Source organism: Cynocephalus volans, chromosome 6 (assembly GCF_027409185.1).
Source record: "Cynocephalus volans isolate mCynVol1 chromosome 6, mCynVol1.pri, whole genome shotgun sequence".
NCBI classification, from domain to species: Eukaryota; Metazoa; Chordata; class Mammalia; order Dermoptera; family Cynocephalidae; genus Cynocephalus; species Cynocephalus volans.
In genome coordinates, this window is record NC_084465.1 from 60,369,780 (window position 1) to 60,441,868 (window position 72,089).

Here is a 72,089-nt window from a genome sequence, read left to right on the forward strand (position 1 = left end):
TTCAAAAGTCTCTTCTTTAGGGAGAACTGTGGAATTACAAGGACTGGTAGGGGTAATAATTTTGCATCATCTTATAGACTGAACAAATAAGCAAAATTACACTTTGAAAGCAGAGCAGAAAGTCTTGCACATGATAACAACAAAGAGCCTTACATACACAAAGTTTTTCCAAATATTATCTTGCTTGTGACACCATTGTGAGATAGGCATTACTGCTATAACAACATAAATGTAGGAAGTGAAGTTAAATGACTTTTTGGCAGACACTCATCTGGCAAATATTTGAGCATGGATTAAAAAACTAGATGCTGTAAGTTTCAATCCCATTATCTTTACATTAGATCCCACTGCCAGGATATTGAATGCACATAGTAGGCAGTCAGCATATATTTGTGTAATTAAACTGAAAAGATAGCCTCATTTCCAGGATGAGGGAAAGCTAGTCACTGACTTTTTATCCTATTAATTCCCACAGCAAAGTGATGTCTTAGGAAATAGCATTTGGAATTTCCAGCCATGAACATGAAGTAAGAAAACCAATTCATCTGCATTGAAGATACTGATTTATGGAGGTACACAAATGAAGTAAAATTGGAAAGACTTCAGTATTGTGTCTGGACAATATCCAGAGTTAATTGTTTTCCGGCATCAAAAAGCTTGAATTCGCTATTCCTCAGGCTAAAAAACAAATTAGTGCTACCAAAATCTCAAGAGCTCATGTTTTTAAATACCTCATTCACATTTAAAATGAGCCATTTATTTTTCTAGACATCTGATTTGAGCTGAACTATTGATCATTATGAATATTTTTGTATAATAAGTCAGTATTGCTCCACAACATTCAGAATGCCAGATGTCATATTACTGTACTATTTATAATCAACTAAAAACCAGATTCTAGCTGCCAATCAACACAGTTGACAAAGCCAATATCAATCCATTTTCAAGTCTCGCTTCCCACTATCGATCATACAAGAACATTGAAGCCTACACAATTCTGAAAAATCAAACTCTGTCCCCTCCATGCTCCTGTATGTTGGTCATTGTAGCCATTGGCTTTCGGCCAGACCTGAGGAACAATTGATTAGAAGATAGCCATCTCTGCATTCCTCCAGTCAGTTCCATATCAAGCCATGGGACCTTTTCAAAAGCCCCCAAATTATGATTCTCAACACATAGGCTTCTCAGAGACCCACACAGCTATCACTGTGGAGACTGTCACTCCAGGGACACTTCACTGATTCAAAGACCAATTCTCAAAATCTCAGAATGTGTCACTCCCTCCTGTCTTTAGTATTCCAGTCTCAGGAATTTCAGCTGTTTATGATAGACTACTTATCTCTCCAAACTCAAAGCATCTCTCCTCGGTCTGTCTGTCTTTCTCCCTCTCTCTTAACATTCAATCAATTTTCTTTAATGGACCAATACTTTACACCTTTTAAACAGAAGAATGTGTGGATAAGGTATCCAAGGATTTGCTTGATTTTTCCACCCATATAGAAAGCTTTCTTCTCTTCCCCTATAATTCCAAAAGATCATTTACTTCCCCTGTAGCAAGGACAGTCCAGACCTTTCAATATATAATTCTGGCCTGTCTGGTGAGTCTACAGTAAATATTACGGTTAGTAATAACTGATTAAACATAAAAAGCCAAATATAATATTTTAATGTATCACTGCTGCATAAAAATCACATAATCTCTCAGAAACACTGTATAACCTAGAAGTATTATAAAAGTATCAAAGAGCCTTCTTTCAAGTTTTTCCTAATTAGTATTGAAGATTACCTCAACTTCTTCTCATAGAGAAGCTTATAGAAAGAACAAAGTGGATTTACAGGCAACCCATTTCTCTTCAAACAGTGACATCTTTTTTCATAAGTAAGGTACAAAGAATATATGTGAGATCCACTGCACATACTTCATGTAGACTTCATACCTCACTTCTGGGTACTTCATATGGCAAGTACTCTAAAGTGGAGGTTAAGTACAGGTATTCATCCTGGTCTAGGTAAACTAGGAAAGCTGAGCATGCCTTCAGAAAACTGAAGGCTGGACTTGATATGAGTATGAGGAATGAAGAAGTTAAAGGAAATGGAGGAGTCAAGGAAAAATTAAAGTGTTTTGGCTGCCTGGATGTTTATGCCTCTCATTAAGCCTTGCTTTTTAGAAAGAAGAGAAAGAGAGAGCAAGAGAGAGAGAGAGAGAGAGAGAGAGAGAGCTGACGAAACCTATAGTGAGTTTTTAAAGATGCTGACTTAAGTTGCCTCTGAGTCATTCAGAGTTCCTGGGGACCATTCACACAGATGTTTGCAGTAGAAAGATATTTATCTCTGGAACTCAGGAGGGAAGTCTGATCATTAAAACTTCACCAACCTAAATATCCATCGATGGATGATTGGATAAGGAAACTATGATATATATACACCATGGAATACTACTCTGCCATAAAAAAGAATGAAATACTCCCACTTGCAACAACATGGATGAGCCTGGAGAAACTTATGTCTAGTGAAATAAGCAAAGCACAGAGGGATAAATACCACATGTACTCATTCATATGTGGGAGCTAAGAGAGAAAGAAGGAAGGAAAGAAAGACCATGGTAGTGCATTGGACTTGCAGAGGGAGAGAACATTCCTTGAGCTACGAAGTGGAGTGGGAGGGAAAGGGAGAGGGGGAGGGAAGTTGGGGATAACTGGGTGGGAGACACGGGGTACAAATGCAATTTGTGGTAATGGGTATGCTGCCAGTATGAATCTGGCCCTCACACCTTGGGCACGAGGAGTGACAATCAGCTTTGTATCTCATGAATATTCATAACCAATTAAAAAAAAACCACTTCAGCTCTGTATAAAAATTTCCAGCTTCAAGCATCAGAAATTTTAAATTACCTTTTTATTTTAATTATTTTAATCACCTTATTGCTAAAGCCTTATCTTTGCTTACATCCTACTAATCCCCAGAACTTAAATTTCTGAGCCATGTTTTCTAGGACAGGACTACCTTTGGGCACAGTTTCTATCTTTCAGGAATGGAAAGAGAGACTGCTTTCAAAAACTAATGATGAGACTTCAAAGTTCTAAATAAATTCCAAAGGCTGAATCCATTTGCTTTAAAGTAAATTGAAGAGAAAAACATTCTGTTATTTTATGGTACTGATCAAAATTCCAGGGGCCCAAGGACCAGAATTTTTGGAACTAATAGGCAAAGGGCTCAGTAGATCCAATTGTTTTAAACAAGTCATTTTGAGCCATCAAAGATAGTTTAATCTTATTAAGCTGCAAAGTCCTTCACTGTCCCTCCCAGCTTTCTTCAGTGAATGAAATCACCATATATCCAATCTATTCAAGCTAGAAAAATTTTACTTCAGCACCTCCTCAGCTGAGATTCTTTGGTTCTCTCTCTGCTTCAGCAAATTCATCCCCTTCTCTACAAACCCACTCTGACTGCTCTCGCTTGGACTTCAGCATTAGTAAATAGTTACCTACTGTTTAGAGTCAGACAACCTTGTTTTAAGTACTGGCTTTCTTCTCCACCACCCATGCACACCAGCTTCCAGCCTGCTACCTATCTGGGAAAACTTGACCAAATCATTTAGCCTCTGTGAATCTATTTCTTTAGGTGTAAAATGGGGGTAAACTACCTATTTCATGGGATTCCGAGTATTAATTGGTAGTGCACATTAAGGCACTTTGCCTAGTGGATGGCACATTAACACTCAAACCTATTTTTTTCCTTTCTTCTCTTTTGTGCTTCTTTTCCTTCCTTCTACTCTTTTGCACTACTCCCTTCTTTCCTTGACTACTCCTTTATTCCCTCATTCTTTCCCTTCCTGCTTTTCTCTCCTCATTCCTCCTTCCTTTCCACTCTAATTCTTTGCAACTGTGACAGGTATTTTTCTACAATAAAGGTATGATCGTAACACTTCTGGCTTACATTTTTCAAATTCTCCCCAGTGAAGTAAAGATAAAGATTCAACTCCTTCAGTCTTGGTGTTCAATCAAACTCTTCTGGATCATGGTAGATGTAATAATAATAATAATATCAGCAAAGCTACCATGTATTGTGCAGCTACCGTGCTGTAATCATGGAGGTGAGTACTAGATACTCATTCCTAATTCTCATAGTAATTATACAAGGAAGCTATTACCATGATTTACAAATGAGGAATCAAAGGGCCAAGGAAGATAAGGTAATTACACAGCCAATAGGTGACACATGCCAGTTCACTGTGACTCCAGTCTGTGTTTCTCTTATGACTATGCTGCCCTCTTACACTTCCACCAACACATTATGTGCTCAGTTCTGCATATTTGTACGTGCTGTTTCTTGCGCCTGAAATGTCCTTCACTCCATGATCCACATGGAAAACTCAATCAATCTCATGTTTCTCTGCCAGCTCAGATGTCACCTTTCTCTGAAACATTTTTGATATCCAAAGTCAGAGATAGCAGCTTTGTCTTCCCTGAGCCCAGAGCATACTCTATATAACCCGCTATATAAATAACTCTGTTAAAGCACCAGTAAACTCTGAAGTCCTCAAGGGCAGAAACTATTTTATTTACCATTGTATCGTAGTACTATCACATTGCCTAGTATGTATGAAGGTTTCAATAAATCTTTCAAATCTTTTATATATTGTTTCATTTCCCCTTTTTGATGGATCCCTCCATAACTACCTTATCTGTAAATGTTAGCATGTTCCAGAGCTCAGGCCTTGAAATTCCATTTCTTCCATATATTTGATTCTTAGATAATTTCAATCAGTCCCTGGACTCTAAATACTACCTAAATGCAAAGGATGCCCACATTTATTTCTTTATTCTGAACCTCTCTCCTGAACTTCAGACTCATATATTCAACTATGATTTTAACATCTCCACATTTTTTATAAATATATCTCACCATTAAAATGTATAAAACTGAAGCCCCCTCCTCCTGTTGGACTTGTGAGATGTGTAGTGTTGACTCTTCCGTCATTGCTTCGGCAGTGCTATTATTTGACAAAACACTGTGAAAGGGCTGCTGAAGAAATATGTGGTGTGTGTGTGTGGCCAAGTGAGTTCCCAGCTCTGAGTTCATCAGGAAGATGTCCTGGCAGATCCTCACCCAGAACCTGACAATGATGGGAGACAGAAGCTGCATTTGACCCTGACCAGAAGGAGGGCACTGACACATGACCAGCTGCCACAGGAGTAGCACAACAGAAGCTGTGAAGAAGAAACTTCTCATTTCAGAGAGGAGAGAGCTTAGAGACTTCTAGGAAAATGGCAGACTAGCAGTGCTCAGGGCACATTTCTCCCACAGATGATTGAAATGGACCCACTGCCGCCACAGCCACAGTTTCCAGAGCCATTGTCCTGTATCAGAACCATCACCCATTGCGGAGCAGCTCCTTGCAGGCCATCAGTCCTATGGGTGGTCCATCACTGCAGCCACAGACCCCACAACATGAGGGAAATGGCTGCTACCACTGCTGCCATTGCCACCACTGCAAGTTAACCCCACTGCTGCCAAGGATACCACAGATGCAAAGGAGACAGTTGCAGCTACTTGGCACCATTGCTGTGAGGGAGGTAGTTACAGCTGCCAGCACCACTACCACCCACATGACATAACCCTGCTGCTGCCGAGAATGCTGCCAACACTACTACTTCCAACATAAGATAAAACCACTGATGCTGTGGACACTGTAGCTGCACAGGCCACCTCTGCAGACACCACAGCAAAGTGGGTGGCTGCTGCAACTTCCACTGCTGTAGTCTCAACCACCACTGGCACTGCCAGGCAGCCACCATAGCTGTGTGAGCACCCTGCCACTGCTGGAGCCACCACTGCCATGTGGACAGCTCACCGAAGCTACCACCACAGCCACTGCCAATGCAAGAGTGGCCTGCTACCACAGTGGCAGATGCAGCAGCCACTGCCACTGTTCATGCAGACTGCCAATCACTTGACTGCATTGACACATGGAGGGTCATCAGCAGAGTTCAAGGAAGGAGAGTAATAGAAGCAACTACTCTACTGGATGAGCAGATATCAATATAAAGATAATAGAAACACAAAAATAAGAAAATATGAATCCATCAAAGGAATACAATAACACCCAAGTACCAGACCCCATAGAGCAGGAAACCCTTGAAATGACTGAAAAGGAATTCCAAGTAAAAATCTTAAAGAAACTCTATGAGATACAAGAAGATGCAGTTAGGAGGCACTGAACTGAGCCAAACTCTCCAGCATATGAAGGAGGAGATGTACAGAGGGTAATACTCTAAAAAAGAATGTAGCAGACCTCATGGAACTAAAGGAGTCATTCAACAAAATAAAAAAACACAACCAAGAGCTTAAGTAATAGGTTAGGGCAAGCAGAAGAAAGAATTTCTGATCTTGAAGACAGTATCTATGAAATAGCTCAGGTAGACAAAAAAAGAAAAAGAACAATGAATTTTTTTAAATGAAGAAAATAAAGAGAGATAGCAGACAACCGTAAGCACATAAACATCCAAATCATGGGTGTTCCTGAACAGGAGGAAAAAGGAAAATTTATTGTGAATATAGTCAATGAAATAATAGTGAAAAATGTCCAATGTATAGGGGAAAACACAGACCTTCACAAAGATCCCCAAACAGATTCAATCCAAAAAGGTCTTCTCTGAGGCCCATTATAGTCAAACTAGCAAAGCTCAAAGACAAAGAGAGAATCCTAAAAACAGCAAGAGAAAGTGTCAAGTCACCTATAAGGGAGACCCCATCAGACTAACAGCAGAATTCTCAACAGAAACTCTACAGGCCAGAAGAGAATGAGATAATATATTCAAAATACTAAAAGAAAATAAAACTGCCAGCCAGGAATACTATACCCAGCAAGGCTACTCTTCAGAAATGAAGGAGAAATCATATATTTTCCAGATAAAAAAAAAACCACAGGAGTTCACAACCATACAACTAGCCCTATAAGAAATCCTCAAGGGAGTTTTGCATCTGGAATCAAAAAAAATGATAATTATTTACATGAATACACAAGAAAGAACAAAACCCAATGGTAGAACAAAAACGCAAATGAGAAAGAGAAAGAAATCTTATATTACCACCTTCCAAACACCAACAAATACTGAAGACAAGCAATAAAAGTGAAAGAAAGAAACAAAGATATTTAAAACATCCATATAAAAATCATTATAATGCCAGGAGTAAGACAATACCTTTCAGTAAAAACTCTAAATTAGAATGGATTAAATTCCCCACTCAAAAGACACAGACTGCCTGATTGGGTTAAAAAGATAGTCTCAACTATATCCTGTCTACAAGACACTCACTTCAGCTGTAAAGACACACAGACTAATAGTCTGGAAAAAGATATACCAGCCAAATGGAAATCAAAAACCAGTAGTAGCAGCTATTTCTAAATTGGATAAAATAGACTTTAAACCAAAAACTGAAACAGAGACAAAGAAGGCCACTATATAATGATAAAGGGATCTATCCAGCAAGAACACATAGCAATCACTAATATATGTGCACCCAACATTGGAACACCCAGATATAAAAAGCAAATACTGTTAGACCTAAGGAAAGATATAGACCCAAATATGGTAATAGTGAGGGACATGAACATCCCCTCTCATCATTAGACAGATCTTCCAAAAAACAAATTAACAGAGAAAAACAGGATTTAAAACACACTTTAGACCCATTGGATTTGGCAGATACATACAGAACATTTCATCCAACAACCACAGAATATATGTTCTTCTCATCAGCACATGGAACATTCTATAGGATAGACCACATTTAGATCACAAATCAAGTCTCAACAAATTTTAAATAATTGAAATCATTTCAAGTATCTTTTCAGAGCACAATGGATGAAAACTAGAAATCAATAACAAGCAAAACTAGAAACTATATAAATACATGGAAATTAAACAACATGCTCCTGAATAGCCTATGGGTCCAAGAAGAAATTAAGCAGGAAATCAAAAAATTTCTCAAATCTATTGAAAATAAAGACATGTCATACCTAAATCTGTGGGATACTGCAAAAGCAGTACTAAGAGGGAAGTTTATTGCAATAAATGCTTACATCAAAAGAATAGAAAGATTTCAAATTAATAACCTAATGCTATACCTCAAAGGACAAGAAAAACAAGAACAATCCAAACCTAAAATTACTAGGTGGAAAGAAATAATTAAAATCAGATCAAAACTAAATGAAATAGACACCCCAAAATGATACAAAAGATGAATGTAATGGTAAGCTGCTTTTTTGAGAAGATCTATTTTTTAATAAAATAAACCATTAGCTAGGCTAACTAAAAAATGAAGAGAGAAGACCAAAATAATGAAGATTAGAAATGGAAAGGAGACAATACAACCGATACCACAGAAATACAGAGAATCAATCATTAGAGACTATTATAAACAATTATACACCAATACCTTTGAAAACCTGAAGGAAATGCATAAATTTCTGGAAACGTACAAACTACCAAGACTGAACCAAGAAGAAAAGGAAAACCTGAACAGACCAATAACAAGCAAAGAGATTGAAGCAGTAAACAGCAGTCTCCCAACAAAGAAAAGCCCAGAACCAGATGGCTTTACTGCTGAATTCTACCAAACCTTTAAAGAGGAATTAGTATCAATTCTCTTCAAAATATTCCAAAAAATTCAAACAGAGGCCATTCTCCCAAATTCATTCTATGTGGCCAGCATCACCCTAATACTGAAACCAAACAGTTACAAAAAAAAGAAAATTATAGGCCAATATCTTTGATGAACAGAGACACAAAATTCCTCAAGAAAATATTAGCAAACAAAATACAGTGACACATCAAAAAAATTACACCATGATGAAATGAGATTCATCCCAGATATACAAGGATGGTTCAACATACAAAAGTCAATAAATCTGATATAACACATCAAGAAACTCAAGGACAAAACCATATCATTATCTCGATATACACAGAAAAAGCATTTCACAAAACTCAACATCACTTCATGATAAAGACTCCCAGGAAATTAGGTATAGAAGGAAAGTATCTCAATACAATAAAAGCCCTATATTACAAACCCACCACCAATATCATCCTGAGTAATAAAAGCTTTCAGCTTTTCCCTTCAGAACAGTAACAAGACAGGATGCCCTCTCTCACCATTTAAAATAGCATTAGGAGTAATAGCAAGAGCAATCAGGCAAGAAAAAGAAGTAAAGGACATCCAGATTAGAAAAGAATTCAAACTGTTCCTGTTTGCAGGGTACATGACCCTATATACAGAAAAGCCTAAAGACTCTACCAAAAAACCTCTTAGAGTTGATAAACAATTTCAGTAAAGTTGCAGGATACTATGTCAACACATAAAAATCTGTAGTGTTTTTATACTCTAACAATGAACTAGAAGAAAAAGAAATCAAGAAAGCTGTCCCATTTACAATAGTCACCAAAAGAATAAAATACCTATGAATAAATTTAACCAATGAGGTGAAAGATCTCCACAATGTAAACTATAAATGACCATTGAAAGAAATTAAAGAGGACACAAAAAAATGGAAAAACATTCCACGCTCTTGGATTGGAAGAATTAACATTGTGAAACTGTCCGTACCACTCAAAGTGATCTACAGATTCAATGCAATCCTCATCAAAATACCATTGATATTCTTCACAGAAATAGGAAAAACAATTCTAACATTCATATAGAACAACAAAAGACCCTGAATAGCCAAAGTAATCCTGAGCAAAAAATAAAATAAAATAAAGCCAGAGGCATAACATTACCTGACTTCATATTTTAGTACAAAGCTATAGTAATGAAAACAGCATGATACTGTCATAAAAACAGACACTCAGACCAGTGGAACAGAACAGAGAACCTAGACACCAACCCACATACTTACAGCCAACTGATATTCAACAAATGCTCCGAGAATATATATTGGGGGGGAAAATGCCTATTCAATAAACAGTACTGGGAAAACTGGACATCCATATGTAGGAGAATGATACCAGACCCGTACCTTTCATCACATACCAAAATCAATTTGAAATGGATTAAAGACTTAAATATAAGATCTGAAACTATAAAACTCCTACAAGAAAACATAGGGGAAACACTTCAAGAAGTAGGACTGGGGAAAGACTTTATAAATATGACCCTAAAAGCAAAGGCAACAAAAGAAAAAACAAAGAAATGGAATTATATCAAACTAAAAAGTTTCTTTACAGCAAAAGAACAATTTGCAGAATGAAAAGATAACCTACACAGTGGGAAAAAATAATGGCAAACTATGCATCTAACAAAGGATATTTAATATCCAGAATATAAAAGGAACTCAAACAATTTAACAGTAAAATAATAACCTGATTTTTAAAATGAGCAAAGGAGCTGAATAGGCATTTCCCAAAGGAAGATATGCAAATGGCCAACATACACATAAAAAATGATCAACGTCACTCAGCATCATGGAAATGCAAATCAAATCCACATCGAGATGTCATCTGCTCAGTTAGACTGGGTATTATTGAAAAGGTGGAGAATAACAGATGCTGGCAAGGATGCAGAGAAAGGGGAATCCTCCTACATTGTTGGTGGGACTGTATATTGGTACAGCGATTATGTTAAACAATTTGGAGGTTCCTCAGACAACTACAGATTAAAATGCCATATGATCCACTGCTGGGTATATATCTAAAGGAACGTAAACCATCATGTTGAAGGCATACCTGCACTCCCATGTTCACTGCAGCTCTAACTAGTCGAGAGTTGGAACCAACCTAAATGTCCATTTACAGACGACTGGATAAAGAAAGTGTGGCATGTATACACAATGAAATGTTATTCTGCCATAAAATAATGAATGAAATACTGCCATGTGCAGCAGGATGTACTTAGAGAAAATTATGTTAAATGAAATAAGCCAGGCACAGAAAGAGAAATACCACGTCCTCACTCATAAGTGGGAGCTAAAAACATAACCAAATAAATAAAAGAAAGAAAGATACAACAATCACAATGATACCTCAAACTTTCAAAAGGAGATAACAGAACTGAAGTTACTAGAAGTGGGAAAGGGGGAGGGGGAGAAAGAGTAAAAGAATTGGTAAAGGGCCAATGTTGAATGTGCTAATTATCCTGATTTGAACATCACTTATTGCACACAGGTATCGATATCCACCCCCATACCCACAGATATGTACAATCAACTATGTTTCAATAAATAAAAAAAGAAAAAAAATTGTATAAAACTGAGCCCCCTAATCTTCTCCACTATCCGCTCCTCCCACCACCTTATCATCTATATAATGGCAACTTCACCCTTCCAGTTGTGGTCTTAGGGTCATTGTTGGGACCTCACCTCTAATCCCATATGTCCAATCCATCAGCAAATCGTTTTTTACACCATGACATACATGAATAATAAATCTCACTCTTCTACCCCAATTGCTGCTGTCCCAGCCCAATAGACACCATTTTTGCACCTGGTTCATTACAATAGCCTCTTGTTTTCTTCCAACCTTACTCTCTTGAATTCTATTCTCCATCTGGCTGGCAGATTGATCCTTTTAAACTCCATGACAGATTGTCTCTTTGCGTACAACCCTCTAATGGCTTACTGTTTTATTTGAAATCTAATTTAAAGTCCTCACAATGGCCTACCAATCCCAATGTGATCCACCCACACCTCGACCTTTCTGATTTCATTTCTCACTCTTCTTTCCATATGCCATTCTAGCCTCTTTAATGTTCTTTAAGCACAAATTTCCCCACCTTAGTGTCTAAGTATGCTCTGCTCACTTCAGTACTTCCCTCTACTCAAATACTCACATGAACTCACTCTCTCATTTTCTTCTTCTTGCTCAAACGCTCTTACCTATCTATAATAGCACACACCCCTACCTCCAGCTGTTACTCTCTGTTGCTTTACAATACATTTTTTCTTGGCAGTTTTCATCAGCTGGCATAATGCAGGTCTACTTGATTATTTATTCATTATCTATTTCCTGACTGAATGTGAAATCCATGACAGCTGGAAATTTTTTTTTTTTTTTTTTGGTCCATTGCTGTTCCCCATTGTCTAAAACAATTCTAGACTTATAGTAATGTTTAAAAATTATTTGTCAAATGAATGAGATAATAACTTACTCAATGATATAATGAAAACTATTAATGGGACCTCAACTAAAACCGTACCTCCCAATTTTTTTCCTAATTTTATTTTTCCATGAGTTCATAATTCCTGCCTACACCAAAGCATAACATTGAAGCATAAGACACAGTGAATTATCACAGGAAGAATATCTGTTTCCTGTGACTTGGCAGTCAGCATACTAAATCAAACCCCATGAGGCTTTGGAGTACATGGACCACTGAACAAATGTATTACATTCCATTTACTTAGCCAAAAAATTGACTTTGAACATTGGCCTTTTCCTATACAGGGAATACTGATGGAAGAAAGCCCCGAGGAGAAGCCAAATTCAATCCAGACCTCCTGAAATTCTCCCCAGAATAAAAAGCAATGACAGCAGAGAGTGGGGGTGGGGAAAGGATTAGAGAAGGGATTTGTAGAGAACTTAATAGTGATCTGCCCTGAAATATTTGCTCCCCCAACCTTCTTTGGATTAAGTTTAGTAAAAAAATAAATAAATAAAAGCAGATTGAGTCTAAACCAAAAACCCCTGGGGGATAATTTCAACAGATTATCAACCATATCAGTGTTCTTGAGTAAAGGCCAGTGAAATCTTTGAAATTTTTTGGACTGAAATGAATTAATTGTCCATTAGCTTCTAAGATATTATAGTAAGAAAGTTAGGCCCAATTTCATAAAAATAAATACCCCAAAGTAGAATTCTTGGCTAAGATTCTACTATGTCAATATAATTTCATAGGTCCCCAGACACTCTTTATATCCACGCTATTATCTAAGTGATTTCTTTGGAGTATAAGTCTATATACACAAAAAAGAGGATGGCTGAAAAATAATCACCCATATATTAGGTCCTTTTTTAATAAGTTAATATAAATGAGAGATTTCTCATTAAATCTATATACTCAAGGGAAATATTACCATATAATTAAACTTGCTCTAGAACATTTTAATAACTGAAAGTGTGTGGCCACAGAAAAGCTCTTGGAAAAAAATGTATGCGCTTATCATTCATAGGCGCCAGAAAATCTGGGCCCTTACTGTTGAGGTCAAATGGTTCCATTATCTTCTGCAGGTTCATGCTCTCGATGAATCAAGCCATTAGAAGAGCAGACCACAAATGTCCTTTGAAAAACAAAAAATTGGCAAGAGTCCTTGAAACAAGTGTATTTCAGAAGCAAAAGAATTGATTGATTCTGGGTGGCTTCAAGTAAGCCCTTTAGCAGAAAAAAGATCACAATATGGCTGATTTTAACCTTTGCATGAAAAACTGTTTCAATTCAATCTAATAACTATATACAGATTGCTCATTTTTGTAACAATTATTGTCCTCCACCCCATGGGAGAATACAAAGGTATACGAGACCCAATCCTTGCCTTTAGGGTCCTGATCAATGGATAAATTTGAAGGCAATGAATACCGTAATGAAAAGCAGGAAATGGTATATGATATAAGATGTTTTTCAAATGCTTTGGGAATTTAGGCATTGGGAAGATCCTATTTAACTAAGATATTCAAAGGAAAATTCACAAAAGGAGATTTTAATTGAGTTGTACTTTGAAGGCTGAGCTGTGTTTGAAGGAAAACTTACAAAATAAAGGAAATCCTCAGAGGATAACTCAGAGGGAGCCAAGCCCAAGATACGTTTAGGGAATATATGTTTAGGGAAATGATCCATGTGGTAGGCAGCATTCAAGACGACCCTCAATGATCCCCACCTCCTGCTATTTACATCATCATATTGTTACCTCCCCATCAATGTGTGATGACCCTAGTAACTTGCTTCTAATGAATAGAACAAGTCAAAAAGGATGGGATGTTATTTCCAAGGTAACATTACAAAAGACATTGACTTCTGTCTTGCTGTGTTCTTCCTATTTAGCCTTCTTGGCTTGCAAAGTTGGATAAAGCAAGATACCATGTTGAAGAGGCCCATGTGTCAAGGAACTGAGGACAGTCTCCAGTCAACAGCAAGTGAGAAACTGAGGCTCCCAATCCAACAACTGGTGTGGAACTAAAGCCTGACAACAACGATGTGGGTGATCATGGAAGCAGATTTTTCCCCAATGAGCCTTGAGATGATGATAGCCACAGAAGACACCTTGACTGCAACCTGTGAGAGACCCTGAAGCACAGGACTTAGTTAAGCCTTGCTCAGATCTCTGACCCAAGAAACTGTAAGATAATTGTAGTTTTAAACAACTAAATTTTGGGTGTAATTTATTATGTAGGGATAGGTAGCTCTTGTAGTTCAGATTATTATGTGAAACATTATTTCAATGGTGCTTTATTATTTTAAAAGAACTTACCCAAACATTGACGTTTGATTTTTCACAGTCTCGTGGGGTAGAAAAAGCAGATGCAACATTCATTTTATAGATCAGGGAAATTGCTGTGGTTTTATGGTTTATATTTAGTGTCACACAACTAGCTTGCATTTTGTCTTTAGTTCAGTGCTCTTTTTATTACAACACCCAGAGGAATGAAAGAGTGGAAGTTTGAAAGATTTAACATATACTAGGATTATAGTCTTTAATGCGAATGAACAGAAATGGCAAGTACCTGAACACAAGGGAATTGGTTTTGCTATTTATCTTTGTCTTCCTAACTCTTACAATCTGAATGTTTTATAAATAAATCTTCTACTGGATTTTATAGATTCGTTTTGGTGTCTTTGTGTGTCTCCTAAGTATGTCACCAAAATGTCAAAGTGTGTTGACATTTCAGCTGAATGGCCTTTGATTAAAAAAAAAAAAACTGAATAGGTCTGATATGCAAAGAGGCAGGTTTTCCATATGGTACACGGCATATGTATATACTGTAATATATTTTATTGAATTATTCTGAAAACTCATGGCCCCCCTCTTAAATACTTAGACAGTTGATGCTTATCTCTCTCAACATTAATATTTATTTAATTTATATTACTATTAGGAAATTACAAATACATACATGCTCTTATGAATGAAGTATACAGAACAAAAATGACTTTCCTGATAAATCAGTTGTTAAGATTAATTCATTTCTACTCAGATACCCCCAATAACAATAAATACTGCTGCATGTAGTAACATTTACACTCTCCATAAAAGACCTTAGTTTTCCATGACTCTAAAACATGGAAGGATTTTATACTTTTCATTCTCAGCCCTCAGAATCAGTTTACTGCTGTGAGTGTTTTTATTTCGACTGGCACCTTTCATTTCTAATCTGCTGCTTTTCCTGTGAAAGGGAAACTCAGAAAATAACCAGTAATTACAATGATGATGTTTACAATAGGGCTAAACAGGCTGTACCCAAGAGTAAATCTACATGATGGTGGTTATACTCATAGAAGCCAGCCTGTGTGGGTTTGAAGCTTACCATTAGTAGCTGGGTAACATTGGACAACTTCCTTTAAAAAAAAAAGTGATTTTGATAATGATTCCTATCTTATAATGTTGTTATGGGAATTAAATAAGTTAATATTTTGAAAGTGAATTTAAATCCTTGGTGGTGGGTCAGATATTAGTGTTTTGTAAAAAGCTTCCTAGGAAATTTACCCAATATGAGCCATACACCCTCACATAGTGGTCCAAGTACTTCCTAGCCATTCATCAAAATCAGTGGTTCTCAGCCTGGCTGAACATGAGGATCACCTGGTAGTTTTTAAAAACAACTGATGCTTAAGTCCTGTATTCATTTTCTATTGTGACTATAACAAATTGCCACAAACCTAGTAGCTCAAAACAACACAAATTTAGTATTTCACAATTCTGGAGATCAACAATGCCAAATGAGTCTCACTAGACTAATAGCAGGGCTGTGTTTCTTTGTAGAAGCTCTAGGGGAGAATCCCTTTTCTTACCTTTTCTGGTGTCCAGACACCCCCTGCATTCCTTCTTCCATCTTCAAATCCAGCAATGGACTCTGACGCTGACCCTTCTGCTTCCTTCCTCTACCACATTTAAAAACCTTTGTCATTACATTGGGCCCACTTGGATATCCAAAAATAATCTCTATTTTAAAATCAGCTGACTGGCAGCCTTAATTTCCATCTACCACCTTAATCCCCCTTTGCCATGTGACATATCCACAGGTTCCAGGAATTAGGATACTGACATCTTCAGGAGGTCATTATGGTTTCCTGACTACTGCAGGCCCCCACCCCCCAAAGACTCAGATTTGATTGCTGTTGGCATGAATATGCTTCAAAAACTCACTAGGTGATTTTAATCTCTAGCTGCATTTGAAGACTACTGGTGTAAATAGTCTTAGGGTTCCACGAAACTTTATACCGATGAAATGTTCAATAATAGTCAAATAGGTTTGGAAAGTACTTAATTAAACAAATTAGATGTTAAAGAGAGTAAGAAGTTCTGTTATAGAGAAATCTGTTTAACCTTAGTTAACTAGTCCGTCAAACTTTTTGGAGTAACGCCTATTATGAGCCCAAAGAATTATTTTTCTATATAAGGCATTTGGGATCTAATGTTCTAGGGAAGAAGAGGTCTGAGTTCAATGGCACATTTTGTTTTTGTTTTGTTCACACAGATGCTTTTTTTAAAAAAATAGTTTAACGATTAAACTATCTGTTGAATTGGGACATTTCAAATGCTTTAAAACACAAATTTAAGACGATCTATTAAGTACTTTATAACTATACATATTAATAAGAACCAAATGATCAATACAGCATAACTATTTCCTTGAGGAGAAAGAGGGGTAGAGAGACTCCAAAACATATTGTTTGATTAAATAAAAAACTGGGATTGCTCATTCTAATACCTGAAGATTGACTTGTTTATAAAAAATCATATAATGAGTCAATAGTGTAAATGGAATTGGATCTGTTTATTTTATATACTGATATTGTGAAGACAGGCCACACCTGAAAATGATGTTCATTCTTTCTAGCAAACTCACGAATATATAAACTATTTTCCTCTAACCTCTTAGCAGAAGTCTACTTTCCCGAGTAGCAAGAAAATGTGAAGGATATAGTGTTTAGAAAATTTTGTATCAGCTGAAAAGAGACTTGTGAATATCTAATCCCATGGTTGGACTGTCCTCAAGTGCAAATTGGGTTTACAGCACAAGGCAGATATTCTAGGGGCAGTAACTAGAGAATTTGTCCATAAAATTTCAGAGTTCCAGCTATTGTATGCTAGCAAGCAAATGTTTAACCGTTGCCCTGCTGCCTAGTACAAAATATATTGCTCAGGGCTTTTTCTTCACCTTGGAAGTGCCACATAGTGACATACAGTGTAGAGTGGTAGTTAACCACACAGCTCTAGAGCCCTTAACACATATGTTGAAATCTTGGCTGCATCCTTTATTGGATGTCTGACCTTGGGTGGGTTATTTAACTTTTACAGCCTTGGATTTCACATCTGTAAAATGGGTGTAATAATGACACCTCAGTGCTTCAAACAGCATTCACTAAATGTTCGCTTAGACTCACTAAATATTAGCTCTTATCTTTAGTTCATTACATTTACTACAAAGTAATATGATTAAATGCTTAGATATATTTAATTTAAATGTATTATTTTATTAAAAGTGCATTACACAAAAGTTAAGGGACTAAGAAAAATGTAACACGAAACACTGCTGCATAAAACATACAAAATTTTTCTGCTAATTAATACCAGTGATTTTTAAAGACAGAAGCAATTTTAGAAGCTCAGTTCTGATATTCACAGGCAAGAACATTGGGTTCAAAAGAGACTAAATGACTTACATATTTCTACAACACATAAAAAATAAAGGACAAAAAAGCAAAGTCACAAAGATGTCATGATTAAACAATTTTACTGTTGAGATCTAAAAACTACTTACAGTATTTAAAAGAAGCTTTTTTTGTACTTAAGTTTCTCCAAATAACTTATTGAGGAAACATGTATCTAATATTTACTGTGTGTCAGTCACTATACCAAATGCTGAATAAAAAAGATGAATGGTAACAAAAAGAAAAGTATATGGGAATTAATAAGATGAGATTTTTTTGAGAGTGTTAGAATGAAAAGAGCCCTTTGACTCCAACACTGTTATATTACTGAGAAGGTCATCAAGTTTTAGACAATGTTTAAATACGTTGCTCATAATTCCTCAGCCAGCAAATGACATTATCTAAATTCTGCAACTCCCAGTTTGTCTACCCACCAAATATTGACCTTTTTAAGGGATTTTGAGACATAGGGGAAATAAAGTTATTCAATCCTCATGTTAAATAAAAGAGAATTGCAGTCTTGGGAAAAAAATTGTTTGAAATTTCAACTAGCTGTGAGTGAGCTAAAGTGGAAACAATGATGAGCCACTAGCACTGAGGGCAGGAAGCATATCCCTTTTCACTTTTCTCACAATAGACTCTAATTGCCTGTTTCTGCCCTGGGTTCTTGATCTGACCTTTCCCCTACCTCCACTGTTTACCTCACTCCAATTGACAATTGTCCTGTTTCTCAAATCTCCTACTGGGCTTCTGCAGTATATTACTCAGTGTGTTGGACTGAGAATTTCACTGGGTTCTGACTATGTGTTAGCATTCTTCCAACTCCCACCAGTGTACACACATTGCCAAATTGAAAAGGGATAGCCTTTTTTGTGTTTGAAAAAATGCAGTTTGAAAATATAAATCCTTACTGATACACTAAGTATTTTTTCTGTATCCAACACTTGGCTGGACGTCACCTATTCCAAGTTCTCATTATATCTCTTCTGCACTGTTGTAATTTAGACTTGGTCCTTCCACTTCCAGTCCAGCCTGTACACTGCCGCTGGATCACCTTCTTAAAGCCCACCGCCACTGTACAATTCCCCTGATGAAAATGTAAAAACACTATACACACACAAATGAATGCAGGTTTAGAAATGGTGAAAACTGAATAAGTTCTGCATTCTAGCTAATAGGAAGCTACCAAAGTAAATTTTCTGGCTTTGTCATTGTGCTGTAGCTATATACGTTGCCAACGTTGGGGGATGCTGAGTGATGGGTGCATGGAACTCTTTGCACACTGTACTTCTTATGAGTCCACAATTACTTCAAAATAAAAAAGTCTTTTAAAAAAATAAAACTCATAAATGGTGTTATTCAGCTATTCAAAATAAGTATAAAACTTTATATTGTATTTCAACATACCCTCCAAAACAGAACCACTTAAAATTTCTTAAATAAGTCTTGGGTTTACAAAGACACTTTGCCCTTGACCTTTCAATGCTTCTCTCTCCCTCATTTTGACTTGTCAAACACTTTCTCTCTTTTAAGTGGTACCTTAAATTCAGCTGCTCCTTTCAGACATTGCCTAATTCCCCATCAGCTAAATACAATCTCTCCCACCCCTAAAACCTTGTAACATATCCTTTTGATTTTCAATCCTACTAAATTGTAAGCTCTTACAGGGCAGAGTTCGTGTCTCACTTATCTTTTTAGTCCCCACTGATTCTAGTAAGTGCTTTGCTCAGTGTGTATTGAACTGAATTGAAATGAATCACTCAGCCTTCAATATGCAAGGGCCATTGTCCTGTAAAAGTGAAAGTGGAGGTCAGTTCTAATCAACCAATAAATCAAAAAACTTAAGCACACTAAGGAGCAAAATAATAAGGTTACAGTAGTTTAAAAATCATCTTTTTAAACTAGATTTAAAAACATCTTTTTAATTTAGTGTAACCTTTTATGTTTCAGATATTTTTTCTACAGATATTCTTTGCTAGACACGGTGGAAAATGATGATGTTCAGATACATTTGATACATGCTCTGAAGTTAAACTTGTACATGCAACATTAAGGCAAATTCTGTTTATATAGCATAGAAGTTTCACACCAATTAAAAAGAAATGCCAAATTAGTAGGGTCTCTAAAACTGCTCTTCAGTTTCACCTTTCCATAAATTTATTTTTTTCAATATGAATCTTTCTTTTAGTTTATTTCCCTTTGTCTTCTTATTATTTCTTTCCACTGCTCAATAATAAAGGGTCTGGCAAATCCCTGCAGGTCACTGGGGTGTAGTTCCTATCAAATAAACTGGGCAATAACCTCAATTTGAGATTTCTATGCCACTTCAAGATGGTGTTCCATTCCTGAGGCTAAAATAATTATTTGTCCAGCAGTTAGTATGACATAGTATTATTATTTAAGTACCTATTTTAATAAAATAATATGTAAGCAAATAAACAATAATACAAGGTAAGAAGCTCAATTTTAAAAAAGAATGCATAACTATTTATTTAATGTGAATCTCTGCATCTTGTTTTCAAAGCTGCTAAAGAACCTGTTTTAATATTCTAATAAAGATAGGTTTCATTCAAATAATGTTTCCTATCTTGAGCTGGGGTTTTTTTCGTTTGTTTGTTTGAGGTGATTAAGCCACTGACATTCTATAATGAATTCATATTCAATAGTGCATATTGAAGGCCTCCTAAATGGCAGGCACTGTGCTAGATATTGATGTACTTCGTTTGTTTCTCCAGTCTTTGTGATGAATTTTAACATGGTAAATATTCCCTCCAAAATCAGCGTCTCTTTATTAATAAAAGTGCTTTAATGAATAAACTGGAGTTGGTAACACCATCTATGATTTGTACAGCTCACTGTCCCATACAATGATTAACCCAGGATCCTGCCTGCAAAGATCTGAACAAAGATCTAACAGCAAGATCTGAAGAAACTGAATTAACTAAAAACTACCCCTTTATTTTATTAATTATTCTTTTTCTCAACATTTATCAATGACAATTTACTTAAGGGCAGCTTAATTTTTGCTCATCTACAATTAACCTTCAGCTGAAGGCATTCCATTAATTACAAAACTTTTAAAATAAACCTCTCAAACTACAACCACTTCAACTCCGTCACTGAATAATGTCTTTCAAGATTTGCACAGTCAAATAAAAGTATATGTTTATCAAGAGGAGTGTCTTGAAAATATATGTTTTCATAATTACCCTAAGCTTAGAGCCATGGCAACTCTGTTCAATGTAATCTAGAAAGGGTTAGCTTGACACAGCTTTTAAATCGAATAAGTAATTTCAAGCAAACCAATGTTTTGGCACCACATAAATTCAGAGAAGCATTAGAAAATCTTTATTCTAGTTGTGTGCTTACTCATAAGGGTATAAACTTACACCAGTTTTAGTTACAAACACTGAGGTGTCTAGGTGCCATTATTCTGAGTATCCCGAAAAAAAGACTTCTTTAAAATTACAACCAGGAGTAAAGCGTAAAAATCTACTTTCCCATAGATCCCTCATCAGGGATGAAAGTAGACATTATTTATAATGTGGAAATTTAGGGAAAACTAATATAATTTGGTATAACTTATGAAAGTTATTGGAGGAAGTAAAGTGTAATCAATCTAATTTAGATACAGTCTAATTGAATACACTCCAAGAAAACAAGGATTTGATAATTTCAAGGTTAAGAAACACTCTAGATTCAGCATATATTAATTCTGAATTGTGTTGGTTAGATTAATATAAACCTTGAGAATTTAATGGATGCATTTGAGAAAGCAAAAATATTAAAGCAGTTAGGCTTTCAGTACTGTTGTTTCTATTACTTGTGGGTATATACTTTCTATAATGAAAAAATATATAGCCCCAAGCTTCTGCCTTCACAGAGCTATCTGGATGGAGCAAATTCCAAGATTTACCACAGTAAATACTAAGTAAATTAAAGTATATGTACATTGTGGAATGACTAAATGTAGCTAATTAACATATGTATTATCCATACTTCATATAGCTAGCATTTTTGTGTTGAGAAGACTTAACATCCACTCTCTTAGCATTTTTCAAAAATATAATATGTTATCAACTATAGTCACCATTTTGTATAATATGTCTCTTGAACGTATTGCTCCTAACTGAAATTTTATATCCTTTGACCAACATCTCTGAGTTAGTCTAAATATATGCTGATTTCAATGACTGTTAAAAGATCAAAACAAAATTACTAGCTTGCTTAATTTTAATAAGTGATACAAACTAAAATCTGGTTCTTGCAAAAAGTTTTTATAGTCAGAGAATTAACTGAGGCACAGAGTTCAAGTTCAAGTCCCCACAAGAAGTTTCCCCATATCCAGGAATTAGCTACAGGACAACAAATTAGTTCCAGTGCAGTGCTTAAATCATAGTAGTTGCTATTAATCCATCATAGAATTACAAACAAAAGCCACAGACCAAAGAGGAAGTTCTGACATAGAGCCAAAAAGGTCTAACACCACCAAAGAACACCTATAAAACCATTTTCTTAAATGCTCAGGATCAACATAAAGACACAAAGATCTAGTAAAAGCAGAGAAATATGACATCATCAAAGAAAATCAATAAAGCACTAGTAATGAACCCAGAAAAACAGTGGATTTATGAAATGTCTTACAGTGAATTCAGAAAAATTTTCTTAAAGATGTTCAGGGAGTCACAAGAAAATAGAGATAGAAAATTAAATGATATTTGGAAAACAGTCCAGAAGGAGAACAAGAAGCTTGACAAAAGAAATAGAATCAGTTTTTTTAAAAAGCAAATAGATATTCTAGAAATAAGGAATACATTATCTGAACTGAAAAACTCAATAGAAAGCTCCAACAGCATACTTAATCATACAGTGGAAATAATCAGTGAGATTTAAGACAGAACAAATGAAATTATCCAATCAGAGGAACAGAAAGAAAAAAAGAATAAGAAAAAATGAACCAGAATTGCAGCAATTATGGGACTTCTTCAAGCAAAATATCCTCCATATAATTGTTGTATCTGAGGGAGATGAAAAAAGAAGAGATCTAGAAACCATATTCAAGAAAATAATAGCTGATAATTTCCCAAGTATGGAGAAAGATGATGGCATCCACATATGGGAAGCTCAGAGGTCATCAATCAAATTCAATCTAAAAAGGAACATCCCAAGGCACATCATAATAAAATTATCAAAAACCAAAGGCAATGAAAGAATACTGAAAGCAAAAGAAAACACACACACACACATATATACCATTCAACAGAGCCCAAATACAGCTCTCAGCTGATTTCTCAGTGGAAACCCCACAGGCCAGAATAGAGTGGGATGATATACTCAAAGTGCTGGAGGAAAAATACTGTCAGCCAAGAATTCCACATCCAGCAAAACTAACCTTCAAATATGAAGAAGAAATTAATTATTTCCCAGGCAAACAAAAGCTAAGGGAATTTATAAGTTCTATACCCAATTAACAAAAATACTAAAGAGAGTTCTTCAAGCTGAAAGAAGATGATGCTAGAGTGTAACAAGAAAACATTTGAAGCTACAAAACTCACTAGTAAAGTAAATATGCAGATAATCTCAGAATACTCCCATATTGTAAGGGTGGTAAAAAAAACACTTATGTTCTTACTATGAAGACTAAAGAACAAACCCAACAAGATAATAACAAAATCAACAATCATATGAGAGCTATGCAATATTAAAAGATGTAACTTGAAACAATAAAATATTAAAAACAGGGGAGTAATGATGACAAAGTGTACAGTTGGCTTTGATTTTCTTTCTCATTTCTTAGTGACCAATTTAAGTTATTAATTTAAAATAATGTGTTATAACTATAACATGTTTTTTGTAAGCCTCACTGTAACCAAACACAAATACCTATAATAAACATACTAAAAATAAATAGCAAGAAATCAAAATACTCTATTAGAGAGCAAGACTGGAAAAAAAGAAAAAATTATCCACAAAACAACCAGGAAAAAAGTAAGAAAATGGCAGTAACAACATGTATCAATAATAACTCTATGGCTGACCAGTTAGCTCAGTTGGTTAGAGCTCAGCAGTGATAATACAAGATCCAGAATTTGATTCCTGTGCTGGATAGCTAAACAACAAACAAATAACTCCAAATATCAATGGATTAAATTCCCCAATTAAAAAACACACAGTGGCTGAATGGATTGAAAAACAAGTACCAACAATATGTTCATTACAAGAAACTCACTTCACTTAAAGGGACACAGGTTGACTGAAAGTGAAAAGATTGAAAAAGATATTTCATGCAAATAAAAATCAACAAAGAGCAAGACTAGACAACTTATATCAGATAAAATCGACTTCAAGTCAAGGAAAGTTAAAAAAAAAGATAAGGAAAGTCATTACATAATGATAAAGGGATCAGTTCAACAATTCTAAATATATATGTACCCAACACAAGAGCACCCAGGTATATAAAGCACATTAAGTCTATTACTAGACCTAATGGGAGAAATAGACTTCAGAACAATAATAGTTGAGGCCTTTAACACCCTGCTTGCAGCAAAGGACAGATCATCCATACAAAATATTAACCCAGAAACATCAGAGGTACTCTCCACTCTATACCAATTAGACCTAACAGATATTTATAGAACATTTCATCTAACAGCTGCAGAATATATATTCTTCATGGCAGCACGTAGCATTCTCCAGAATAGGCCATACATTAGGACACAAAACAAAGCTCAACAAATTTTGAAACATTGAAATTGTACTAACTATCTTGACTACCACAAGGGAATAAAACTAGAAATCAATAACAGAAGGGATATTGGAAACTGTACAAAAACATGGAAATTAAACAACATACCCCTAAACAACAAATGAGTCAAAGAAGAAATTATAAAGAAAATTCCTGGAGACAAATGAAAATGAAAACACAACAAGTGAACCTATGGAACACAGCAAAAGTAGTTCTAAGATGAAATTTTATAGTAATAAATGCCTACATTAAATCAAAAAAAGTAGAAAGACTTCAAATAAGCAACCTAGCATTACCAATCAAGGAACTAGTAAAACAAGAACCAAAATTAACAGAAAGAGAGAAATAACAAAGATCAGAGCAGAAATAAATGAATTAGAGATTTAAAAACAATGCAAAAGATTGATAAAACAAAGAGTTGGTTTTTCCAAAAGATACACAAAATTGCTAAACCTGTAGCTATACTAATTAAGAAAAAAAGATAAAAGACTCAAATAAATAAAATCAGAAATGAAAAAAGAAACATTACAACTGATACCACAGAAATACAAAGGATCATAGAAACTATTATGAACAACTATATGCTAACAAACTGGAAAACCTAGAAGAAATGAATAAATTCCTGGACACATACAACTTACTAGGGTTGAATCATGAAGAATTAGAAAACATAAGTAGACTGATAACAACTAATGAGTTTGAAGCTATAATAAAAAGTCTTCCAACTAAGAAAACCCCAGGATTAAATGACTTCACTGCCAAATTCTACTGAACATTTAAAGAACTATTACCAACTCCTCTCAAACTCTTCTGAAAACTGAAGAGGAGGGAATACCTCCAAACTCATCCTACAAGTCCAGAATTACCTTCATACCAAAACCAGAAAAAGACACAACAAAAAAGGAAAACTACAGACCAATATCCCTAATGCACATAGACGCAAAAATTCTCAACAAAATACTATCGAACTGTATCCAACAACACATTAAAAAGATAATTCACCATAATCAAGTGGAATTCATCCCAGGAATGCAAGGATGGTTGAACATACACAAATCAATAAGTGTGATACATCACATCAACAATATGAAGAAAAGAAAACTATATGATCATTTCAATAGACACAGAAAAAGCATTTGATAAAAATGAACACCCCTTCAAGATAAAAACACTCAACAAATTAGGTATAGAAGGAATGTACCTCAACACAATAAAGTCCATATAAGACAAACCCACAGCTAAAATAATATTGAGCAGACAAAATTTGAAAGCCTTTCCTCTAAGATCTGGAAAAAGACAAGAATGCCCAGTTTCCTCAGTCTTATTCAAAATAGTACTGGAAGTTCTGGCCTATACAATAAGACAAAAGAATGGGCATCCACATCAGAAAGGAGGAAGTCAAATCATCCCTATTTGCAGATGACATGATCATATTCATAGAAGACCCTAAATATTCCACAAAAAATGGCTAGAACTATTAAATGAATTCAGTATAGTGGCAGGATACAAAATCAATATGCAAAAATCAATAGCATTCCTTTGTGTCAAGAACAAAATAGCTGAAGGAGAAATCAAGAAAGTAATCCTATTTATGACAGCTACCAAAAAAATAAAATACCTAGAAATAAATTTAACCAAGAAGATGAAAGACATCTATAATGAAAACTATGAAATATTGGTGAAAGTAATTGAAGAAGACACAAACAAATGGAAAGATGTTCCCTGTTCCTGGGTTGGAAGAATTAATATCAAAATATACATACTACCCAAAGCAATCTACAGATTTGATGCAATCCCTATCAAAATACAAATTACATTCTTCACATAAATAAAAAAAAATCTTAAAATTTGTATGGAACCACAAAAGACCCCATATAGCCAAGGCAATCTTAAAATTAACAAAGTTGGAGGCATCATACTATTGGACTTTAAAATATCCTATGAAGCTATAGTAAACAAAACAGCATGGTACTGCCATAAAAACAAATTGACCAATGAAACAGAATAGAGAGTCCATAAATAAACCCAAATATTTACAGCCAACTGATTTTTGCCAAAGGTGCCAAAAATGTACAATAGGGAAAGGACAGCCCCTTCAATAAATGGTGCTGGGAAAACTGGATATCCACATGCAAAAGACTGAAACCATACCTCTATCTCTCACTATACACAAGAATCAACTCAAAATGGATCAAAAACCTAAATTTAAGACCCAACACTATGAAACGACTAGAAGAAAGCATAGGGGAAATGCTACTCCAAAGGGGAGTAGGCAGCTCTTTTTTGAACAAGACTACAAAGGGACAGGCAGCTAAAGCAAAAATAGACAAATGGGACCACGTCAAATATAAAAGCTTCTTAACAGCGAAAGACACAATCAAAAAAGTGAATTACAACCTACAGAATGGGAGAAAATGTTTTCAAAGAACGTTTCAGACAGCGGCTAATATCTAGAGTATATAAGGAATTCAAACAACTCAACAGCAAACCCAAATAACTCAATTCCAAAATGGGCAAAGAACCTGAACAGGCATTCTCAGAAGATAAACAAATTGCCAACACACACATGGAAAAATGCTCAACATCACTACTCTCGGGGAAAAGCAACTTAAAACTGTAATGAGATATCATCTTACTCCAGTTAGAATGACTATTACCAAAAAGAAAGAAAATAACAAATGCTGGTGAGGATGTGGAGAAGAGGAAACCCTATTATATCATTGGTGGGAATGTAAATTGGCACAGCCATTGTGGAAAATGGTATGGAAGTTCCTCAGAGAACTAAAAATAGAACTAACTTGTGACCCAGAAATTCTACTAGTAGGTATATACCCAAAGGAAATGAAATCAATATATAGAAGAGACACCTATACTTCCATGTTCATTACAACACTATCCACAATAGCCAAGAGATGGAATCAACCTAAATTCCCATCGATATATGAACGGATTAAAAAACTGTCATATATATACACAATGCAGTACTACTCAGCTATTAAAAAAAAATGAAATCCTGTCATTTGCAGCAACATGAAGGAACCATAGACCATCATGCTAAGTGAAGTAAGCCACACACAGAAAGGCAAATAGTGCATTATCTCACTCATATGTGGAAGCTAAAAAAAAATAAATGGTTCTCATAGAAGTTGAGAGTCGAATAATGATTTCAAAAGCCAAGAAGGGAAGGGAAGCAGGGAAGAGAGGAAGTGATGGACTATCAGGTACAAAGCTATGCTATCTACAATAAGTGAATTAACATATAGTATATGCATGTATAGAAACAACACACTGTATCCCACAAACATGTACAAATAATCGTTAAAATAAAATAGAGTGGGACTGAACTCTGTTGGCAGACTGTTAAATGTCTTATCACAAAGTTTATGGCCCAAGATTCTACCCTCTGTACCATTCCCCATTGCACTACAATTTGTGCCTCTTTCATCCTGTCAGTTCAAAGTTGAAGCAATTAACCTGGCGATGATGGGCACATGTCCCTTGGCGCTGCACATATCCCTATGACCATGGAGGTGAAATTGTCAGCTCTTCCTGAAATTGCCAAAATGCTAGCAGATGATGCCTCCATTCCTGAAGATCTGATGGATTTAAGACATGGGTGTGGGTGTGTGTGTAGGGGTATGTGCAAAATTCTTTTCTGCAGAAGTATTTCAACTATACCATGATGTAGGAAACTAAACTTAATATTCACATGCTGAAATACCTGATCTTAAAGTGTTTTTGTCAATTTGCCACCATCCTTATTAAATGACTGATTTTATCAAGAAGATCTCCCTGAGTGTTAAATAATCCTTGTTCTAAGCTAATGTTTTGGACATTCAAAAGGAACATGGTATATATACACCATGGAATACTACTCTGCCGTAAAAAAGCATGAAATCCTCCTGCTTGCAACAACATGGATGATCCTGGAAAACCTTATGTTGAGTGAAATAAGTAAAGCACAGAGGGATAAATACTGCATGTGCTCACTCATACGTGAGAGCTAAGAGAGAAGGAAGGAAGGAAAGAAAGATCACAGTAGTACATTGGACTTGCAGAGGGAAAGAACATTCTTTGGGCTACAAAGTGGAGTGGGGGAGAAAAGGGGAGGGAGAGGAAGGTTGGGGATAATTGGGTGGGGGACACGGGGTACAAATGCAATTTGTGGTAATGGGTATGCTCCCAGTATGAATCTGGCCCTCACACCTTGGGCATAAGGGGTGACAATCAGCTTTGTATCATGAATATTCATAACCAATAAAAAAAGGAACAACCTTTTATGCTATGTTTAAAGTCTCTAAAGAGAATAGTTAAGTAAATCAACATGAGAACTGTGCATAGTCAATGTTGTTCTACCTTTAAAATATATCTTCGGTATGTCCATCCCACAAAATTTTGGTCCAAGCCTTTATTTTCCATCACTGAGGAATTTATATGGGTCCCATCAAATATTCACTGTTGCCCATACAATAAAACCTAGAATCCTGTTTGGCCCACAAGGCCTCCAGAGTGGCTCCTACTTTCTCTTTACCATCATCTCAGCATCCCATCTTGGTCACTGCACTGCAGCCAAAATGTCCTTCCTTCTTTCCCTGAACATGTCCAGCCCTTTCCCGCCTACAGACTTTACATGTGCTCCCTCTACTGCCAAGCCTTCCCCTCATTGGTTCTTTCTCATAGTTTAGGTCTCACCTCAAATGTCCTGCCATTTAGTATACATATGTGTATCTATTAATCTAAAGCAGCATCCACAATAAATCTCTATTGCATTATTCTGTTGTTTTCTACCTTCCATCTAAGAACCTTTTATTGTCTTGTTTATTCTTTTACTTGGTTATTTTCTGCCTTGCCCTCTAGAAGACAGGCTTCCTGAAGGTGTACATCTCATGAAGTACTTGTTAATCAAAAAATGATTAGTAAATATTTCCATAATACATGACTGACATTAAGACCTGATATATTTTATTCACAATGTGTGTATGAAAGAATGAGAAAAAATGTCTGTTCGTGTATAGGTTTATCATGTCTATATTCTATGCATTTCATATGTATAAGAATGTGTGGTCTGATCCTTCATAGAAAGCAGGGATATGCAATTTTAAAATGCAGTTTAATATGGTTTTCTCACCATTTCATTAACTCTAGTTCCAATCAGTTATACAATGATTTTATTTTTTAATAAAAAATTTAATAATATAAATTAATTTATATTAGCTTTTGGGGTACCATGCATTAGCTTTAGGGGGAATCATTAGCAAATGGACAAATTTACACTTGTCTATTGTGATCCAATAACAGACAGCACTAATCCACTAATGGTTTCTAATAAATGCCAGGAAGAAAAAAAAACATATAACTAAAAAGGCATTCGAAGGTCCTCGGGTGGATCCTAAGATGGCAGTGGCTGCGGCGGTTGGCGCAGAGTAGCTGAGGTGGAAAAGGCAGCCACTGGGCCTTAGGGAGGCGGGAAACTTGTGGACCTTCCTCTTGCTGTCTCTTAAGGGAGGACCGCTGCTGGTGGCTGGTCACAGACCGCCACTTGGCCCATGGCAGGAGAAGCTTCCTCATCTACAGGCAACAGCTTTGAAGTATGGAGCAGGAAAAGAACTGTTTCTTAACTGCAAAAGCGAGTCTCTAAACAGGGAACACGGCGCCGGGGCTGCTGTTGACGCTGCCAGGATCCCGGAGGCCGAGACCACGCTGAAGACAGCCAGCTGCCCTATTCAGTATTCGAGGTTTCAGGCCCGCATAAAAGAAGATTCCGGGGAGCACCCAAGCCGTGCCGTGGGACTGAGTGAGCAGTCCGAGGCGGTGGTGGCCAAGAACGGAGACAGTGACGACACAGAGGCAGAGAGGGAGCCGCCCGACCTGGCACAGCCCTGTGAGTGACCCCCAGCCTGGCCCTGCTAGGGGGGTGGACGCCGGCCTGGCTTCTGCCTGCCCCACTGGGCCACTCACCGGCCCCAGGGCTGCCTCCATTTTCTCAGGTGGTGGAGGCTCCGGCCGGCTCGGCCAAGCCTGTCCTCCACGCCTGGCTTGGCTGCTCACTGACCCTTCCCACTTGCTTGCCTCGGCGCGGGGCTTTCCAGGGCCTGAGGGCCGGCCTCCCCTCCCACTCCCTCCGCGGTTCTCTGGCAGGGCTGGGGGTGTGGGGCGTCCCTGGCCAGGGTCAGGAGGGCAAGGAAGTACAGGCTGGACTGACTGTCACTCCACCACACCCTGGGCTCCGGCCCCCAGTTAACTTCCTGTTACCAGGAGGCAGATACCATCTCTGTGGCTGCCAGTTCAGAGAAATGCCTAACTGATTTCTGGTTAGGAATAGTGTGGTCGGAGAGTTCCCAAGTTCGCTTAAACCTGCCGGAGAGCTGAATGAGGGCAGGCATCGGACTCGGTCCGCACCGGGGGGATTCAAAGGTGAACCGTGTGTTGCAGGCTCCTCCTCCAAGGAGCTCATGCTCTGGTGTGGGAGATAAGACAAGTACACAAATAACCGCGATACCAGGAGGAAGGTGATAAGTCCCAAGAAAGATCTACACACTGCTACAAAGGCACCCAGAGTGACCAGTCGTCTGAGCCTAGCAGAAACCTGGTAGACTTCCTGAGTGAGGCAGTGCTGAGCAGGGTCTTGAAGGCCCAGCTGATAGACGACGGTTGCAGAAGACACGTCCCAGCCCAGCCCAGTACGCCCAGAGTGGGGAGACGTCTGGCTAGGGAGGCGGAGACTCTACAGAAACCACACACCCTGTGGGGTCACCACTGCATGATCCAACAGTCCGGGCCAGAGCACACGGAACAAGGAGAAGTCCTGCACAGGAAGTGGAAGCTCAGCAGAGACCACACACCCTGCGATACTGCCCTGTGATCCAGCAGCCCAGCAGAGTCCAAGCTGACCAGAGAGGTGGCTCCCCAGAGAGGCCCAAGACCCGAGGCAACCACACACACAAGGCACTAGAGGCCAACTGAGCAGTCATGGAGGTAGCCATACCAAATTGGCAACCACAGCAACATCTTAGTTAGTCAATAGTCTCAAACCGGTGGACTGTGACCCAACTGCCACAATAAATAAACATCAATAAAAAGATACCAGAGATACAAAAAATCAAGAAAGTACACCACCAAAAGTTAATAAATCTCAAACTCTAGATCCTATAGAACAAGAAGCCCTTGAAATGACTGACAAGGAATTTCGAGTGATAATTCTAAGGAAACTGAATGAGATACAAGAAAACTCAGCTAGACATCATGATGAAATGAGGAAAAGTATACAGGACCTGAAAGAGGAAATGTACAAGGAAATCAATGTCCTGAAAAAAAATGTAGCAGAACTTGCTGAACTGAAGAGTTATTCACCGAAATAAAAAACACAACGGAGAGTTGAACCAGCAGGCTTGTCGAAGTTGAAGAGAGAACCTCTGAACTTGAAGATGGGCTGTTTGAGCCCTGTGAGTGACCCCTGGCCCAGCCCTGCTTGAGGGGCTGACGCCCACCCGGCTTCCGCCTGCATCACCGGGTCACTCACCACCCTGGGGCTGCCTCCATTTTCCCAGGTGCTGGCAGCTCCGGCCCGGTTCGGCTCGGCTCCTCACTGAGCCTTCCCACTTGCTTGCCCCGGTGCTGGGCTTCCCGGGGCCTGTGGAGCGGCCTCCCCTCCCACTCCCTCCACAGTTCTCTGGCGGGGCTGGTGGCGTGGGGCGTCCCCAGCCAGTGTTGGGAGGGCAAGGAAGTAAGGGCGGGGCCGACTGTCACTCCACCACACCCTGGACTCCGGCTCCCGGTAAACTTCCTGTTACTGGGAGGCAGATACCATCCCTGCAGCCACCAGTTTGGAAAAATGCCTAACCAATTTCTGGTTGGGAATAGTGTGGTAGGAGAGTTCCCAAGTCCTCTTGAAGCTGCCAGAGAGCTGGCTGCAGGCGGGCGTTAGACTCGGTCCATGCCGGGGGGATACAAAGGTGAACAAGTCCTGAGAAAGATCTACACAGTGCTACAACCCAGAGCGACCAGTCGTCTATGCCTACCAAAAAGCTGGTAGACTTCCTGGGTGAGGCGGTGCTGAGCAGGGTCTTGAAGGACCAGCTGATAGACGACGGTTGCAGAAGACATGTCCCAGCCCAGCACAGTGCGCACAGAGTGGGGAGACGTGCGACCTGCGAGGCGGAGATTCAACAGAAACCACACACACTGTGGGGTCACCACTGCACGATCCAACAGCCTCGGCTAGAGCACATGGAACAGGGAGAAGTCCTGCACAGGAAGTGAAAGCTCAACAGAGATCACACACCCTGTGGTACATGATACACCAGCCCAGCAGAGTCCAAGCTGACCAGAAAGGTGGCTCCCCGGAGAGGCCCAAGACCCGAGGCAACCATACGCACAAGGCACTAGAGGCCAACTGAGCAGTCACGGAGGTAGCCATACCAAATTGGCAAGCACAGCAACATCTTAGTTAGTCATTAGTCTCAAACCGGTGGACTGTGAACCCCCCCTGCCACAATGAATAAACATCAAAAAAAAAGATACGAGAAATACAAAAAATCAAGAAAGTACACCACCAAAAGTTAATAAATCTCAAACTCTAGATCCTATAGAACAAGAAGCCCTTGAAATGACTAACAAGGAATTTCGAGTGATAATTCTAAGGAAACTGAATGAGATACAAGAAAACTCAGCTAGACATCATGATGAAATAAGGAAAAGTATGAGCTGGAGTAGCTATTCTTATATCTGACAAAATAGACTTTAAACTAAAAACCATAAAAAGAGACAATGAGGGACACAACTTAATGATAAAAGGACTGATCCATCAAGAAGACATAACAATCATAAATATGTACGCACCCAAGGTTGGAGCAGCCAGATTTATAAAACAAACTCTATGAGACCTAAAGAAGGAAATAGACACTAATACCATAATAGCAGGGGACCTGAACACCCCACTGTCAATATTAGACAGATCATCTAGGCAAAGAATCAGTAGAGAAACACAAGATCTAAACAATACTCTAGACCAATAGGAATTGGCAGATATCTACAGAACATTCCATCCAACAACCTCAGAATATTCATTCTTCTCATCAGCACATGGATCATTCTCAAGGATAGATCACATATTAGGTCACAAATCAAGTCTCAATAAATTCAAAAAAATTGGAATTATCCCATGTATTTTCTCAAACCACAATGGATTAAAACTAAAAATTAATAACAAACGAAACTCTGGAAACTATACAAACACATGGAAATTAAACAGCATTCTACTTAATGACATATGGGTCCAAGAAGAAATCAAGCAGGAAATCAAAAAGTTTATTGAAACTAATGAAAACAATGATACATCATACCAAAACCTGTGGGATACTGCAAAAGCAGTATTGAGGGGAAAATTTATTGCATTAAATGCTCACTTCAGAAGAATGGAAAGATGGCAAGTGAACAACCTAACACTTCACCTTAAAGAACTAGAAAAACAAGAACAATCCAATCCTAAAGTTAGCAGACGGAAAGAAATCATTAAGATCAGAGCAGAACTGAATGAAATTGAAAACCAAAAAACAATTCAAAAGATCAACGAATCAAAAAGTTGGTTTTTTGAAAAGATAAATAAAATTGACAAACCATTAGCATGGCTAACAAAAAAAAGAAGAGAGAAGACTCAAATAACAAAAATTAGAAATGAAAAAGGCGATATTACAACTGATTCATCTGAAATACAAGGAATCATTCGAGACTACTATAAACAACTATACGCCAACAAATTTGAAAATCTGGAGGAAATGGATAAATTTCTGGACACACACAAGCTCCCAAAACTGAACCGTGAAGACGTAGAAAATTTGAACAGACCAATAACAATAAAGGAGATTGAAGCTGTTATCAGAAGGCTCCCAACAAAGAAAAGCCCAGGACCAGATGGATTCACAGCAGAATTTTACCAAACATTCAAAGAGGAATTGACACCGATTCTTTACAAACTATTCCAAAAGATTGAAACGGACGCAAATCTCCCAAACTCATTCTATGAAGCAAACATCATCCTGATACCAAAACCAGGTAAAGATATAACCAAAAAAGAAAACTACAGGCCGATATCCTTGATGAATATAGATGCAAAAATCCTCACTAAAATACTAGCAAACAGAATACAGCAACATATACGAAAAATTATTCATCACGATCAAGTGGGATTCACCCCAGGGATGCAAGGTTGGTTCAACATACGCAAATCAATAAATGTGATACACCATATTAATAAACTCAAACACAAGGACCATATGATCATCTCTATAGATGCTGAAAAAGCATTTGATAAAGTTCAGCACTCATTCATGACAAAGACCCTCTATAAGTTAGGTATAGAGGGAAAGTATCTCAACATAATTAAAGCCATATATGCCAAACCCACTGCCAATATCATCCTGAATGGGGAAAAGCTGAAAGCTTTTCCTTTAAGAACAGGCACTAGACAAGGATGCCCACTCTCACCACTCCTATTCAACATAGTGTTGGAAGTACTAGCCAGAGCAATCAGAGAAGAGAAGGAAATAAAGGGCATCCAGATTGGAAAAGATGAAGTCAAACTGTCCCTGTTTGCAGATGACATGATCCTATATATCGAACAGCCTAAAACCTCTACAAAAAAACTCTTGGAATTGATAAATGATTTCAGCACAGTAGCAGGATACAAAATCAACACACAAAAATCAGGAGCATTTCTTTTCTCCAATAGTGAACATGCAGAAGGAGAAATCAAGAAAGCCTGCCCATTTACAATAGCCACCAAAAAAATAAAATACTTAGGAATTGAGTTAACCAAGTAGGTGAAAAATCTCTATAATGAGAACTACAAACCACTGCTGAGAGAAATTAGAGAGGATACAAGAAGATGGAAAGATATTCCATGCTCTTGGATTGGAAGAATCAACATAGTGAAAATGTCCATACTATCCAAAGTGATATACAAATTCAATGCAATCCCCATCAAAATTCCAAAGACATTTTTCTCAGAAATGGAAAAAACTATTCAGACATTTATATGGAATAATAAAAGACCACGCATAGCCAAAGCAATGCTCAGCAAAAAAAATAAAGCTGGAGGCATAACACTACCTGACTTTAAGCTATACTACAAAGCTATAATAACCAAAACAGTATGGTACTGGCATAAAAACAGACACACTGACCAATGGAATAGAATAGAGAATCCAGAAATCAACCCACACACTTACTGCCATCTGATCTTTGACAAAGGCACCAAGCCTATTCACTGGGGAAGGGACTGCCTCTTCAGCAAGTGGTGCTGGGATAACTGGATATCCATATGCAGGAGAATGAAACTAGATCCATACCTCTCACCGTATACTAAAATCAACTCAAAATGGATTAAGGATTTAAATATACACCCTGAGACAATAAAACTTCTTAAAGAAAACATAGGGGAAACACTTCAGGAAATAGGACTGGGCACAGACTTCATGAATACGACCCCAAAAGCACGGGCAACCAAAGGAAAAATAAACAAATGGGATTATATCAAACTAAAAAGCTTCTGCACAGCAAAAGAAACAATTAAAAGAGTTAAAAGACAACCAACAGAGTGGGAGAAAATATTTGCAAAATATACATCTGACAAAGGATTAATATCCAGAATATATAAGGAACTCAAACAACTTTACAAGAAGAAAACAAGCAACCCAATTAAAAAATGGGCAAAAGAGCTAAGTAGGCATTTCTCTAAGGAAGATATCCAAATGGCCAACAGACATATGAAAAAATGCTCAACATCTCTCAGCATCCGGGAAATGCAAATCAAAACCACATTGAGATACCATCTAACCCCAGTTAGGATGGCTAAAATCCAAAAGACTATGAACGATAAATGCTGGCGAGGCTGCGGAGAAAAAGGAACTCTCATACATTGTTGGTGGGACTGCAAAATGGTGCAGCCTCTATGGAAAATGGTATGGAGGTTCCTTAAACAATTGCAGATAGATCTACCATACGACCCAGCCATCCCACTGTTGGGAATATACCCAGAGGAATGGAAATCATCAAGTCGAAGGTATACCTGTTCCCCAATGTTCATCGCAGCACTCTTTACAATAGCCAAGAGTTGGAACCAGCCCAAATGCCCATCATCAGATGAGTGGATACGGAAAATGTGGTACATCTACACAATGGAATACTACTCAGCTATAAAAACGAATGAAATACTGCCATTTGCAACAACATGGATGGACCTCGAGAGAATTATATTAAGTGAAACAAGTCAGGCACAGAAAGAGAAATACCACATGTTCTCACTTATTGGTGGGAGCTAAAAATTAATATATAAATTCACACACACACATACACACATACACACACAAACCGGGGGGGGGGGAAGAAGATATAACAACCACAATTATTTGAAGTTGATACAACAAACAAACAGAAAGGACATGGTTGGGGGGGAGGGGGGGAGGGAGAAGGGAGGGAGGTTTTGGTGATGGGGAGCATTAATCAGCTACAATGTATATCAACAAAATAAAATTAAAAAAAAAAAAAGAAGCTTAGTCTAGAGAAAGAACCAAGTATCCATAAAAAACAGACCACATCGTGTGCTCCAATAAAGACATGTAGCAGAAGTAATTATGATGTAGTGAAAGCAGAAGTATAACATGAATGTGAGAATAAATATAAGCCTCTCAAAAAAAAATAAAAACCTAAGAATGTAAAGGAGAATCAAGGTTGGAGTGACAGCTGTAATCAGGTGACATTCCAGGCAGAGACTTTGCAAAAGCATGGACAGACACACAGGTATAGCACATCTCAGAAACTGAAAGAAGCTCAGAATTACTGTTTGTGGAATGTACAGGAGAAAGTGTTGAAAAAGAGCACAGATACATAGGCAGTGGGAGGGTCCTGAAAGGGCCTGTGTGCCACAGTAAAAATGTATATTTCTTCTTGTAGACCAAGAAATGTTCCACAAAGATAAACTCCCAGTCAAATAAGCTTGGGAAATGCTGAATAGCACATTCAAGGGGTTGGAGAGTATATTGCATATAAAGGCTCTAGGAAATCACAAAGAAACATTTTTCAAACCTATTTGAACAGGCAAATTCAAATAGAATTCCATTTTCTGGAAATAAAGTTCCCAGGAACACAGTTCAGAGAATACTATTATAGACAATGGAAGGTTACTTTGCTCTTGATATGGACAGATTTGAGAAGAAAAAAGACTCAGTCCGGAAGACCAGGCAGGAAATAACTAGACCACTGAGCAAGAAAATAGTAGTGGGATGTCAATAATAAAATCATTAGGAAGCAGAAGGTGGAGTAAGCGAGAGAGAACAGAGTTTAAAGTGACCCCAAGGCCTTATTATTTAAATCACCAAACAGGTATTTGTTGTTGCCTTTTATGTGTCAAACATAGAAAGGTTCAAGAAAATTCACAGAAGTATAAGAGAGACACTGTCCTCAAGGACTTATAGATAGCTGGAGAATACTAAATAAAAACAGCAAAATTTGTTAGTCTGGAATGGTTTCCTCAATATTTGCAGACTTCGCTTTCTGAACCACTTTTCCCATCCCTGCAGTGTCCCGCTTGTTCTCTATATCCCATATCAGCGCCCTTACATTCATTTTCCCACTAGACTTATTTTCCAGAAAACATTCCATTCATTTACATTTAAGTGCAAATTTAAATATATGCATTATTCTTATGGGTATTTCTAATTTAAGCCTTAGTGCTAATACACATTTCAGGCTTTACCTTTGGATATGAAGAACCTCAACAAAAGAAAGAAGAGTAAATTATTGGGGAAAAAGGCAAAGCTTGATTGAATTGCCCTAAAAATCACAGGGCACAAATGATGGCATACTCCTTGTTAAGGACAGCTCTGTACTTTCAAGAGAGAAAAAAAGAGAAACAGGGAATCGACTTTCCTTCAAACACCTATGAAATAGGCTTCACAGCATTGTTTTTTCCCAAAACATCTGGGGAAAAGGACAATGAGATGAACCTTACCTCAAGTGTGAGTCACTATTATTTCCATCAGAGTAGATGATATGTTTGCTTAAAAGATGCAGATTCATTGACCCCACCCCTAGGAATCTCCAAGTTGGAAGCCAGGAATCGGAATTTTTAACCAACACCCCTAAATGTCTCCTTATGAACACTAATACTTAAGAACTAGTGATTAAATAAACTTATTGGAATTATGTTACTTGGAAAGCTTAATATAAAATATAGGCAAATAGCATTTGGTTAATCAGATTTGGGAGTATTTTTCTTGGCAGTGGTAGAGAAGCCAGAAAGCAAATTTCATTCTGAACTTGCTTTAGATAAGTTAATTATAGAAGGATTTACCAGTATTTCTCAGAATGGTTTTAGAATCAGTTTGGAACATTTTTATTAACTTAATTTAGGAAAGGATTAAGCTTAAATCAATTCAATTTAAAACAGCTAGTCAATTTAATAAAATTTTAACCAAAAAAGACACTTAATTATTTGAGATTACCTCTATTGCTCACAAATTTGAAAAAAGGTCTTTTTGTTCAAGATATAAAAACTCCATTTTAAAATAACTATTTTGAAATACTTTTACACAACATCACAAAATTGAATGACTATTTCCTTTGTCGTAGGTAGATAAATATGAGACTCTGTGAGGTCAACCATTTTCAATGTAAATAAATAGATTTATTCTTTAATATGAAAAGCAAATTACTTGAATTCTGGACATTTTCCATCAATAAAGAACAGATATTAACAAATATGTAATATTATTTTTTAAAGTTTGCAGGTTAAATATAAACTTTTCTAGAGATAAATGTTCTGTGCTTATTATAAATGTTGAATAGATGATATCTGCCCAGGTAAACATAAAAAATTATTTTTACCTGTGGCTAATCCTATTTGAGATACACTGCAAGTGTATATACACTGAATTTCAAAAACAGTATGAAAAAAGAATGTAAAATATATCTTAATAACTTTTATGTTGATTGCATATTGAAATGATAATATTTGTTTGTATTGGGTTAGATAAAATATTTTTTTTAATTTTAAAAAGTTTTTTTACCATGTTAATTACCTTCATCTTATTCCTTTTGTTTACCCTCTGATGAGAAAAAAAAAACTAACTTTTATGCTCTCAGAATCCAATCCTGCAATTTAGTATTTGTTAAGCAATACGCATCGCTGGCTAAATGTAAAGATCATCGTGAAAGAAAGTGAGCCAAATGCCAGGTACCAATCAAGCTTTATTATAGGAAAAGAATCAGCCAGGCTGCACTCAAAGTGGGGCTTCCCCCAAGATGGAGGACAGCACCATGTGTGAGGGTGAGAGAGCTTATATAGGGCACCAAGGGCTGGCTGATACAATCAAGGAGGGGCATTATGCTAATGCAGAAGCTATGCAACCAAGGTGTAGAACTGCACCCTTGCAGAAGCAAAAGCGTTTCTGTTTCTCAGAAATCATGAGGTTTCTCATAAAGGGAAGGGGGGGTTGGAGCCATTTTGTACTTGGCCTTGCCTAAAATGTCTCCAGTTATGTTCAGAACCTATCACATCAGGCAACATTTTAAAACATACCAATGCTCAGGCTCCCTCACCAACAAATTTAGCGGGTAGAGTTGGACTGCTCTTTGTTTTAGAAACTCACTGGGTAATTCTAATGCCTGGCCAAGGCTGATATGCCTGGTTACTAGTAAAGAGACATTGGCTCTATATGTGTAAAAGATGCTATTGTTGTTAGATTGGCTTATCACTAGATAGCTCCAATTAATTCAATCTATCTGTGTAAGTGGCTCATCTGCTCATTGGCTGTGTGTGTGTGTGTGTGTGTGTGTGTGCATGTGTGCTGGGATTTGTTTGTTTTGTTTGTTTGCTGGTTTTTTGTATTGTCAACAAATACAAATTTCTGAAAGTTTCACTTTTCATATCAACCCACCTTTAGATGAGTAGTACAGTCAAAGTCAAATTTCCCCTTATATGTCCAAATTGTCCCTGCCACCAAATATTAGTGAGAAAAGGAGTTGAAAATAGCCCTTGACTTGTTGCTAGGCATTCATAAAATTTATCTTAATTGGTTTTTAAATATATAACCTGAAATACCTAAAACTTGAAGGCATAACATACTTTAATCAAAATTAAAATATAGATCATTTCCAGGCTGGCATATTTTGGTTTTAAAATATCGAATCAACAGTATTCTTAAAATAATATGGAAAACTATTTAATGTTTAAAACCATGAGAATAAAATGAAAGCATATGAAGTGAAGGCTCTAGTTGAAATATATGTATGATATAATCCCGGTTTTATTTGGGAAATGTGCATCAACATATATGGGTAAAAGATAAAGGATATTAAACAGAACGTTAACATTGCTTACTTCCATGTGACAAGTGCAGGTGATCTTATTTTCTGTACTTTTCAAATTATCCCCCAATGAATATTGTATTAATTAGGAGGCCAGATTACTTCTGAACTAACTTCATAAACCAAAATGATTCATTTAAAAAATTTATATTTGGTTTGTTTTCTAAAAATAGACTATATGTTATTTTCATTTAAAAAATGATGTACAACTACTTATTCTACCCATCATTTTCTAATTGTAAATTCTTAAAGGAGAAATGATTTTGTCTGTTTTTACTTTAAGAGAAATGATCTAAGTTGAGTTGATTTTGGCTTATGCATCTTGGTTGGATTCACACATTTGCAGAACCCAGGAAGGAAAATATGTTCAAAAAGATGTAGCAAAACATCCGCATGCCAACTTTCATTTTTGTCTACCCATTTTCTAACTTCCTCATCTCTTTTCCTTCTATGCTCTTCTTTCATTTTTTTATCACATATTTTTAAAAAACAAGTAAATTTTAATTGTATTTTATTAAATGCTATTGGATAAGTGTCTGCAGTGTGCTAAGCTGCTAACATATATAAAATAAGTTATGCAGCCCTTTTTCTTTAAAAGCCTATAAGCCAGACAAGAATGAAGCAATTTTTTAATCACTGGTGATTTCTGTTTTTAGAGAGCAATGAGAAAGTTTATTGTCCAATAATCATCCTTAATTAAGAAACTCATAATTAAGGAACATTCTGCTTAATAACATGAAATTTAATTAGCATTTACAACAAAAATAGGTCAAGTGATTTTTATTTTTAAGAAGGAGCTATAGGATAATGGCAAAGGAGATTTACAGGTGAGAGAGAGTAGTAAAATTGATGTAAATGAGGTAGAGAAAATTAGTGGATGTTGGACTCTTTATCAGAGAAATCCTGCATGGTTCAGAGCTGACTTAAACTTTCTGTCCTAAATTTCTCTTTCTCTAGTTATGTCTATCCAAGTTAGTTAGGATAGCAGTTACTGAGCTGCCAACTTCCATCCATTCTTCTGGATAAAAGGCATTTATACATAAATTTTAAAAACCTAATAGCTCAGAATATCATGTCCTTAATAATTGTGGATTAATAAAAACATATTTAGAAAGATTTTTTAATGACATGTAATAATGCATATAGTAAAATGTTAACTGAAAACAGTGAAATACAAACTCATAGTTAAGGTGAAATAGCAACTATTTAAAAATAAACATATATGTCTAAGAAAACAGACTGAAAATAAGTATACCAAAATTAATAGTTGTTAAGAGGTATGTTTGAGTGTAAGAATTGAGTGATTTTTAAATTACTTATGCATTATTTCTTATTTTCTAAACTGCTTATTTAAAAAAGAAACTAGCTGTTCATTAAAATACAGTAGCATGAAAAGTATATACAGTTAGGTATATAAAATAAAGCTAAAATAATTTGAATTGAGGATAATTTAAGCTAACAGCCCAAACTCAAAATATCAAAAAAGACTTGTTTAGACATGCTGAACTTAAACATTAAAAATCAATACTACTTAAAGATAAATGAAACAGTCAATAGGGCATAGTACAACTTAATGGAGACACTTTCTTCACTTTCTTAATTAATCACCTTTTTATATATACTATTAGTCACATGAGACAAGGGGAGAAAATGTGTAGTTTGTGAGATCACAGTCCAAGCACATGGAAAATAAGAAACTGAGTAAAGTCTACAGGCACCACTTTTCAAAACAGTAGGTAAAAACTTACTTGTTTCTAATTGCTCTGGTTTGTTGTTCTATTCCTTAAAATTTGTCACCCAAAACTAACGATTATTTCAGATATGGTCTTACCTGAAGAAAAGCTTTCCCAGGAAATAATCCTAGATCCCCAAAATCACAAATTTCACCATAACATATAACCATCACAATAGAATTTTTATTGCACTATTGGGTATGCACACACCAACACTCACAGTGAAAAGAGATAAAAGATGGAGAATGTGGTAGGTTATAGGAGGAATAAGTATTTTGAAATTAGCTGTAGGATTGCTTTCAGAAAGGAAGGACGGTTATACAGAATGTTGTGGCAGATAAGTCTGGTCACCGTACAAGAGCCAGATCATGAAGGGCCCTGTGTGTCATCCTCAGGAGTATTGACTCTGTTCAGAAGCTGTAGAGAGCAAATAAAGAATTGTACATAGGGAACTGTCAGGATAAGATTGATGTATACAAGTATTACTTTAATAGCTGGGAAAAATATGGTTTGCATGGTGGCAAAAGTAGAGGCAAGAGGATTTATTGGAAAACTATGGCCCTCACTCATGCAAAAAATGACATTCTAATTTAAGGTGGTGAACTTGTAGGGAAAGGTCAGAATTGAGAGATATACAGAATTAGATTCCAATTTGATGTGATCCGTGAAGGAGGTAGAGGCATCAAGGATCATTCCAGGCTTCTTCTTTCTTTTTTCCCCCTGAGAATGGTTAATAATTTTTACTTTTGCTAGTCTGAGATAATCAGCATGGACAGTAAGTTTTACTAGTCAATAAAACCAATTATGCCAATCCACTGATAATTGCTGTATTAAATAGTTAGAAAGCATTTTACTGGAAGCAAAATATTCAGAGAAAATAGATATTTATACAAAATTATAAAATGCTTATAATAAGAATAAGCACATTTAAAGGAAAACACAAACATTTTAATTTACAGAGCCAGTTAAAGCCTTAAAAGTTTAAATGGAAATGAAAATTTGTGATATTTGCCAAGGGAGTACATCTACTTCACCACATGTAGATATCCAATAGGCACCTGGATATATAGGCCAGGGCTTGGAAGGAAATCTTGGCTATAATTTCAATCACAGTTACTAAAATTATGTAAGTTGGCAGTTGAAGCCACATGATCTTGTAAAATCTGAAGATAGATCACTTCCTGTGAAGTCAAATTGGTGCTTTTATTGCCTTCCCATCTGCTTTCTCATTGGCATTATCAGCAACTGAGTGTCAGACTTTCTACTCCTCTGAGCATCCATTCTGGAGCATACCTATTTCAATGAAAATTTACCCACATCTGAATATTGCAAAATTTAACTTTTTTTTGTTTTCAAAATCATAAAATTTTGAAAATGACTTGGTCACTTTTTTAAAAACTTACATTGGCTGCCATATCACAAACTTCCTGTGAGTCAAAGTTCAAAATCCTGTAACAGTGTACTTGCTGTGTTACATTTCGAGCCAGACAATCTCAGTGTCAGTTTTCTTCTACGTAATTCACAAAATACTCACACAGACCTAGCTTCTTGTAATTTATTTAAAATGCCAAGTGTTTAGATGACAAAAATCATCCACTCCATTTTAATTAAGCCCACAAAAATAGTTTTAAGTTCTGAAAATTCTAAGTTCTAAACATTTATCACAGAGTTGATGTCCTCTGAGGGTCTCCCACCACAAAGTGGTCGCCAGTTATTATAATCAGCCACCACCCATCCAGAATATTTTCATATGATGCAGTCAAATGGTGAGTCTTGCTCTTGACACCCATTATGAGGGATGCCTTCTCTGTTGGAATCACGTTATGGTTTGAATCTTTTATATTTTATTACAAAATTCCTTTGGATTAATTTCGAGAAAGACTAGCCGTAACCAGGTGATGTTTAGAACTACAAGTGTAGCGTGCAGTGTGCTATAGTGGTTAAGTGCAGGGGCTCTGGAGACAGACTGCTTGGGTTCAAACCCCAGCTCTGCCATCTTTAAACTTCATGGCCTTAGGCAAGTGACTTGACTCTGCGTGCCTTAACTTTCCCTTCTGTAAAGAGGAAAAAATAATAGTATCTACTTCTTGAGGTTGTCTTAAAGAGTATATTAGCTACCACATGGAAAGTGTTAAAATAGTGCCTGGTTCATAATAAATGTCACGTTAAGTGTTAGCTGTTATTTTTATCATTTGTCATTATTAGTGTTATTTTGCCTATTGCTCAGTCTTTCATATATGATTCTAGATATCTGGCAAGACATTATCAAAAGAAATTAAAATATACAGCTTACTCATATTGTCAGCTTCCTACAGTAAGAAAAAAGAACAGGAGTAAAGCATTTCTACTCAATCCTGTCAACTGGAAAAAATGCTAAACTTTCATTCTATTATGGTGCCTGTACATTTGTAATATCAAATCAATAATTTAAAGATAGATAATAAATATTGTATGTGTGATAGCTGTGGTCAGTCACTAATAATTCCCAGCTATGTGTAACTCCAATAAATATTTAATATTATTAGCCAAAGATGATCACGGTGGGGAGAAAAATAGCATTGACAAGTAGAAGCACAGTTTATTTTGAAGTTAAAACCTCTCCATGTCTCCAGCAGAATAGACCATTAAATTTAAAAAAAGCAATCAGCTTTAAATTGCAGCAGCACCACCAGAAATATGGTTCTGTCAGCACTGTCATTACCAGACACACGTTGGTGATGGTGTGCACTTGCGCAGCAGCCTCTGCAGCTCACGACTCACAGCCACCTTCCCGTCTTTAGTCACTGTGGGAAATCTCAGGTGCTCGTCTTCAACCCTGTAAGATTCTTTCAGTGTCTTTAAGACTTGTTTACTATATAAGGATTTTTTTTTTTTTAGAATAACATATAATACAACTTAAATGATCTTACACATATTTCAGTTCTTATTACTGAAACACTCAGTGGTAGAATTGTCAGTTATGGCTTTCACATCTTAAGCTCCATTTCTCTCTGATGCTCTCTGCTCTGGCCTCATCTACGTACATTTAATTTTAAGCCTGGTGTGGATTATAGTAACAAGTTGACTGAAACAGGCCCCAACAGCCACATAGCAGATCTTCTAAAAGACAGATAACTTCTCTTCCCCAACCATGGATTAAAAGCTCTGAACTTCGCTCAGTTAGGACCAACTTAGGTCACTTGTTCATCCCTGATCAATTACTCTGCAAAAGGGATGTGATTTTGCTGAGTGGTTGTGATTACTGCATGGGAGGACAAAGACAGAATAAATGATAAGGACACAACCAATCCTGAGCACTATAATCAGCTGTTTAATTTTTTTTAATGAATGATGCCATTTCCACAATTTTATAGAGTTTACACTTCTGCACTTGATATTATATACCAAACATTAAGTATTTCAAGTCTGTTGTGAATTCAGATTTTAACCAACCACTGCAAATTAAATAGTGATATCCAAAAAATGTTTTCCTTTTTCTCCGTTTAATGGAAAAGATCACTTCAACATGACTATTTTAGTTAGCCACTATGATAGGAGTCTTGTCTGAGACTCCTATTTCTATCAAAAGTGTCATATTTTTGTATTTCATGCAGCTAAACTACAGTGACATTTTCACAAATGTCACTAAGGTTTCAGCTGAGCCAGCTGTCCAGTATGACTATAAGCTGTATCAGTAGAAGTTCTTATATCTAGTATTATTTGGATTACTACATGTTCTGATAATGTAAAATATTGGTCAAAAGGGTATTTTTAATAGTATTTAAGATACAATATTTTAATTTAAAATTTATTTAACTTATTTATTTAATGATATTAATTATATTAAGTTATTTAGAAAGAGTACGTTTCTTCAGGAGTTTCTCCCCAACATTTTATCAGAATAGTGTTGGTTCATTCAGCTGTAAGGCAATATAACATATAATTACATCTATGGATTTTTTTTTTTTGAGTAATGTATTAGCAATTTTTGATTCTGAATTCAATTTTATAGCTTCTTTATATTTAACTTTTTTTTTAGTTGATACATATAGGAATTCAGCATTTTCAATAATTTTGTTTTCCAACATTCACCACGACCTCTTACGTGTTGTCTTCAGGTAAACATTTGCAATCTTTAATTCACCCCAAATCAGTTAATATTCTACAATCTTAATTATTTCTTGTAGTTCAATGTTATAGAATTATCACCCTCAGGTGATATTTTTCACCTATATTTATCAAAGGCTAGAATAGGAATTTAAATCCATAATAGTGATGCATTATAAAAGTCTTTGTTTAATGAATCTTAATGATTCTTCAAGATCTGTATATTCTTGTCTTGTATTTTTTCCAAAATTGAAAAAATTTTGCCTGCATCACCTTTTTAAAACATTCTAGAACTGCATAATATAGAGACTAAATCAAGAATGTCACATTAAAGAGAAAAATAAAGTCTTTATGGTGCCTTGTTTTAAATTTTTCACATTGAGTTATGAAGGTGTGTTATCTAAAAATAATTTGGCTCTTCATGTAAGTTTATTTTTTTCACATGTTTCTTCGAATAATTCAGAGTCCATTCATGCTGATTTTTGTGAGCTACAGTAAATTGGTAAAGAGAAAAAACTTATGTTTTTAAAGCTCTAGGATTTTCTGATTTAAAAAATAGCAATTCTGGATATAAGCTGCATTGCTGCAACTGGCTGCTGTGGTTTCTTCTTTAAATTTCTTATTCTAGATGCTGTGTGCTCTGATTTTTATGCCATTATTTTTGTAAGTGAATGTGACATTCTCATTTAGACCCATTTCTCCACTTTTGTAGAGTTGTTCTCTGATCCAATTTTCTCTATTGACAAATGACTGTAAGTCTTCTGTAAGTCACCAAGACACATACATATCAGTAGGTAGTTTCTCCCAGTTAGCATTTAGTATGTAGATTCCATGATTTCTTTTTTAACAGCTACACCAAATGCAATATTGTTAAAAACATTTGGGTTTCTCATATTTTTGATGCAATGGCAGGTCTTTTCTGAGTGTGGTTGATGAAATTTCTACACTGTCTCCAATGTGTAAGTCACATGCATAATAGATCAGTTGTAACTTTTAATTCAAATTTGCATTTATTTAAAGTAGGACAGGAAATTAGACACGTGAAAAAATCTGTATGTTGAATTATAGATTGTTATTGTTTTTTATAGCACTCTAGCCACACATAACTTAAAGCCATTTTATTTAAAAAATTCAATTTATCATGCCTTTGCACAGCAAATAACAGTTTTTATGCCAAAAACTCTTTTCCCACTCATCTATCGTATTTTTTCACTATTACGTAAACCAACTGATTAAAATACCACATGTGCAACTGTTGTGGCAGGAAGACTTTATGATTCCCTTAATGATTACTGCTTCTTGTGATGCACACCACCCTTGTCTAATTCCTTTCCCTGGAGTATGGGCTATCTAGTGTCTTGCTTCTAATCAATACAATATGGCAAAGGAGATGGGATATCATTTCTATGATTAACCTACATAAAATTATGACTTCTGTCTTGCTATTAGACTCTGTTTCCTTCTTGTCTTACATGCTTTGGTAAAGCAAGCTACCATGTTAGAAGAGCCAAAATGGCAATGAACTAAGAGTGGCTGGAGGCCACAATAGTCAGCTAGGAACTGAGGCCCTTCTTTCTATGACTGTCAAGGAAGTTCATTTTTACCACGAACACATACATTTGGAAGCATATCCTTTCCCAGTTGAGCCTTTACATGAGACCCAACCCTGGCCAATATCTTAATTGTAGTCTTGTGAGAAACTCTGAAGGCAAAGACAAAGCTAGGCTGTGCCCAGACCTCTGACTCACTGAAACTATAAGGTAATAAATGTCTTGTTTTAAGTCACTAAGTTTATGGTGCTTTGTTACACGCCAGTAAAAAATTCTAACACTTGCCATAAATAAGTTTGAGAAAAATCAGAACTATCTGGATAAGCTCAACTAATAAAGGCAAAGTAACCAGATGGAATAATCCACTACCATGGTGCTTCAGGGGTCTTCAGTCTTTTTTTTTTACAGAGGGAGTGGATAGCATTGGATTCTGGTAAGTCCATGAGATATAGGCAAATTGAAAGCTTTAGTCACTTCATTCACTTATTCATTCAACAGTGTATTGAGCACCTGCTAATTTACTCAGTCCTAGAAACTGGCTATACAATGAAGAACAAGAAAGGCAAGATCCCTTCTCTCATTAAGCTCACATCCTTCTGGGAATACAGTAAAAGTAAACAAACAAACTCTCCTTTCACTGTTGCATTACCCTCAGTTGCTTCAGCAGTGCCTGAAATACTGAAGGCACTAAAAAAATATTTGCTGAATAAATAAGTAGTGGCTAGCCCTTTGTCAGATGCATAGTTTGCAAATATTTTTACCCGTTCTGTAGGTTGTCTCTTCACTCCCTTGATTGTTTCCTTTGCTGTGCAGAAGCTTTTTAGTTTGATGTAATCCCATTTGTCTATTTTTGCTTTTCTTGCCTATGCTTTTGAGATCTTACCCAAAAAATTCTTGCCCAGATCGGTATCATAAAGCATTTCCTATATGGTTTCTTTTCATAGTTTCATAGTTTAGGGTCTTACATTTAAGTCTTTAAACCATTTTGAGTTGATTTTTGCAAAGGATGAGAGATAAGGTGTCTAGCTGCATTCTTCTACACATGGATATCCAGCTTTTCCAGTACTATTTATTGAATAGACTGTCCTTTCCCCCATATACGTTCTTGGCAACTTTGTTGAAGATCCATTGGCTGGAAATGTGTCACTTTATTTCTGGGCTTTCTATTTTATGTGTCTATGTGTCTATTTTTGTGCCAGTACCATGCTGTTTTGATTATTATAGCTTTGTAGTATATTTTGAAGTCAAGTAGTGTGATGCCTCCAACTTTGTTTTTCCCCCCAAGATTGCTAATATCCAAAATATGTACTCAAGAAACTCAATTGCAAAATAATATGAATAATAAAACCCAAACCAAAGCAAAAACAAACAATCCAATTTTAAAAATGGTCAAAAGATCTGCATAAACATTTCTCAAAAGAAGACATACAAATGGCCGACAAGTATATAAACAAAAAAATGCTCAACATCATTAATCATCAGAGAAATGCAAATAAAAATCAGAATGAGAGATCATCTCACCCCAGTTAAAATGGCTATTATCAAAAAGACAAAAAATAACAAATGCTGGTGTGGATGTGGAGAAAGTAGAACTCTTATACACTGTTGGTAAGAATGTAAATTGGTACAGTCACTATGGAAAACAGTATGGAGATTCCTCAAAAACTTAAAACTAGAACTAACATATGATCCAGCAATCAAGCTACTGGGTATATATCCAAAGGAAATTAAATGAGTATGTCAAAAAGATGTTGTCATACCCATGTTTATTGCAGCACTTTTCACGATAGCCAAGATATGGATTCAACCTAAGTGTCCATCAACAGATGACTGGATTTTTTAAATGTGTCATATTTACATAATGGAATACTATCAATCATAAAAAAAGAATAAAATTCTATCATTTGCAGCAACATGGATAAGCTTACAGGACATTACGTTAAATTAAATAAGACAGGCACAGGAAAACAAATACTACATGATCTTACTTGTATGTGGAATCTAAAAAAGTTAATCTCATAGAAGTAAAGAGTAGAATAGTGCTTACCAGAAGCTGGGAACAGTAGGGAGATGGGGAATGGTGAGAGGTTGGTCAATAGGTACAAAGTTACAATTAAATATAAGGAATAAATTGTAGTGTTCCATTGCATAGTAGGGTGACTAGTTAACAATAATATATTTTGTATTTCAAAATACCTAGAAGAGAAGATATTGAACTTCCATACCACAAAGAAATGATAAATGTCTGAGGTGATGGGTATGCTAATTACCATAATTTGATTGTTACACATTGTTTACATGTATGAAAACATCACACTGTACCCCATAAATCTGTACAGCATTATGTAGCAATTAAAAATAAATAAAAATAATAAAAATATAAGTAGTAGTTAATAAAATGAAGAAAACCAAGACATTATCATAAAATAGAGTGGCTAGAATTGTTATTTTAGATGGAGGAGTTAGTGGAAGTCTCACAGAGATATTGACATTTGAGTTGAGACAAGAATGATGTACATGAAGCCAGACTCCTGAAGATTTAGGGAAAGAGAATTTTGAAGAGAGAAAGCAACAAGGGCAAAAGGCTTTGAGGATTACAGGTGTAGCCGGTGGCTGGAGCAAAGTTCATATGTAAGCAAAGCAAATTGACCTGTCCAGTGATTGAACCAATGACACTGCAAACAGTTGTACTTCCTGAGTAGTCTTTCAACATAAGCAGAAAATGCCTTTAGAATGTTCAAATGCCCCCAAGAAATTATAAATAACTCCTCTTTATGAGGGTGATAGGAAACATAGTGCACACTATAGATTTAAATATCCTATGATTAAGATCATTAGCATTATGATTTTTGTAAACTAAACTTTCATTAAAGACATACCTTAATGCAAAAGCATAATTTTATTGTGGTTAATTCATTTTTTCTCCAGTGTAGTACAGCATCCCCATTCATCACTTCATTGTACTTTTTGTAAGGATTATTTTCTTAAGCTAAGAGGCAAATGAGAAGAGTAATTTGGCCATGTTTAGCACTGGAGTTGTTATATAAGAAATTTTCTGTAAGTCTCAGAATGATAATTTAAAAAATATTTGCATCTATTGTCTTTCCTCTTCTGAAAGTTAAATGAAAGTTCCCAAAGAACAAAGAAATTTGGTTTTCTAATGTTTACTTCATCACATTGAATTCAGTTCTGTGTAATTCATTTAGCCCTCCAATTATATGATGTATTATCTGTAATGAGTATATAAATTAAGTTCTTGTCTATTTGTTCATTAGACTATTACTAGAAAATAGTGGGTCAAATTATAACAAATTACAGTTTAAGTTTCAGATGTGTTGTCTTAAATATAAATGATATACTACACTGAAATACTACTTTGGGAGCATATGGAAGGCACTTCACAAGATAGCAGATATCTTCTAGAGTGCTGACCAAGGGGAGGTGCCAGAATGATAATTAGCAGTGTAAGTATTTGACATTCATTAATTTATGTAACATAAATGGGAATATATATGAACTATTTTTTGCCTTTATCACAGCAATTAGTATTGTTTTTACTCAGAAGAAACATAAAGTAGAGAGCTAAGACACTAGGCTGGAGCAACCTAGATGACATCCTCAGTTCCCATTATTAACATTTCCAGATCTAAATCAGTGACGGAGAAGTGAACATTTTAGGCAAATGGAATGGAATGGTGGTTCCTGGTTCAGAAGATCTTTCTAGATTTATCCTTCACATAATGTTTATCTACAGGTCTTGCAAACCTAAATGTAAATAATGTCTACTTACTGTGATAGATTCTCTGATCCTTCTCTTCAGAATTACTATCAATAACTATTTTTAAATGTCCTCAGAGGATAGTTCATGTGTGCTCATGAACATAGTTCTCTCGGCTTCCTTATGATGTCAACATTTTCCTTTTATTTAATCCGTAGCTTCTGCTGACGCTTTAATGTCCCTAAGATGACTTGGAGCCACCAATTGTTCTTTAAGCCTGTCAACATTCTCTCCTTCTGATGCTATGATGCCCATCCAGGAAAATATGCCTTACCAAAAAGCTTAGAGCTATGTTAGGTATGTTGAAAGTGTTATAAAATAGTTAGCTACTACAACTACTACTACTATTTCTACTATTATTATTATTTATCCTGTCTGAATATTTTGGTTTAGCCTTATGCTCAAACAATTATTATCCATTCCGGGTTTTAGCAGTGACCCCAAATGGGGTAAATACTTTCAAATTTTCTCCCCCTTTACTCACCGCCAACAAATTGAACTCTTAAGTAAGAGTTATAAAATAGTACTGACTTTGGGTTTCTCTCTATCAGAAATTATATGCTTCTTTAATATGTCTACTATATCCTCTCCTGAGGGTTCAGATTGTGGTTTGTTGGAATAATTTTAAACATGATCTGAGTAATATATATTGTGCAATATATTTCACAATCCCTCTCCTTCAATCCTGAAAGGTAGTGCCAAGATCAAGTTTGTGCACTTCATGTCTAATCCTTCAGGAATAGTTCTTTGTAAGACCTTTAAGTCATTCTGAAAAAGCCATGAGGAAGCCCCATCCCATTAGTGCTATAGAAATAACTGGAAATGTCTAAATTCTGAAGATATGTTTATAAAAATCATAATTTAGATGATCACTCTATCACATAAGAAACTTGAATTGTCTTTTTCTTTGTAATTAATATTAGAATTTATGCATCCCCAGAGTTTTTAATCCAGGTCTCATTATATCTTCATCCATCCATGACTAAAGTACTCCATAAGGAGAGCATTGACCACTGTGGTAGGTCACCCTAACACTCACCACTGCCGTGACACTAACTCTCATATTTTCTAACACACACTCCAGAATGTACATTTGCCTGGAAAATACTTACAATGCATTGCATACTATTTGATTCAGAGCTACGCTGAATAACAAACTCTTCTATCCACACGTTGCTTGAAAAAGAAATCTGTGCCAGAGAAAGCTAACTGTTAAAATCATAACTATAAAAGTGATGATTTCATTTACCCTGAAAATAAAGTTTAGCTACTGAACTAGAATATGTATTTTAGATAAGTGAAACTGCAGAGTTAATATTTAATAATCTGTTATGAGATTCATCATTTTGTGAGCTATTTCCATTTGTAAGCCGGGGAAACAAGAAAATTCAGGGCCACACAGTCAATTATTTGGGTATGAAATAAATATGAATGTCATTTTTCCCTCAATCGGGGCTAAGAGAAATCTTAGGAAAGCAGGGCATCCATTTATCTGCCCTGAGGTAGGTCTACAAATACTAAAGCAAAGCACTGTCTTCGTTCTGAGGATGATACTGCTGATCCATTATGAGTGAGTCATATTATTGCAGTGTTTTTCCATTAGCAATGAGGAATTTTCCCTATTTTACCCCTTTTAACCAGGTATTGATTTACTAAATCAGATCAAAAGTTCCCAAATGCACTAAAATTAGTTGGCCCTCTCAACAGGGAAAAAACATAAAATCAAACCCCAAATCATGTTAGAATAGTAATCTGGTAAAGTACCCTCATATATGGAGTCTAAGTTAAACAGAGTACTTCAAAAAGTTCATGGAAAGATTTATATTATTTTTTAATTCTATTTTTCTATGAACTTTTTGAAGTATCCTCATAGTATTCACTTATTTGTTGCAGGAAACAGCATTCTCAGCAGGACAGTGAAGCATGCTTTGTATTGAAGGATTCAGGGTCAATAAGTAACACCCTATTTCTTTTCAAGTTTGGAAACAATGAGAAATACAGAACTCAAACAGAGATTTTTTTAAAATGGCAGGGAAGTGTAGAGGTTACAACAGGCTTGCTAATGCTTCGCCTTTGCATTGCATTCCGAGTTCCTGGCATAATTTAAGACCATCCAGATCACCCCGTGGAGGAAGGCACTTTATCTCAAGGCAGAGAACTGACCAGAATGCATTCCCAATATGCAGATAGATACAAAGAAGACTCGAAGTGGGCACACTGAATATCTCAGTTCCTTTTCCCAACTCACCAACCAAAAATATTACTTCTCTTCCCAGGGATGCAGTAAGAGATGGAGCTGCAAGAAGTTGGAGCTGTGTTCCCCATACATATCGGTCGTGAGAAGTAAAAAGGAAATTCCTTCTCCTTTCCTTTGAAAACATGAATAGTGTAGAATAAGTGCTCTTGCCTTCAACACTAAACACAAAATACTACCTTCTTTCTGTAGATTGTGAATTAAAATGATTTGCTAACTTATATTTCTTTAATTTTATTATCATGTTCATTTCAATATCTCTTTCATAACGCAACCTCAGAAGAGTGACATATAGAAATTCCAGAAAACAACTGCCTCATGGCATAATTACGTAAGAAGTCTGCTCTTAGTTGATATAGACTTATTTTAGAATTCATGTGGGTTAGAGCAGTGATTTTATTTGATAGAATAATTTTTAAATTATATATATCAGAGGCATATCTATAAAATTGAAGGACTTCTAACTGTAACATTAGTCTTATGTGGGCAGAAAAATAATTCAAAAATAGCCATTTCTACATACTTGCTTAGAAAAAAAATCTGGTTAATTATGGTATTTTAAATTGCACCATACTCATCAAAACATTTAGCAATGAGAATTAGAAGTATTAAATTCTAATGCTCTTTTGTATTTCTGTGGTATCGGTTGTAGTGTCTCCTTTTTCATTTCTGATTTTTGTTATTTGGGTCTTCTTTTTTTAGATAGACTAGCTAATGGTTTGTCAATTTTGTGTGTATTCAAAAAACCAACTTTTTGTTTTGTTGCTCTCTCATATATTTCTTATAGGTCTCATTTTCATTTAGTTCTGCTCTGATCTTGTTTCTTTTATCTACTAATATGGGGTTGGACTGTTCTTGTTTTTGTAGTTTTTTGAGATGTAATATTTGAGGTTGTTTATTTGGAGTCTTTCTATTCTTTTGATGGAGGCATTTATTGCAATAAACTTCCCTCTCAGTACTGTTTTTGTAATATCCAATAGGTTTAAGTATGACATATTTTTATTGTCATTAGTTTTGAGAATTGTTTTGATTTCCTGTTTAATTTTTTCTTTGACCCATAAGTTGTTCAGGAACATGTTGTTTAATTTCCATGCATTTGTATAATTTCAAAAGTCTTGCTTATTATTGATTTCTAGTTTTAATTCATTATGATCTGAAAACATACTTGAAATTATTTCAATATTTTAAAATTTGTTGAGACTTGATTTGTGACCTAACGTGGTCTATCCTGGGGGATATTTCATATGCTGATGAAAAGAATGTATATCCTATAGTTGTTGGATGAAATGTTCTATAGAAATTTGCCAGGTGCAATTGGTCTAAAGTGTAGTTTAAACCCTGTGTTTCTCTGTTGATTTGCTGCCTAGATGATCAATCCAATGTTGACAGAGGGTGCTCAAGTCCCCAACTATTACTGTATTGGGGTCTAGTTCTTCCTTTAGGTCTAACAGTGTTTGCTTTATATATCTGGGTGCTCCAATGTCGGGCATGTATATATTTATGATTGTTATATTCTCTTTGTGGATATATCCCTTTATTTTTGTATGATGACCTTCTTTGCCTCTGTTTATAGTTTTTGTTTTAAAGTCTATTTTATGCAATATAAGAATAGCTACTCCTGCTTGTTTTGGGTCTCCATTTGTGTGATATATCTTTTTACATCCTTTTACTATTTGTCTGTGTGAGTCTTTACAGGTAAGGAGAGTTTCCTGTAGACAGCATATAGTTGGGTTTTATAATTTAATCCATGCAGCCAGTCTATGTCTTTTGAGTGTGGATCATTGCAAACTATTGTGAACAACTTTTTGCCAACAAATTTGAAAACCTGGAGGAAATGAAAAAATTTCTGGACAAATAAAAACTACCAAGACTATACCAAGAAGAAATAGAAAACCTGAGCAGACCAATAACAAGCAACAAGATGGAAGTAGTAATCATCAGTCCCTCAGCAGAGAAAAACTCAAAACCAGATGGCTTTACTGTTGAATTCTACCAACCTTTTAAGGAAGAATTAATATAATTATCTTCAAATTGTTCCCAAAAATTGAAACAGAAGTCATTCTCCCAAATTTGTTCTATGAGGCCAGCATCATCCTGATACCAAAACCAGACAAAGATACAACAAAAAAAGAAAACTACAGGCAAACATCTTTGATGAACATAGATGCAAAAATCCTCAAAAATATTAGCAAAGAGAATGCAGAAACACATCAAAAAACTATACACCATGATCAAGTGGGATTCATCCCAGGGATGAAAGGATGGTTCAATATACATACATCAATATATGTGATACACATATCAAAAAAATCAAAAAACATATGGTCATCTCAATAGATGCAGAAAAAGCACTTGACAAAATTTAAGATCACTTCACAATAAAGACTCTCAGCAAATTAGGTGTAGAAAAGAATTATCTCAACACAATAAAAGCCATATATTACAAAACCATCACCAATATCACCTGAATGAGGAAAAGCTGAAAGCTTTTCCTTTAGAACAGGAACAGGACAAGGATGTCTGCTCTCACCACTCCTATATACCATAATTTTGGAACTACTAGCCAGAGCAATCGAGCAAAAGAAATTAAGGACATCCAAACGGGAAAAGATGAAGTAAAATTGTCCCTGTTTGCAGATGACATGATACTATATGCAGGAAAACCTAGGACTCTACCAAAAAACTCTTAGAACTGATAATCAATTTCAGGAAAGTTGCAGGATACAAAATTAATATACAAAAATCAGTAGAATTTTAATACTCCAACAACAAACTACCAGAAAAAGAAAGCAAGCCCATTTACAATAGCTACTGAAAAGATAAAATACCTAGGAATAAATTTAACCTACGAGGTGTAAGACCTCTATGACAAGAACTAAAACTCAGTGCTAAAAGAAATTAAAGAGGACTCAAAAAGATGGAAAGAATTAACATTGTGAAAATGTCCATACTACCCAAAGTGATCTACAGATTCAATGCAATCCCCACCAAAATACCATGGAAATGGAAAAAAATCCTAACATTTATATGAAACAAAAAAAGGACCCTGAATAGCCAAAGCAATCCTGAGGGGGAAAAAAAGCCAGAGGCATAACCCTTCCTGACTTCAAATGATACAACAAAGCTATAGTAAACTAAACAGCATGGTACTGGGATAAAAACAGACACATGGACCAATGGAACAGAATATAGAACCCAAAATCAATGCACATACTTACAGCCAACTGATATTTGACAAGGCACCAAGAACATACAATGGGGAAAGGACAGCCTCTTCAATAAATGGTGCTGGGGAAACCGGATATCTATATGTAGAAGAATGAAACTAGACCCATACCTCTTGCCATATACCAAAAATCAACTCAAAATGGATTAAAGACTTAAATATAAGACCTGAAACTACAAAACCCCTAGAAGAAAAATAGGGATAGCACTTCAGGATGTAAGACTTGACAAAGACTTTACAAATAAGACCCCAAAAGAACAAGCAACAAAATAAAAAATAAACAAAAGTGATTGTATCAATGTCATTGTATCAATGATTATATCAATGTCATTATACTAATGTCAATGAATAGCATTGGTATTTTGGTGGGAATTGCATTGAGTCTGTAGGTCACTTTGGGTAGTACAGACATTTTCACATTAATTCTGCACAACAAAGGGGACAATCAACAGACCAAGAGGACAACCTACTGAATGGAAGAAAATATCTGCAAACAGTACATCTGGCAAGGGATTAATATGCAAAATATAGAAGGAATTCAAAGAACTTAACAGTAAAATAACAAATAATCCCATTTACAAATGGACAAAGGAGCAAAAAAGACATTTTTTAAAAGAAGACATACAAATAGCCAACAGGTACATGAAAAAATGTTGAACATCACTCAGCATGAAGGAAATGCAAATCAAAACCAGACTGAGATATCATTTCACCCCAGATAGACTTGCTATTATCAAAAAAACAGAAGATAACAAATGCTGGCTGGGATGCAGAGAAAAGGAAACTCTTCTACACTGTTGGTGGGACTGTAAATTAGTACTACTGTTATGGAAAACAATATGGATGTTTCTCAATTACAGGTAGAACTACCACATGATCCAGCAATCCCACTTCTGGATATATATAAACAAAGGAATGGAAATCACGTCTAATGGATACCTGAACTCCCATGTTTATCACAGCTTTATTTACAATAGCCAACATACGGAACCAACCTAAATGTCCACCAAGGGATGACTGGATAGGGAAAATGTGGTATATATTCACAGTGGAATACTGCTCAGCCATCAAAAAGAATGAAATTCTGCCATTTGCAACAACATGGATGAGCTTGGAGAAAAGTATGTTAAGTGAAACAGGCCAGGCTCAGAAAGAGAAATACCACATGTCCTCACTCATAAGTGGTAGCTAAGAAAGAAAGAAAGACGGACGGACTGACGGAAGGAAGGAAGGAAGGAAGGAAGGAAGGAAGGAAGGAAGGAAGGAAGGAAGGTCCATAAAAAAATTGAACTTTCAGAAGGAGAGAACAGACTTACAATGACTACAGGCGGGAAACGGGGAGGTAGAGAGGGTATAGGGAGTAATTGGGTAAGGGACAGAAAAAGTAATTACAATTTGTAATGATGAGCATGCTAATAATATTGATATGATCATCACATCCTGTACAAAATACTGAGTCAACTCTGTATCCCATAAATATGTATAAACAAAAATAATTAAAAATAATTTTTAAGAAAGATAATTGTTAAGTGAAATAAACCAGGCACAGAAAAAAAAATACCACACAGCCTCACTCATAAGTGGGAGCTAAATAATAAAGAAAAAAACAAACCAACAATGACAGAAACAACAACCACAATAATATGTTGAACTTTCAGGAGAGAACAGAACAATGGTTACTAGAGGTGGGAAAGGGGGAGGAGGACTGGAGTTAGGGAGAAATTAGGTAATGGACACAAAGAGTAATTATGTTTGGAATGATGAGTATGCTAATAATCCTGATTTGATCATCGCGTATTATACCCAAATACTGATAGTCAACTCTGTACCCTACAAATATTATAATCAATTATGTTTCAATGAAAAAATTCTTATTATATTTTCATACATTTTCTCCAAAAGCCATTCAGAATTCATACATTTTTCTCTAAAAACAGTTTGAATCTTTTAAACTAAATTTTCATTCAGTGTTTTTAAAAATGAGTCTAAATAACTGGATTTTATTACTAATCCTGGGAGGAATTGGAGTGAAGAGGGAGAAAAAATGCTTGACTCTCTACTTTTTCCTTTCCTGTCATAAATCTATCTATCGTGTTATCCATTTCACTAGCTATTTCTCCACAGACCATCCAAGACTGACAAAAACCCTCTTGTTGTGGGCTAGATACATAAAGTACAAGTGGAGTGAAAGGATTTTTTACTCAGACATGATTCCTTTGCTTTCTCAATTTCCGAGATACAGAAATACAATAAGAAGTATCGAGTGTCTAATAATCATACTTGTCATTGATTCCTTTAGAAGCAGCTAATTTAAACTGACACACTCAGGAAGAATCAGGAAAATGAAAGTATTGTATGGTTCATTACTCCTCTGCAGATTATTTTGTTTTTACAAAATAATTGTGTCTTACATGATTTAAATGTTTTTGTCAAAACTTCAGAACTGCAAAATAATCTGATTCAATTTTTGAAAAATGTCTTCCATATAAGCTAAGAGGTAAAACTAGACTATTTTGAAACCAATCAGAGAATCAGACTCAAAATTTTTTAATTAAAAATTAAAACTTGTTTCTATGATAGGTCTATATTTTCCATTTCTTCTGGAGTTGGTTTTATAAAAAACATTTCCCAGTAGATTATACCTCATGAATATTTATGCTACATTTTTATGTGCATAGATTTTTTTATCTTAATTTTGGATTTCAGCCATTAGCATTATGGGATGGCCTTTCTGCCTTGTTTCTTTACCTATGTTCACTGGAAGAAGACAAACTGCAACTTTACTATGTCTGCTGGTAAATGTATCCTTTCCCTGGGAAACTTTTGTCATACTGAGCCTAAATTTTCAGGGATGTAAAACACAAAATCTCCAAGTGAGTCACTAAGAGTTATGGTGAGAGGGTAGACTCTTAGTTGCATCCATTGGTACCTGGACCCAAGTATTCTATCAGAGATACAGCATACATGTCTGTTATTTCAAAATATATGCCTAAGCTGGATCCTCCTCTATACATTTAAGAAATCATTACAATATTTTATCAGGTCCAAAGCTTCTGGACAATGTGAATAAGGTCATGTGCCCCTTGTCAGTTCTTCATTGCAAAGCGGGTCACTTGATCAGAAGCGATGTCATATGGAGGCTCAAAATGCTAAAGTAAAACATTCAGAATGTCCAAGCCCTCAGATGGTGGTGCTGGTTGAGGCACTGAAGTCAGGGAAAGCAAACTCATACCCAGAACATGTCCATTACAAAAAGACAAATATCTGCCCCTCAAAAATAGAACAGTTTGGATAAAATCCCCTTGTCACAGAGGACTAACTGGTGTCCTCAATAACCCAGTATGGGCTCTGCTGCCAAGAAGTCAAACATTCAGCTATAGCAGTAGCTACATGATGCTTATGATAGGGACTCATACTTTGGGGCCTAGGCAAATTTTTCATCCTGCAACCATAATCACTCCATTCAATGTCCTGTAACACAGTCACTGAACAGCATGAGGACAGAGGCTGGACAAATCATCATATCCAGTTGGTTGTTCACCACCACCTATATTTTGAATGCTGTTTCATGGACATTTCTATGGATACAAAAATCTGCAAACTTTGATCTCACTCCCATAAGCCATCCTTTCTTAAAACTCTTTGTATTGAATCGCCCAATCTTTTTCCTTCCAGGCTCCTGATTAATTAGGCAAGCTGTCATAGCCAAGGATTCCACATATATTTCTACCTCAGGACAATTCTCTCTCCCAACCAAGTAAAAAATCAGTGTATTGCTTAAGGATATGCCCAGTGGTAGGATTTCCCTTGAGTACTCTTTTTAAGGGTCATATCTGTCATAGTGCAGAAGCAGTTCATTTTTGGCTCAGACCAACTTATCAAGCTAACTCACCCATGAACCAGGTCCAGGTATTTTCTACCTACGTCCTCTGGTGATAGGAACCCACCACAAGATCATAGGTAAGAGCATGCCACAGAGTATTGGATCCCTAAAAACATCATCATTATAGCAGGTCCCTAAATCTTTACATAATATGTCTCACTCTCTAGAGCACAAGTACTTTAACCAACATGTAGAGTACTTTTTATTTCCTGATCCTCAGGTACTATTAATATGATATTATCAAATACAGTGAGTGAAAATGATGTTCTGGGGAATGTCTGAATCAGTACTGTGCAATAGAAATATAATGGAAATATATATATCATTTTAAATTTTCCAACAGTCATATTTTGAAAAGCAGAAACTGGTAAAAGGAATTTAATAATATATATTATTTAACCCAATATAACTAAAAATATTACCATATCAAAATGTAATCACTATAAAAATATTAATTAGATATTTTACACTATTTTTGATACTAACAATTCAAAAATCTGGTATGTATTTTAAACAAACAGCACATCTCGATTTGTGCTAGCCACATTTCAAATGCTCAGTAGTTACATGTGAACTTTAACTTTTGGCCAAGGTGACATTCAGGGACCAGAATTACCCACCTACTAACCAACAAACTGGGTAAAATACATGAGATAATTATTTTCAAGATACCGGCCGTTAGGAAACAAAGGATAGGGATCTCTGAGAGAGGAGAAACAAGTGATCGCCCCGGCTCACTGCCTTGAAAGAGCTTCCAGGACATGCACAAGGAGCAGGAGGGCAAGCAGAGTTCTGCAGACCCCTAATTTGGAGATAGGGGCTCAGAGTCCAATGAGATCAAGGCAGTTACAATTCTCAAGAAAGAGTAGCAGAGAGGAGAATGCTGCACAAAAAGAGAACCGTAGGGATCTTCTTACTTGACCATTCAGCTAACCACTAAACGGCGCACGAGTGTGAGGAAACTAGACAAATCAGGCACATAATCACATGAAAGGATTAGAAGAAACACTCATGCAGGTCCAGAAACAGTGTTCATCTCCACCAGCCAGACTGAAAAACCTCAAGAGCCAATAGGCATTGGGGAGATACACAGAAGTGTCTTGCTTCAGTAGTGGCAATAATTGGGTCTGAAATAAACTCTGCTGTGGGTCCTCCTAAAAAAAATCCAAGAGCCGAAGGGATCAAACAATTTCCAAGTAACTTAGCTGCAACCCATAAGAAAATTCAGGAATATTTATAAGACTATGAAAATATCCACCCAACAAATTGGTAAAATTCACAATGTCTGGCCTCCAATAAAAAAATTATGAAGCTTGCAAATATGCAAGAAAATATGCCTTATAATGAGGAGAAAAATCAATCAACTGACACCAACCCAGAATGGAAAAGTGAGACAAATTAAAAATCAATGACTTGTTATATCTTCTTCCCCAATTCCTTGAAGTTGATAGGACAAGCAAACAGAAAGGACATTGTTGGGGGGGAGGGGGGAGGGAGGAGGGAGGGAGGTTTTGGTGATGGGGAGCAATAATCAGCCACAATGTATATCGACAAAAGAAAATTTAAAAAATAAATAAATAATAAGAAAAAAATAAATAAAATAAATAAAAATATTTGGGAAGGTAAAAAAAAAAAAAAATCAATGACTTCTCTTACACACATCAGAGAACTGACGCCACAGGGCAAACCACCACCCTAAAATCTGGAGAGACAGATGCATCCACATGTAATGTGTAACTAAATGTATTAAATTATTTATGAGGTAAGAAGTATAATAAAAAGGTACGGTAGTCCTTTAGTAAATGTGTGTGTGTGTGTGTGTGTGTGTGTGTGTGTGTGTAACCCTGTTATTTGCCTTTGGGGATTACTTAAGTTAGAACCAAGAATAAAAATAAAAAATAACTCCATTAGTTTTTGTCAGATATAATGTACAAACAGTGCCTTTATATTTCATGAAAGAGAAAGATCTATGTAGCTAAGCCATCTGGTAACTGGCATAAATTTTAGGTTTCAGTAATAGAAATTAGAAAATATTAAATATCTTCTGTTATCTCAAGATAATTGACTAAATTTGTATTAACATTTTGGCATATAATCACACACTGATTCTGAAAAAAGTTACACAAAATTTTGTCTATGTGTTTTATCCAATGTGCTGTCAAAAAAATTCAACATTCCAAAATCATTCTAGGTATATTTGAAAGTCAGCATTACTAATCCATGACATTTTTAGGAATTAATATTAAGAACTGACAAGTATTAGTTATATTTAAATATATGTAAAAGGCCTTTTTAGCATTCACCACTTCTGATCATTATTCTCCTTGCTTTGCTCCAAAGCTAGACATTTTTTTGAAAATAGTCAAGGGATGGAAGAGGCAAAATGGCTAACTGAAAATTTTTATTACCTCCATCACCCCTCTCTACCACATATCTGAATTCAGACATACCTTAAATGCTGCAATACCCCATTTTCAAAGCTATGCTTCACACTTAACAGAAATACATATGGCAGCAAAAAATAAGTTTTAAAAAGTATTTCCTTAGTTGAGAGGTAATGTCCATTATCAGGATTTAGGGTAGATGAGGGATATGCTTATGTGCTGTAAAATTGGAGAAAAATTATTATGAATCCAGTTGATTTTAAGATCAACTTTAGAAACAAATACATATGGAAGTTCATCATCTGGAAGTTGGAAAGTATGTGCCTAAAGTCAATCAAGACAGGTTGAGAGATATAGAATTTTCTAAATTTGTGTCTTGGAAATTCTTTAAAGTTAGGATGTAATGATGGGAATATCTCATCTGTGCATTGTCTTAAATTGTGGGAAATCAGAGGTTAAGATAAAGAAGAAAACATTTTCTATTTCTAAGCTCAAAAATTGATATCTACTAATGCATGAAAATTCAACTGCAAATTATTAAAGTAATAAGTACCTGAATGTTGCTGCTATACATTGTGAGTGAGACAGATGTTTCTTCAGCTTTGTAAATGATATGTAATAAAGGTAACTGAAAACCAATAATGCACTAGATTCTTCTGAGGGTATTTTAATTACAAAGAGTGTATTTTCAATTTTTTCACTGTTGAAGATGAGTTTAGCACCAACCTCTACAATGTTAAAAAATATTTGCAACTGGTTTGAGACCCATGTTTTAAGATGGCCATTTTAGAGCCAATTTAATTTAATATATATTTACTAAACTTTATTTTTAAAAGGGCATATTTTGAATGAAAACATGAAGGATACTGCTTTTCTTCACATGGTTTGTCTCTGATAGTTTTCCTTAGTTGAATAGCTATTGCCCAGGAACATAAAGTAATACAATTTGCCTCCAGGAACACATTCTCAACCTCTTGACCCCAGATGATTCTCTACAGTGGCATCTTGTGATAGTGAAGAATAAATTGCTTTTATTTGTATGTGTTTTTCGCCCCATAAAATACATTGGGTTGTCAGGGGAGTGCCTATATTCCTATAACCTTATCACTCAAAAGTACTAAAATGACAAAATACTTATTCTTGGATCTCATAAAGAAAACACTTTTTTTTCCTTTTTTTTTTTAAATAGTAAAATCTCTAAAAAGTAAGATGTGCTGTCAGCCATAATCCAAGCTAAACGTAAGGAGATCTTTCAGGATTTCACTCCTTCCTTCTGTTGGTTCAAATATTTAACTGATCATCTGAAAAAGAAGACATCCTTCCAGACCACTGTTATTTCAAGGACCTATGAGGACCTGTGCATTTCAGCAGTTATAGTCATATCCCTTCCAATCTAAGTTATATAGATATGTTTTGGATCTAAGTCACCCATTTCAAGAATTAAAGCTGGAGTTCCCCACTCTTCCCTGCTCCCACCTTCTATTCCACACCTCGATCTCTAACAACTCTCCACTTAGACAACTACCTCTATTATAGCATTTATCCATTCACTCAGCAAATATTACCTGAGTATGTACCATGTTCCAAACCTTTCTTAAATAGTAGAGAGATTATTGATTGAAAAAGGATCTCTTCTTCCATCTGGAGATTATATTTTGCAATAAAGGGTTTAGAGAGACAAATAATAAGAAAGTGAAAAATTAAATTATATAGTATGTTAGAAAGTAACATATACTATAGAAAGAAGAAATACCAGAGGATAGGGAAAATTAGGAGTATAGATTGTAATTTTAAATACAGTGGTCAGGGTACAGCTGGTTTAAAAGAGACATTTAAGTAAATCCTAAAGAGGGTGAAGTAATTATTTGTACAGATATCTGGGGAAAGAACATGCCAAGCATAGGTAACAACCAGCACAGAGGCCCTAAGGCAGAAACACAACAAGCATGCTCCAGGAGGATAAAGAAGATCTCTAAGCCTGGAGCAGAATAAACAAGATGAACTGGAAGAATAGCACATGAGGTGAGAGAGATGAATTCAACCCCATAGGACCTTAGAGGTCATTGTAAGGAATGTGGCTTTTACCTGGAAACAATGAGAGCCAATAAGGAAGACTGACATGATCCCATCTTAAGTATTCAAGTTACTGTCTTGAAAATAGGATGCAGGAGCAGGGACTACTAACAAGAGGCTAATGCAAGAATCAAGGAAAGAAGTAACAGTGGCTCAGACCACGGAGGTAATATTATTTTACTAGAGGTGGTGGGAACTGGTCATAAACTAACGGTATTGTGATGCAAGGGCCAACAGGATTTCCTGACCAAATGGCTGTGGGGTGAGTAAGATGGAGAAGAGAAAAGAAAAACTCCAGGGTTTTAGCCCTGACAAATCACTGATTCTATTCATCAACCATCATTACAAGTGTGTGGAAGGAAAGGGAGAGAAACAAAGAGAAGGTCGGAGACAACTAGAAAGGAGGGAAAAATTAAGTTAAATTTAGAAAATGAAGCATTAAATTATATATTTTTATTACTGACTGTGGATGATATAAGGGGAATAAAAAAACATGAATTTAAATACTAGATCTTCCATCTATTAGGCAAGTCATTTTATCTTCCTAGCTTTTTTAATTTATATGTCTCTAAAAGTGCATATTACCTATTTATTTAAATGTTGTTGAAAAATGGAATAAGATAATATAAAAAGCCTAGCATATTTTTCTTCCTTTTTCTTAACTGTTAGAAATTACCAAACAAAATAAACTGAGGTAGTTAGAACAAAAAAGGAAAAGCATGTAACTAGGCTCTCCACATCAATAAACCAGTTCAGAAATTCTTAAACATATTTTTTCAGCTGTCTTTAAATTTCTATGTACTATCTTAGGTTTATAGTCCTTACACTTTCTCTCCTCATAAAAAGTTGCCCCAAATTCATCTAAAATGATTATTTCTATTCCCTGAGAGTAATGAAATATGAAGCAATTTCGCATCATTATTTTCCTACTGAGAACAGCCTCTTATGATTTTTCCTAAGTTGAAACCAAAGCGACACATATAGCACCAATTAGGAAAAAATAAACAGTAATAAAGTTAGTTCATAAATTGACAACCTTACCAGGTAAACTTGAATCTACATCATGAAAAATTACTAGCACTTTACTAGATATCTAAATGGAAGAAATATCTCTCTTCAGTATGTGTAATTCACAGATTTTTTAAAAGTCTATTCCTTAAATCTTTTCAACAAGTATTAGGCAAGTGCAATAAAGGTTTATTTTTCCCAGAAAAATTTCAAGCTGTATTTTAGATGATACAGTAAGTGGATAACCAACTCACGAATGCAGCAAAACACACCTTGTCTTTCAACTTGTTCCCAAATTGTAAATCTAAATTCATATATAAAAGGCCCTCACATTTAGAATACTAGTAAGCTGCTATTAAATGATTACAGATACATGTTAGTACATCCCACATAATTTCATCTGCTAAATAACAATTCAAATTATTTAATAGTCAAAGAAAATTTGGAAATTTGTGAAAGAGGGATCAATGTAGAGGGCCAGATATTAAAGAAAGCTCTTCAGGGAGAGAAAAGTTTATGTCAGATGAATATTTGGTTCTATACAAAGGAATAAAGAGCAGCAGAATGATCAAACTCTATGGGCATATATGTGTTCTAAATGTCCTCACTTTTTAGTTTTTGAGAAGATAATTGACTATTGCAAACAAACAAAAATAAACCTAACATTGTGGAATTTATAGCTTATGTGGAAATAAAACTGATAGCAATAGCTCAAAGACAAAATGGAAAATTGGACTACACTGCTATAAATTTCTTATATTAAGTGTGAGTGGAATAACAATATTTGAAAGTAGAGTGTGATAAGTTAAAGATTTATAATTTTGCAGATAAAATACAATACTAAAAATACTAAAAATACTCAATCCAAAACAAGGCAGGAATAAAGGATAAAATGGAACAAAGAACAGAAGCAACAAATAAAAAGCAACTTACAATATTGTAGATTTAATACAATACCAATAATTACATTAAATGTAAGTGTTCTGCATTCCAAAAAACAGGCAGAAATTTTCAGATTGGATAAAAATATCAATACCCAACTATATTTTGCTGTAAGAAATTCACTTTAAAAATAGACATTGATTAAAGATAAAAAATGGAAAAAGATAAACCACACAAACCCTAATCATAAGAAAGCTGGAATGGCTATATTAATGTAAAAAATGTACACTTCATAACAAGAATATCACCATGGATATAGAAAAGCATTTTATAATGATAAAGAGTCAATTTATCAAGGAGACATCAAAATTCTAAATGTATATGCCACTAATAAGAGTTACAAAATATATGAGGCAACAACTGAAAAACATGAAAGGGAAGTAAAGGAATCCAAATTATAAGTTGTAGACCTCAATGCTCCACTCTCAGTAACTAATAGTATAAATATAAAATCATCATACCTATAAGGATATATTAAATTTGGACAAAACTGTCAACCAACTTGACATAACTGACATTGATAGAACACGCCACCAAATGATGGCAGAGTACACATTGTTTTCAAGTGTACATGGAATAGTATTAACAATACACTATTTGGGGGTCCATAAAGTAAGTCTCAATAAATTTAAAGTGAATTAAATATGAGAACAGTGAAATTAAAGTAGAAGTCACTAGCAAATATAGAAAATCCCCAAATATTTGGAAATTAAGCCACACACTTTTAAATAATATCATCGATTCTAAAAAGAAATCACAGAGGAAAATTAGTAAATGCATTGAATTGAACAATAATGAACACACAATGCAACCAACATTTGCTGGGTGAAACTAAGACAGGCTTATTCACCAGTGAATTCTGTCACACATTTCAGGAGGAAATAATACAAAAATTTCTCAGAAAACATTGAAAAAGAAAAGAACTTCACAATTCAACATGCGATGCCAACATTACCCTGAAATCAAAAACATACAAAGGTATTACAAGAAAGCAAACTATAGAAAAGTATTTTTCTATCAATAGATACTAGAAATACAAACTTTTCCCTAAAATAGAGCTCTAGGAATATAAAGAAACTTCTTGAACCTGATAAAGAACATCTATGAAAAAAATTAGGAATGAAAGACTGAATCTTTTCTCCTCAAGATGAGGGAAAAGTAAAGGTTACTCACTCTCAACACTTCTATTCCACATTGCAATGAAAGTCATAGCCAGTGCAATAAGGCAATAAAAAGAAATAAATGACATGAAGATTGAAAAAAAGGTGTAAAATTCTCTTTATTCACAGTTCACATCATCATTTATATAGGAAATTTTAAGAAATCTACAAAAAAGTTTCAACAACAAGTAAGTGATTTTTACAAGATTATAAGGTACAAGAATAGTATCCAAAAGTTAATTGTATTTCAATACACTAGCAACGAACAGTTGGAAAATAAAATCAAAACTACACTTGGCTAAAACATCCAAAACTTAAAATATATTAGAAGACTTGATAATATTATACATAAGTTCTCCCTAAATTGGTCTACAGAGTCAATACAATCACAATCAAATTCCCAGCAGGCTTTTCTGATGATAAGCTGATTTTTAAATTTATGGAAATATAACGCAAGTAACCGAGATATGATATGTAATACAGTTACATTTACATGCTAGATAACCTATGTATAATAATCAGAGTATGGTATCAGTGTGAGGGTAGTCAAATAGGTCAATGGAACAGAATAGAGAATCCAAAAATTGAACAACGTGGATACGAGGGTACTTCAAAAATGGAACTAAAACATAATAAGAATGTTTCCATGAACTTTTGGAAGAACCCTCATATAATAAATTGATTGTCAACAAAGTTTTCAATTTAAATTAATGGAGAACGAATAATTTTTTGAACAAATAATACCGGAAAAAATCTGGTATTTATAGGGGGAAGAAGGAACCTCACCCTCTGCACACTATACACAAAAATTAAGTTGAAATGAATTGTAGTCCTAAAATTCATGAGAAAAACTTAAATTAGACAACGATTTCTCTGACAGAACAGAAAAAAGCATAACGATTCAAACAAAATATTGAAAAATCACACTTCACCAAAATTAAAAACTTGTGATCTTTGAAAGACACCATTAAAATGAAAAATAAAACTAAAAGCAATTCATAGATAGGAAAGCAATTCTCAATATTCTTATTACATATATTTAGCAAAGAAATTGTACCCAAAATATGTTCAAAAGTTCTTCTAGCTCATTATTAAGAGAAGCAACACAATATAATGTGGGCAAAGTTTGAATGTACATTTTACAAGAGTAGATATATAAAAAAAACTGTAAGTACGTGAAAGGGTTCTTTATATTATATGATCAGGAAAATGCAAATATAAGTGTAAAAAGATCCTTTTGAATAGTTAAAATTTAAAAGATTCATACCAGGTTTTGTGAGGATATGGAGTGGCCAGAACACTCATGGTTTGCTGCTGAGAATGTAAAACAGTAAAACCACTTCCCCACCACCCAGCCATTTCACTCCAATTACTCAATCAGTAGAAATAACTACACATGTCTACACAGATATTTGTGCACAAATGTTCACAGCGGCTTTATTCATACCCAAAGCTGGGAAACAACCTAACTGTCCATCAACAAATGAATGGATGAACAAATTTTGGCATACCCATTCAATAGAATATTACTCAGCAATAAAAATGAATGAACTAATAACGCACACAAATGGATCTCAAAATATTATGCTGACAGAGAAGCCAGACACAAAAGAATACATAGTGCATGATTTTATTTATACTAAAATCAAGAACAGGCAAAACAAAAAAATATTTTTCTTGGGGCTTAGGTCTTCTGGAAAATTCAGAAAGCAATCAGTGGTTGCTCGGTCTAGATTTGGAGGGGGATTTTTTGCAAATAGTCATCAGGGAACTTTTGAGGGTAATGGGAATATTCAGCATCTTGAGTGTGGTGTAGGTTCCATGGATGTACCTAAAATGAGTATTAAAAAAAGTAAAAATCAATACCTAATAATCTGTTGTCAAATTGCATTATGTCTACTCATATAAAAGTACATACAGGTATTTATTTTTACACTTGAATACACTCTATTTTTGGTCCATATTTAGGGATTCCCTATTAGCACTATGTAAAAAGAAATTACACTTCCTTTAAACTTTTTTGGAGCATTCAGGACTTTCTTCAGTCTTTAAAGTAAGTATACTAAAGGGTAATCTTCCAGTTTAACTAAACAATCCAGAGATGTGTATTACTACAATCTACCTTTCGACTGCAACTGCAGAAAGGAAAGCAAGTCACACCTTATAGAAAGTAAACAAAACTGAGGGCACTATGATTTTTCACTTAAGACCAAGAGTTTATACCTTCTAAGAAACAGAAAAATACAGACCTAAAATGCACATTTGAAAGTCTTCTCAAGTAGACAGTCAAAAAAAAAAAGACTGCATTTAAAATAAAAAAAAAAATATGCTGCCTCATTTCTTACTTGGTAGTATTCTACTAGTACATTGGAGGCTTATTTTAACAGAATGCTTCCTTGTGTTGTTGAATTTCCTCACATCATTAAGACCACTGTATACCATAGTGAATTTTCAATGAATTATTTACCAAACTAATATAAGATGTACCTATACAATGTCAAAGTATCCAAATGATAAGTAAAAGGAGTTAAATTTTGAATCAGAATGAAAGAATTTAAATCTTCAGTTTGTTCTACACAGCCCAAAGTCAATTATCTTCAGAACTGATATTTAAAGAGGTAAAAAAAAAAAAAAAAAAAAAAAAAATGCACAATAAAATGGGTGGATTGAGAATACCCTAACGAACTCACAGTTTGGTGGAAGAACTGCTGATCTTTAAAAAATTTTTTAAAGAGGCATGACATGTAGAGTTTTTTCCCACCCTATTCATTGTGTGTTATAACATGAGGAGGAATTTAGAAGAAGTTGAGTGAAGTTTATTGATACTTTGCTCAAGGAGCTCTCTTTTCCTCCAAAGCCTTCCCTTCCCTTCCATTTAGACACACACAAAACAAAACAAAAACAAAAACAAAAAAAACAACTTCTTAGTGTTCCTCGTACATATCTCCTCCTTCTCAGACTCTTTGGATGTATATCTTCTGAACTACGAGATTAACTAATTTTCTTATATTCTTGAAGAAAAGTTATAAAAGATAAGTGA